The sequence below is a fragment of the Helianthus annuus genome, chromosome 5 (assembly GCF_002127325.2).
Source record: "Helianthus annuus cultivar XRQ/B chromosome 5, HanXRQr2.0-SUNRISE, whole genome shotgun sequence".
Lineage (NCBI taxonomy): Eukaryota > Viridiplantae > Streptophyta > Magnoliopsida > Asterales > Asteraceae > Helianthus > Helianthus annuus.
Window position 1 is genome coordinate 42,328,464 of NC_035437.2, and position 54,904 is coordinate 42,383,367.

Here is a 54,904-nt window from a genome sequence, read left to right on the forward strand (position 1 = left end):
GTTTGCCCCGTTTGCCAAAACGAACCACACCCTTCCAGGGTGAGACTTTAAGTAAAACCCGGTCCCCGACCTGAAATTCCAACGGTTTCCTACGCTTATCCGCGTATGCTTTCTGACGGTCGCGTGCTGCCGCCATGCGTTGTCGTATTTGTGCAATCTTTTCCGTGGCGTCCACTACAATCTCTGGACCCGTAATCTGACTATCCCCCACCTCTGCGCAACAGAGAGGTGACCGGCATTTACGCCCGTACAATGCCTCGAATGGAGCGGCTTGTATGCTGGTGTGATAACTGTTATTGTACGAAAACTCCACCAAAGGGAGGTGGTTTTCCCAGCCGTTGCCGAAATCGATGACACACGCTCGAAGCATGTCTTCAAGAGTTTGGATCGTTCGCTCAGACTGCCCATCCGTCTGAGGGTGATACGCTGTGCTCATATCTAACCGTGAGCCGAAAGATTTGTGCATCGCTTGCCATAGCTCTGACGTGAATCGTGCATCCCGATCCGAAATGATGGAGGTGGGCACCCCGTGCCTCGAAACAACTTCTTTGAGATAAACGTCTGCGAGGGTGGAGAACTTATCCATTTCCTTTATAGCCAGGAAGTGTGCAGACTTGGTGAGTCGATCCACGATCACCCATATGGTATCATTCCCGCGCTGGGATCTAGGTAAGCCTGTAACGAAATCCATGGAAATTTCTTCCCATTTCCATTGCGGTATCTTGGGTTGCTGAAGTAGACCCGCTGGTTTTTGATATTCCACCTTGACCTTTGCACATGTCAAACACTTTCCGACGTAAGTAGCGATGTGGGCCTTCATACTAGGCCACCAGTATGTAGTTCTGATGTCGTGGTACATTTTATCCGACCCTGGATGTACCGAATAGCGGGACTTGTGAGCTTCATCCATTACCAGCTCGCGTAAACCGCCAAAAAGTGGGACCCAAATACGCCCCGTTACATAGTAGGCGCCGTCTTCCTTTTGTTCCATTCGTTGCCATAAGCCGCGTAAGGCTTCAGCCTTGACGTTTTCGGGTTTCAATGCTTCTATCTGAGCAGTTCGTATCTGTGCAGGAAGACCGGACTGAATAGTGAGCTGCAAGGCTCGTACGCGTCTAGGTAGAGTGTCTTTTCGGCTGAGGGCGTCAGCCACAACATTGGCTTTGCCTGGATGGTACTTGATGGCGCATTCGTAGTCGTTCAGTAGTTCAACCCATCTCCGTTGATGCATGTTCAAATCCTTTTGCTTAAGAATATGCTCGAGACTCCTGTGATCGGTGTAAATCGTGCACCTGGTACCGTACAGGTAGTGTCGCCATATCTTAAGCGCGAAAACAACAGCTCCCAGCTCTAAATCGTGCGTCGTATAATTCCGTTCATGAACTTTGAGTTGTCGCGAAGCGTAGGCAATAACTTTATCCCGCTGCATCAATACACAACCAAGCCCCTGTATCGATGCATCACAATAGACCACGAAATCTTCCGTGCCCTCTGGCAATGAGAGAATAGGCGCGCTGCAAAGCCTATCCTTTAGGTACTGAAAAGCCGTTTCCTGAGAATCTCCCCAACGGTAGGTGACACCCTTCTGTGTCAGCATAGTGAGCGGCTGAGCGATCTTGGAGAAGTCTTTAATAAATCGCCTGTAATAACCCGCCAAACCCAAGAATTGGCGTATTTCCGTCGGTGTACGCGGTGCAGGCCAGTTCCTGATCGAATCTACCTTGGATGGATCGACATGAATCCCATCCCTGTTCACCACATGGCCTAAAAAGTGGACTTCACGAAGCCAGAAGTCGCATTTGGAAAACTTGGCGTACAGCTGTTCCTTTCGAAGGAGTTCCAAGATAAGGCGTAAGTGCTGCTCGTGTTCCTCCTGACTCTTGGAGTAGATCAGAATGTCGTCGATGAAAACGATGACGAACTTGTCTAGATAGGGTTTGCACACCCTGTTCATAAGGTCCATAAATACGGCGGGCGCGTTCGTTAACCCGAATGGCATGACAAGAAACTCGTAGTGGCCGTAACGAGTTCTGAATGCGGTTTTGGAGACGTCCTCATCCCGGACTCTCAGCTGATGATACCCTGACCTCAAGTCTATCTTGGAGTAGTAACTCGACCCCTGCAACTGGTCGAATAAGTCGTCTATACGCGGAAGAGGATAACGGTTCTTCACCGTCACCTTGTTTAGTTCACGGTAGTCGATGCACATTCTGAACGTACCGTCTTTCTTCTTCACAAAAAGTACTGGAGCTCCCCAAGGCGAAGAGCTTGGACGAATGAAGCCCTTATCCAAGAGCTCTTGTAGTTGCTTTGAAAGTTCTTCCAGTTCAGTTGGAGCTAAACGATACGGTGCGCGGGCTATTGGTGCTGCTCCAGGAGCTAACTCAATCTGAAACTCGACTTGGCGGTGAGGCGGTAAACCGGGTAAATCTTCAGGAAACACCTGAGGGAAGTCACGTACAACTGGAATATCCTCCAGTTTCTTTTCCTTTGCTGATGCGTCAGTGACAAGTGCCAGAATGGCAGTGTGCCCCTTTCGTAAACATTTCTGAGCTTTCAAGAAAGAAATAATGCCAACCACAGCACCACTCTTGTCGCCGTGGACTTCGAGAGGTTCCTGACTAGAGCGAGGAATACGGATGATCTTTTCCTTGCATAAAATTTATGCGTGATGCTGGGACAACCAATCCATACCGATGACAACGTCGAAGCTACCCAAAACGATGGGTATAAGATCAATCGAGAATGTCTGACCAGCTAAAACGAGGCTACAACCCTTGATTACATGTGCGGCTTCTACACTTTTACCATTGGCTAGTTCTATGACGTGTTTAGTGTTTAGGGGTGTTGGGGTACGTTTTAACAGTTTACTCATTTTCAAGGACATATAACTTGTATCAGCACTCGAATCAAATAAGACAGTAACATAAATATCGTCGAGAAGAAACTTACCCATAACCACGTTGGCATCATTCACTGCGTCACCCCGACCTAGCACAAAAGCACGACCCCGAGCTTCGTTGCCATTGTTGTTGTTGTTTCCCTCGTTGTTGTTGTTGTTATTGTTCCCGTTGCCCTGATTGTTGTTGTTGCGATTCTGGTTCTGGTTAAGTTGAGGGCAATCACGTTTGTAGTGACCTTCAGCCCCACACTGGATACATCCCCGGTTTCCACGCTGTGGCTGCTGCTGCTGTGGGTTCTGAGGAGCTGGTGGTGGGAGCTGCTGGTTCTGATTTGCTGGTCGCGAGCTTCTACAATCCTTCGCCTCATGACCCGGCTTGAGGCATCTTTGACAACGTTCCCTGCGACATCTTCCACTGTGGTGTTTGTTGCACCTGTTACACCACGGGTGAGTTCCCCTATAACCACTCTGCCCCTGACTGCCCGATGATTGCTGATTCGGACTTTGGTAACTGTCTGTCTTTCGTTGCTGAGCTTGTGACTGCACTGAAGCTGATCCCTTGCTAGAATCCCCATCCCATTTCCTCTTGTTTTCACTGGAAGTAGCAAGTGTAGTAGAAGCAATAACGGTAGCAGTAGCGCTGATACGCTTTGGCAGTCTGTTCTGATCCACTGCCTGATCTGTGATGCGGTGAGCGAGGCGCTGAATAGCCTGAATGTCGTCAAGATTAGCCGATGTTACGTGGCTCTGGATTTCTGGCGCCAAACCCTTGAGATACAACTCAATACGCTTGTATGGAGGGTCCACCATAGTTGGACACAGCACGGCCAGCTCGTTTGACCGTTTAGTATATGCTTCAATCTCTGACCCAGTCATTTTCAAATGATAAAACTCATCCTCCAGCTTGTGGATGTCTTCCCGAGTGCAGTACTCCCTTTTGATCAATTCCTTGAAGTCATTCCAAGGTGTGGCGTTAGCTGCTGCCAACCCTAGGATCTGTACTTGCGCGTTCCACCAAGTTAACGCGATCCCTTCCAAAGTGCCAGTGGCATACTTGACCCTGCGAGCCTCAGGGCATTCACACATCTCGAACACAGACTCGAGCTTTTCAAACCAATGGAGGAGTCCCACTGCCCCCTCGGTGCCACTGAAAGTACTTGGACGACAGTCCATGAAGTTCTTGAAAGTGCAGACAGGCTGCTGCGCGTGTTGACCTATTGTGTACGAATAGGACAAGGTTAAATACGAGAGTTAATGTAGGATCTAAAGATCCTAGTGTGTGTCTATACTGCAGGGTATACTACCTGCTTGAGCAGCTGCAAGTGCCGCAGCAACTTGAGCTTGAACGAGAGCCTCTAGCTGGGCTTGAGTCATGTTAATTCGTCCAGACATGATCTTCATAGCAAATGCAACATGAGTTAGAGAGGTTCGCGAATAGAGCGATGACAGAAGAGTGTAAGCACATAGAGGTTTTTAGGCAGTAACAAGTAGTGAGCATAAGTAAGGTAAGCATACTACGAGCAGAGTTCTAAGCAGTTCTAGCAAGCAGGTAATAAACATAAACCTTATTACCTAGGATGTCGAGTCTTGCACGTGGAGCGAAGCGTCGTTGTGGATCGTTGAGAGCACTGTTCTGGTTATAGTCTGGTTTTGATAAAAACGTTTTTCCCCATATTAAAACCAAGTTCTCTATAACCAATGGCTCTGATACCAATCTGTCACACCCCCAGAATCCACACGCGGAGTACCACCGCTTGGAGGCGTGACATGACCAGGATCAAGCCATCAATCATATTGAACATAGCATAATATAAATAAGATAGTTTGTAAAACCCAAATCAATACGATTGATGTTCCAAATCAAACATAGTATCAATAGCGGAAGCCTAATAATGTAAACCCATAGTAAATCATAAGTTCAAATATTCAAAACGTTAAACATAGTATTCACGATCCATTGCCCACAACGACCCGCTCCTCCAGTGCAAGCTCCATAGGTACCTAAGGTCCTGCAAGGCATGCAGCAGAGAGTCAACAACTAGTTGAGCGAGTTCACAGTTAACAGTTCAATAATAGTATAGTGTGAGTAATAGTATGTTCGTTCGTTATAGCATATATCGTATTTCCATCGCGGCCTCCCAGGCAGGTATGCGAAGATGTTAGGGGATAACTATCCCAAGTATTCTAGACTAGGTTTATTTGTATCGCGGCCTACCAGGCAGGTGTGCGAAGATGTTAGTAAGTTTAGTTCGCGGCCTTCCAAAGGCAGGTGTGCGAAGTCAGTCATAATATCGCGGCCAACCCTTGGCAGGTGTGCGAAGATCAGTTCAGTAAGTGTTACTAGTCTAGTTGTATCTTATCGTTCGATTCTATCAGCTGAGTATGTACAATAAATCAACAAATCCCATTCCCACCCGGGAACCCATGCCTTGGCTGTGTGAACTCACCTTGGTTTGCTCGGTATGCTAAAGTTAAGTGCTCACAATTAATCAATCACGACCTATAGTACGCACACATGTATACAATCAGTTCGTGTTCGAAATACTTCACATGTCATTTACGTCACAAGTGTGTTTAAGTATTCATTGTCATGTAACAAATAGCAGTTATTTCATGTACATACATTATGCATCCCATGACGGGGTTCTTGGCCAAGTCTAACATGGTTATACAATAACACACTTAACAAGGTTATCAGGTTTAACAAGATCAGCATATACAACTAAGTTAACATACTTAACAGGATTACCACATTTAACTGAGTTACATACTTAACAGGGTTAACATCTACCAGCATTAATGACTAACTGAGTTAAGGACTTTACATAGGTAATAAGTTTAACCGGGTTAATAGACTAACAGGACCACCATGCAAGTTAATGGGTGAAATCCCCAATTCAGCGAAAACAGTTTATGGCCGAAATCACTTTTGGGCGAAAACAACTTTGGGCCGAAAACATTACTTGGGCCGAAAACACTTATGTGGGTCGAAATCACTTATGCAGCGAAAACCATTGGGCCGAAAACACTTATGTGTTTTCGTTGGGAACAGTGATTTCGTGGGGGGGGGTTCATCGACCAGACATCACCCATCAGCACATCAGTTACGCAACAAACAAATCTTAACCATCATCATCATCGGTAACAGTTATGCAACGCACAAACTCTAACCCATTGGTTTATCAAACATTAATCAATCATGGCTCATGACAGCAGTTAACACTAAATAACAACAAACCATACATCGGAACGCTAATACCATCGCCTAAACACTCAATCAACTGCACGATCAAAATTATCATTCAGGCATCATGAAATCAGAATCAATGGAATCTATTCCAGTTAACATATGATAATCAAACAGATAGCACATGCTGAAACAGAACAAATAACTAACATCAGTTGAATACTAACCAATACAAAGAAAGCAGCAAGTCGATCGGATCAGTGAATGAAACTCGAATGCTCACGTTTGCCGTCGAGCACAAAGGGGAGGTGAGAAGTAATTAGGGTTTTTGCCGATTAGAAACTAACACGTAAAGGTTGGAAATATCATATAAGTAATTCACTACTGGGCCTAAAGCCCATTTGATTTCGTTGGTGAGCTGTGGACGAAAACACCAAGTGTTTTCATCACTTGTGTTTTCGTTGGGTAGGGGGGGGGGGTTTCACCAGGGGTGTTTTCAAGTGAAGGTGATTTCATTTAGTGATTTCATACATTCCAAGTTTGTTGATATTAGGCACGCTATTAGACAAAACATATATTACATCCACACTAAATCCCCACACCATATAAATCATATAAATCATATAAATCACTGCACGTGTACAGTGTACGCATACAAACATGTCGTGAACATAAACAATCCAAACAATTAACGTGTAATAAATGCGAAGATATAAATCATATAAATTCGAGTTGTCACAGTATAAATCTCGTATAGGTTTCCTATAGGTCTAGTTTAGGCATATAGGCCTATACGGGACCTAAACTACACTAGAGCGTTATACGGGTGTTGTATCATATCCTATAGTAACGTATCTTATTGTATTGTATTGTATTGTATGTATCATATATTTGAAGTATATGTCTCATATAGGCCTATAGGTCTATACGGGACCTGAACTACACCAATAGTCCTATATGGACCTATACTACGCATATAGGCCTATACATACTATACATAACCTAAATTACACCTATAGCGTTATACAGGTGCTATATCGTATCCTACAGTAACATATCGTATTGTATTGTATCGTATCATATATTGTAGTATAAGTCTCGTATTTGCCTAAAGGTCTATACGGGGCCTAAACTGCACCAATAGTCCTATATGGGACATATACTACACCTATACGCCTTTAGGGGTGTTGTATCGTATCCTATTGTATAGTATCATATCGTATCATTAGTGTAATATAAGTCTCGTATAGGTTCCCTATAGGTATTGTATAGGCCTATACGAGACCTATATTATATTATACAATAGAATACTTAACAATGTTTTTTATTTATTTTTTTAAAATTACTTATTATAAAAAGTTTGCTTAAAAAATAAATATTGAATAAAAATGTTTGTAAAAAACCACCCTTTATATACGCTGCGTATAGGCCTATATGCGGCATATATAAATCGTCAAAAAGGCAAGTTTACCACTAGTTTGGGGTAAAAAAAGAAAAACAAATTAACCCTTTATATACGCTGCGTATAGGCCTATACGCGGTGTTTATAAAGGGTCAAAAAGTCAATTTTATCTTTGGATTGGGTTGCGTATAGCCCCCAATCCAGGGGTAAAATTGTCTTTTTTATTATACGCCGCGTATAGCCCATATGTGTTGTATAAATGGGGAAAGTTTGGTAAAAAAGACAATTTTACCTCTGGATTAGGGGCTATAAGCAGCCTAATCCAGGGGTAAAATTGTCTTTTTGACCCTTTATATACGTCGCGTATAGGCCTATGCGCAACTTATATAAAGGGTGGTTTTTTAGAAGTGTTTTTATACATTATTTATCATTTTAGAAAAGTTCTATAATAAGTACTTTAACAAAATAAATAAATAAATAATTGTTAAGTATCGTATCGTATAGTATACGTCTCCTATAGGCTTCGTATAGCCCTTGTATAGGCCTATAGATATCGTATCCACAGTATCGTATTGTATAGTATCGTATTGTTTGGTATCGTTTTGTTTGGTATCGTATCATATAGTGTAGTATAAGTCTCGTATAGGTTCCCTATATGTCTTGTACAGGCCTATACAAGACCTATATTGTACTATACAGTAGAATAATTAACAATGTTTTTTTAAGAAAATTACTTATTATATAAGTTCACTAAAACAATAAATAGTGAATAAAGATGTTTGTAAAAAATACCACCCTTTATATATGTCTCGTATAGGCCAATACGAGGCGTATATAAGGTGACCACATGATCTGAATCAGAGATTCTCTTGGAATTGAAAAAGGTGGCTATATGCCGCATAGACCTATACGCGGTGTATATTTGTGTTGGTTGTGCAAATAGACAACTTGGTGTGCCAATATGTACACCCATTTATATTTGTGTCCCACATTTATCACATTATTAAATAGTCTTTATGTGTATATATTTGGATAGATTCTACTGTTTTAGATAAACAATGCATGGTAAATATGTAGGATCATAATAGTTGTAACTAAGCTTATAATCCATTTTCCAAGATTTCTATTCCATTTTTAAGGGTGTTAATATGGATACGTCCTTCTATTCTATCTTTCTCTACATATACATCTTTCTTTCTCTCTCTCTCTCTCTATATATATATATATATATATATAGAAAAAGTGTAACGTACAATAGAGCTTATCGTACGCTCGTACGCGATTGTGAAATCGCATGTTATAAAAAAGCATGTTAGAAAGCGCATGTTGGTATTTTTGATGAAATCGCATGTTGGTTTATTTGTAGCAATTTCGCATATTGGTAAATATGATGAAATCGCATGTTGGTATATAAAGCAATTTCGCATGTTGGTTTTTCAGCACAAATCGCATGTTCAGGAGTGAATTCGCACCAGATCGAATGACTGGGATGATCGCGTCAATATGTTCGGTATTATCGCATATATTGTCTGTACATGTCATGTCGGTGACGCTCGGTATTGTCACGTTTATTGTTTGTAAGTGTTGTATTAGGGTGTAGATTGTATATACGTGTCGTGTTATCACGTATTATGGCGTAGTCTGTCTCTACTTATCGTATTTTTCCGTATTATGGCGTATTATGTCTATACGGTGTCGTATTTTGGCGTATATTACCGGTTACTTTACGTGTTGTATCCATTAAATTTACTTGAAGGGGAGTATCCAATGCCGTCATCGAACTATCTCTGGAGAAGATACGTGGGCGAAGAAACAACACTTCGGACGGAAAACTACACGGGACGGATAGGGTGGTATGAAACGATAACGAAGCCTAACATTGACAGAACAGTGAATTATCTTGGTTAATTTGTATAGTTAAAGAAAAATTCATTTGTATAGTTTATTCCATTTATTCATTGACAACACAGTGCATTGTATTGATTCATTTGTATGTTTAAAGAAAAATTTATTTCTATAATTTATTCCATTTGTTTATTAACAACACAGTGTATTGTATTGATTAATTTGTAATTTAAAAAAATAATTTATTTGTATTGACAAGACAATGCATTATATTGTTTATAAAGTATAAAAAATGTTTTATATCTTAGTTTATTTTATTATACTTGTAAGTAGAAATTGATATATAATGTTTTTATTTTTAGTCGAAGTCATCCGTAACGCGCGTAGGTCAGTAACGAGCAGCGTCGAAACCTAAGTCATCGTAAATATATAATATTTTTATTATTTAGTCGAAATCGTCCGTAACGCGCGTAGGTCCGTAACGAGCGTCGAAACGTAAGTCGTCGTAAATATATAATATTTATATTTTTAGTCGAAATCGTCCGTAACACGCTTAGGCCCGAAATCGTCGTAACGCGCTTAGGGCCGAAATCGTCTTGTATTTGTGACTGTTTATTTTAACTGTTTAGATTGGTTTGATTGGTTACGTAAAATGTATAATATCACACGTCGTGAATACATCAACTTAAAAAATACAAAATTACGCTACGATATGACACGATACGATATGCTACGACACGATACACTATAATACGATACTTAACGATAAAAAAATAAAGGTGTGATACGATACGATACGATACACCACGATACGCTATAATGCGATATTAAGTTAAAAATATGATACGATACGCTACGATACGCTATAATACGATACTTAACGATATATAAAAATAATAAAGATGTGATACGATACGCCACGATACGCTATAATATGATATTAAGTTAAAAATGTGATACGATACGACACGATATGTTATAATACGATACTTAACGATAAAAAAATATTAAAGATATGATACGATACGCTATAACACAATATTAAGTTAAAGATGTGATATGATACGCCACGGTAGGCTATAATACGATATTGACTTTCTTCAACAAAATTAAAACCTAGAACACCTTAAATCATGATCTTCATATTCTGTCAATGTTTTGGCCACTTGTTCAAACTCTACTAAAAATGATGATCAGAGCTGTAGAATGAGATCCTCCACTGTTGGGTTCTCGTCTTTCAAACCCATTTTCCCTAAATTTGAGATGATCAAGTGCTTGAAATCGAAGATCCTTGCATTAGACACAAACCAATGGAATTTGTGGTGGATCCAAACAATATGAATGCACACAACGAATTTGACAACTGTGACAACTTATTAAAAGTTCCTTAGGCTCATGGCAACCGCACTGGTAACAAACTGGTATTGGTGGTGGCTGTTCTGGAAATTGAAGGAAAAAGGACTTTGATTCTGTTTTTACAGCTACACGAGTTGTGTCTTTTTTCCTTTTCACAACTCCTTTCGTTGAGAAACCGTTGTCCAACTCAGCACACTTTTGATCTGAATTTGCTGATGCTTCTTTTAGCAGAGATTTTGATGATGTTTCAGCACACTTTTGAGAGAAGGAATATTCACAATTTGATAACAATAGATGTTGCAAATTTGGGAGACGCCAAGATTAAAGCTTAAAGCTAAATCAATCTAGTTGAACTATATTCTGTCCAACACATGACACATGATAAAAGCGCTTCTTTAGACAATCTGGGATTATGTTCCGTTTTATTACAGTCGTAATGATCATGACTTGAAGTTGTACCCAAATCTTCGATCTCTTACAAGATCAAATTTTTTCGTATCCCATGATTATGAAACCTCGTTTCGTGAGGTGGTCTTCTTTCATGTTTCCCAAAATAATTTGAAGGCTCACAAATTTCAATATCATTTTGTTGATTTTCTGAGTGTTTGTAACCTTTGTCTGATTCTGAAGACGATAACTCGTTATATGTATTTTTATGTATCAGCCTGTGATTTCTTAACGATACGATACGCCACGATACGCTATAATACGATACTTAACGATAAAAAAATAATAAAGATTTTAAAACTCATTAAAACAAAAATAACCAATAATAAACACCAATAACAAACCAAAAACCAACCCAAAACGAAACACAACACACCAAAAAATAAACTTCAAAAATTCAGGGTCTTAATATGCATCGTATAGGCCTATACGATGCGTATTAGGCCAGCTGCCAGACAACCCCTACACCTGCCAGTCTGCCATGTCTTTTACTTTATTCAATACGCATCGTATAGGCCTATATGATGCGTATTGAATTGTCAAAGTGTGCCGATAAATAGTCCGGTGTGCCAATAGAATCCCCCTTTTTAATTCTCTCGGTTTTATCGGTATAGGTGTATATCAAAAAATAAATATATTGTACATACGAAATGGAGTGCCTTTGAGGTAATGTAAGGCTTAGCTTGTGTTGGTTAGGGCATCCCCTTCGTTTTGTTGGGGTTGGCCGTTTGTAAAAAAAAGTTAACTCTTGAAAAAAAAAACCTACTTTTAATTTTTTAACTTCTATGACAGAACTTTCATTAGTAATGGTATAAAAACATTTAAGAGTGTCTATTTTCTTTCAAAAAAATTACAAGTTTTGTCCTTTATCTATATATCCCTTTTCAGGTGGTGTCCTTTTCAACAAATTTTGACAGGTTTTGCCCTTTAGAGGGAATTTTGTTGCAAGTTACGTCCTTTGAGACTAACCTAGTTAAAATTTTATGTTAAATCTTATTACACATGGGTAATTTAGTCTTTTTACTTATTTAAAGGACAAAACTTGTAATTTATTCTTTAAAATATATTTCAAATTTATATATATATATATATATGTGTGTGTGTGTGTGTGTGTGTGTATAACAAACAATACAGATATTTATCTCCCCCTCCCCCTCTCTCCCTTCACCTATCACCACCACCATCTTCACCACCACCATATGTTGCCACCACCACCATATGTTGCTACCACCACCACCACCGCCTTCACTAACACCACCATATGCTGTCGCCGCCACCGTCTTCACCACCACCGTCTTCACCAATACAGCGGTATTCTTCCAAAACAAGTTATGCACCAAACTCTATATACACATAAACCTGAGTTGTTTGGCTACAATTCAAATACCCATCCATCAAAACTAACAAACTTCTACTCTCTAAACTGAAGTAACCTTATGAACAAAATCTAAGAGGAATATAGGGTTATGTTAAAAACATCCATAACTAATTAAATAAATAAATATATGCCCTCAAAATAAAAAGGAAAAATGTAGAAATGATTATTATTACCGTAGGGATAACACTGGCAACAAAAGCAATGGAAGCTGACTTCACTCCAGCACGAACCCCTTCTTCAAAATCACAATGGTCAAACAAAATCGGAATAACAAAACCTAATTGATAGAAATTGGATAAACCTTGAGTACACATTTGTGATCTGAGAAACTTGAGATCTTCTTCCGGTGAAGGAAGCATGAAATTGGAGGATTTGTTCCTATGGTTTACCCATGCATCTCGTATATCCATTGGAATCCCCATTTGATTATTATCTGACTAAACCAAAAGTAATAGAAATAAAAAACTAAGCAATTATAGGAAGAATTGAAGGAGAATGATCCTTACATATATAATATAAGCAGTCACGATTGTTGTCCAGAGAGAGGAAGGGGATTGGGGATGGAATTCGGAATCTAGCCGCTGTTTTGGAAGAATACCGGGGGCCTTCAAATCAAAATTGAGTTTGTGCGTTTTCTTTTCTCTTATTTTACTAGTTGTATTAGTGAAGACGGTGGTGGCGGCGGCGTATGGTGGTGTTGGTGAAGACGTTGGTGGTGGTGGCAACATATGGTGGTGGTGAAGACGGTGGTGGTGGTAGGTAAAGGGAGGGAGATGGGGATGGGGGAGAGATAAATATTTGTATTGTTTGTTATACACACACATATATATATATATATATGTATATGTATATATTATATGAGAGTAGGAGTTGGGTAGAAAGTGTATTTTTCCTAGAAAGTCTAGGAAGCAATGAGAATTGGACATGTGGCATTGAGTTATTTTAACTAAAAGGGCAACTATGTAATTTCACATTTTAATTTTATTTTTGGAATTTATTTTTCATCATAACTAACATTCCATGATTTTTGGAATTTTTGTTGTTTTCGAATTCAAATCTGGAAGTCAATGTGTTTATCTGGAAAAACTATCAGCATGTCTTGGTGATGTGTTTTACCAGTCAGAGAGGTTGAATTCAGTGTGTTTTAACACTCTAAAGTCAATATATAATCAGGTTGTGTTTTAACAGTTCTTTTGCATTTTAACACTCTGAATGTGTTTTATGTTGTTGTCTATGTCACATTACATCACATTTGTGTTTTTTGATGATTACATTACATCATAATGTGTTTTACAACAGTTTCTTTTTATACTGGAGTTTAACAAATCTGATTGTGTTTTAAGTCAGCAGATTTGCTGGAGGATTCTTGATAATGTGTTTTAACAGCAAGCAGATTTCTTGACATTGTGTTTTAACAGCAAGCAGACCATTGTGTTTTAACAGCAAGCAGATTCTTGACGCGGTGTTTTAACAGCAAGCAGATTTCTTGACGCTGTGATTTTAACAGCAAGCAGATTCTTGACACTGTGTTTTAACAGCAAGCAGATTGCTGGAGGATTCTGGACATTGTGTTTTAACAACAAGCAGATTTATTGACGTTGTGTTTTAACAGCAAGCAGATTGCTGGAGGATTCTTGACATTGTGTTTTAACATCAAGTAGATTTCTTGACGTTGTGTTTTAACAGCAAGCAGATTTCTTGACGCCGTGTTTTACCATCCATGCTAGTAATCCTTCCATTTATCAAGAACGACTCAGAAACAGCGGTACAAGCCTCTCTACAATCATCAATTAAAACAGAAAAAACGCAGCCAAGTTACAAGCAGATTAAGACCGAAAACGTATATGCACTTCAAGAACTTTAATCACAACACAAGATATGAATACCTAGTGAAGAAAAGGGGTATGAACAAGCCTTGGAACCGAAATCTGAATGTTCTTGGGGTCCTGTTTTGCGTCGCCAGCAGCAAGGGGAAAGAGATCGGTTTAGAGAGGGAGAGAGAGAAAGAGAGAGAGAAAGAGGGGAAATTGCATGAATTTAGGGATTGGTTATTGATATGGCAGTTTCTTGACTTATTTAAAACACTTCCAATTACCAAAATACCCTCACTATATTAAAAGTCTCTAATTATATAACTCAAATATTACAAGATTGGCATTGATTTAATCTCAACCCTTAAACACACTAATCGGATGGACCAGATCGCTTCCTAGACTTTCTAGGAAAAATACACTTTCTGTGCGAACCCTACTCTATATATCTATTATATGGTACGGTTCCTCTACAAAGTGTGTTTTTCCTACAAAGTGTAAGAAGTGATCTTGACCATTGGATGAGTGTGTTTGATGGTTGAGATCATTTTGGTGGCATTTTGGTAATATATATGTCTTAAAAATAGGCTAATTTAATTGATTTGGGGTAAATGTGTCACTTAAATTGTTTTAAATAAGGAAATAATTGTCAATCATAAAACCACCTCCATAATTGTCATGATTTTCTCTCTCTTTCTCTCTTCAATCCCTCACATTCGAAAACACCAAATCATACATAAAATAACGATAAATCAGATCTAGATGTTTCATAGTAGTGTGTTTCAATGATAAAACACAATGTGATGAACTAGTGATTGACTGCTAAAACACAACGTCAATAATTTGTTTATGATAAAACACAATGTGATCACCAGTTACAATTACTGACTGCTAAAACACAACGTAACGAATCAGTTACTGGCTGCTAAAATACAACGTAGATGTGTTCATAGTAGTGTGTTTTAGTGATAAAACACAATGTGACGAACCAGATGAAATACGAATTGAATGTGAATATGTTGTAGCGATTGTATTATAATCATTTATAATCGTCACATTTGAAATCAAAGAGATATTTAGTTTCCTTAAAATTCTCATTAGTTAGTTTAGGATATAATATATTCCATAATTAAAATAATTACAAAATTACCATCTTGCCATTTTGATTAAAATAACTAATTGTCATACGTCACAAGGATACACTACAACATAAATGGCTTTTTAGGACCTTTTATGTGGGACGCTTGTAAAAGAAGGTCCTAAAAACTATTTAATAGGACTAATGAACTTTTGAGGTTCTTTTATAATATACTCTATTAAACCGGCGTCCTAAAAAACTATTTAATAGGATGGATGATTTTTTGGGGTCCTATTATCATATAATTTAATAGGACACTTAAAATGTAGATCCTGATAAAGTACTTTATAAGACATTTAATTGTTAGTGTCCCATTATGTGGTACTGTATTAGGACACTTGATCATCTAGGGTCCTATTATAACATAACTTAATAGGACACGTTGTAGTTAAGTCATAAATGTTCAGTGTTATAGGACCCTTTCTAGTTGAAGTCATATTAGAACTTAACTTAATAGGACACTTGACACTTGGGTCTTATAACTTTAAACTTTATAGGACGCTAATCATTGTGGTGTTATTATAATACACTGTAAAAGGACACTTGATATTTGAGTCATAAAACATTAGTTTTATAGGACGCTTATTCGTTAGAGTTTTATTATAATATAACTTAAAAAGACACTTGACACTTGGGTCTTATAAATTTAACCTTTATAGGACGCTTAATCATTGTGGTGCTATTATAATACACTGTAATAGGACACCTGATATATGAGTCATAAAACATCAGTTTTATAGGGCATCACTTGAGTACGATGAACAAAATGACAAACATTCTTCAGCTAAATATCCTTTTGCAATGGAACCCTCGGGTTTACTCCTATTTTTGACGTAAGATTTTAATGACGGTAACACTAGCGAGCCGAGCTTTGGCTCATTTAAGCGATATTAAAGCGAGCTCGAGCCTAGCTTTTGGCTCGTTTGAGGTTGTTCTCAAATAGCTCGAGCTGAGTCAAGCCAACCTTGAGCTTTGGGTTTTATTCGTGAGTCAAGCTCGAGCTTCATAAAAACATGACAAGCCGAGCTCGAGCCTAGTCGTGCTCAGTCTCGACCCAGCTCGTTTACACCCTACTCGTGATAATAACCCATTTAACACCCCTAAATAAAACTTCCCGTAAAATGTAAAATTTAAAATTTATTTCACACGCCAATATTTTTGTTTTCCCCAAAACCAATTTCTCAATTTCAAATTAGGTTTCACCAAAATCAATTTTCCCTCCCCAATCGTTTAATATTCCTGCTCCTCCCTAATCTTCCATCGATTCCTTCCCCAAATTGCGATAACCTTTCTTTTCCCCTCTGTCTGAGGCTGCTCGGGGCGCCTTCGGGGAGTTCAATCGGGGGACGCTTTTGCCGATCGGGGTGGCACCGCCAACCTTGCGGGAGCCCAAATCGGTTAGGGTGAAGGGCGTTCAGTCACCGAACAAGAGAGAGAGAGATGGTGGGCCCCATGGCTGTAACAACCAATCAATTTTTTTTTTTTTATTTTTTTTTAATAAAAAAACAACTCCCCTAAGAGGGGTGCACCCGTACGTTTTTGGACAAGAGGGGAGTTATAGAGGAGAAATGACGTGGCAACGTATGATTGGGTTAAAAAAAAATTTCACTCACCTAATTAGGGGTGCACCCCCTTCACCCTGATTTCCGTCACAGCAACAAATCACCAATGCTGTCCAAGTACCTTCTAATTAGGTTTAAACCGTCACTCAGGTAACACACTGCCACTCGTGTATAATTAAATCTTTGGGTTTATAGTGTTGTTTGGTATGATGCTCATCTATACAAGAATTATGCCATGATCTTAGTCATTGTAAATATGTAACTAATTGTTATGTGTTTTGTTTGATATTCGTCTTTTGTTTATCGCTGTAAATCTGTAATTTTTATACTTGATTATGCTATCTATTTACGTGGTTTTTGGTGGTTAATTGTCTCTAACGACATGCCCTAGTTTATGACTAAGTGTATAGATCCAAACCCACCCCGTACACCCTAAGGAAATGGAAAAGAAAGTTCAGTAGAAACATGATCTTATGTATGACTAAAATCGGTATCATGATGATGCATAGTCATAAATCCAAACCAGATTATCAATTGGATTTAACACTCATGCCCTAGTTCAAGATCGTCATACTATGTGGTATCTAGATTTAAGGTATGATTATGTCATATATGGTAAGTCCATTTCCGTACCAATTTTATTGAGGATGCTTACAAAGTTTCTAGACATTATTTTGTAAGTTTTTCGTTAAAGTTGATTATTGTTGATATATTCTTGTTTTTTTGTTCCTTCATGGTCATAACAACTGTAAGCTCTCTCTCGTGGATACCCTTAGTTCAACAGAGCCTTATTATGAAGCCAAACTAAGTTAATCGACCACAAAAGTTTGAAAATCAGAGTGTGTTACATCAGAGTGTATTATATATTGATGTTTTATATCAACACTGCCATGTGGGTTAGTGTTTGACTGTTTGGTGAGAATGTGGGATTGAATATTGATGTATTGTTTCTATTTGTAAACAAATATACGTAGATCGTTTTAGACGGACGTTAAATACATAAACAAAATCAAGAATAAACAGAGAATTGCATGAACACTTCTATCTTTTGTTTTAACCGTAATACATAAACCGGATGTGTAACCGTCTACCACAGTCTCTTTCTTTCACATTCATAGTACACATGTATTATGTAATTCTCTACCTAAAATTGGTTAATCTGCCCCTGGTCAATAAGACTTATAAGTAGGGGTGCAAACGAGCCGAGGGGCTCGCGAGCTACTCGAGTTTGCGCCCCTGATCTCAAACGCATGTAACATTTGCAGTATTTGGTACTTTTCTTTTCGTTTTTGTTTTATCAACTTCACAGGACTACTGGGACTCTATAAAGAACAATGAATACTTTTCGACAGAAGCTCTCATGGACTTAATAAAACAGGTATTTAATATATTAATTACCATGTTCTAACTGTTTGATTGATTATATGTTCATGGATTTAGTTACGTGTAACGTGTTTTGTTACAGCTGAGGATATACAAGACTCCTGATCTGGAAACACCAAAATATCAGATACTTAAAAGAACTGCAACATATGAGGTACGAAAATACAGCCCATTTGTAATAGTTGAAACTCAAAGTGACAAACTTGCTGGAAATACAGGATTAAACGATGTAGCGGGGTGAGTTTTTGTTTATTTTGGACGACTTTAACCTGTTCAAGTAGTTCCTTTTCAGTTGATATTGTATTTGGCCCGTTTGAGATAAATCACAACCAAAGTGAACACATTCATAAGTAAATATAAGTAAATAGACCGAAATCGTCACCTATACAAAGTAGTTGGTGAAGGGTATTTAAGATATCCAACTAAATGGGTCATGTTCGCGGGTTCAACCCTACCCGAACCCGAAATTTTAGACGAAGCTGAACCCGAAAATCGTGTCATACGTATGAACCCGAACACAACCCGAATATTCGTGGGTTGACCCGAACACGACCCGTTTAACCAAATTATTTTTTTCCGAAAATTAACATATTGAAATTAAAATTACTAAAAAAACACAAATGTATATGATACAATTACATTTAAAGTATTAAATCTTATGTCAATTTCTCTTTTTAAGTTATAATTATGGCATAAAATACACATCAATTTTAATTTATGACAAATAAAATATTGCAAAAAAATATAATATAATACAATTGGGTTATGCTTGAAAAAATGGGTTAAACGGGTCAGCCCGACCGGGTTGACCTGAACCCGACCTGTTGAGCTAAACAGGTTCAACCTGAAACTGACCTGACCCGTTTAGACTAAACCTAATCCTGTGAATTTCGTGTTAGCTTCGTGTGGTGTCCGAAATAATAGATACCATGCCCACTTTTCAGGTATATATATTTGGAAAGAACTCTAGGGAAGAAAAAAATACCAATGACAACTTTAGTTTTCACTCAAGCATTTGATCCCGAGATGTCGCAAATGTCGATCCAAATCGTTCTTCCATCCGAAAAGACATAAACAGGTCAACTTCTATTACTTTAGTTATACAAATAACAAATTTTATCATATTACTATAAACTAAGATCTAAGGTGAATAATGTTCTCCAGTTTACCGGACACTAACAAAGAAAACGTTAGTATACGGAGCGTTGAAGGAGGATTTGCAGCCGTATTAAAATTCAGCGGCAAACCAACAGAGGATATTGTTCGTGAAAAAGAAAAATTACTGAGGTCTAGTGTTCTTCCTGAAGGTCTCAAACCAAAAGACGGGTGTTTATTGGCTCGCTACAATGATCCTGGTAGAACAAAAAGTTTTATGATGGTAAGTTTTTTTACAACGTGTTAGATATTATGAATTAATGATGCTAATATTTTACATTAGGTTTGCATGTTGGCTGTTTGTACAGTTTACGATTTAACAGTTTCTAAGTTCTAACCTTTGTATATGTTTGTTGTGTGGATTGTCTGATGAAGCGAAACGAGGTTCTTATTTGGCTCGAGGAGTTTTCGTTGGACTAGTTCTTATCAAGTTTGATATGTAGCCACTCATTAAAGTAAGAGGTATCCACCAATATATATGTAATATTTATTTGTATTCCAGATTTGAAAGGTTATTAAAGTCATGTGGATATTCCCAAGCAATCTTGTCTAGTTCTTAGCAATATAAATATATAGGTACTTACATATCTGAACTCCCTTTTGATCTTTTACAATTATATAACTTTGTATTAACATTTATTTCATTTATTCCTTATTCAGTCCCTATATTGGTTCTACAGCCCCAAACAACTTTTTTTGTCTAGTAACAAGATATTATCTTCAAGAAGTCACAATAATGATGATAGATTTGACAACATGTGAAGCATTCGAGTAATAGAGATAAGAAGATTTATGGATTGCTTGGAGCTAAGTTTTTTTTTACAGTATGATTCCTATGGGAAAGAACGTTTTGTTTGTTTTTTTTTTTTTTGTAAACATTTGAAACATGTTTGAAACTTATTATGCATTTATTTGCTAACATTTGTAATATGTTTTGGATCGAATTGAAGTTATGATATTATAATTTCTACACATTTTCATTTATATTGTGAATAAATAATGCTTAAGTTACTATATAAACGTCTATTGTAGCATTTATATTAAATTGATTTTTGTGGTAAAAAATATATGCTACTAAAACTAGTGCCACAAAAAAACTATTTTTTTCTTTATTGTGGCAAAAACAAAAAGTGCCACTAAAATCCCAAAATTCTATAGACATATTATGCGACCATAAAATTGGTTTCATAATCTTATTTGATATATTAGGACCCTTTTCTTGGTATTAAAGTAACTATAATGTTACATCATAAGGGTTCTATCAATTAATTTCTAAGGACGCTTATAAGTGTATCAAAAGATTAAAAGTATGGAAGCACATGTTAGAACATCATAAAAGTGTACTAATATGTTTTTATTAGGACACTATTTTGGTTATTCAAAGACACATTACGCGACCGTAAAATTGGTTTCGTAATCTTATTTGAGATGTTAGGACCCCTTTTTAGTTCCGGGACTTATTACGACCCCTTTACATGAAACGCTTTTACCGTTGGTCCTATTAAATGAAAGGTCCTATAAAATAGCATTTTAGGACGCTTTTGCGCGTACTAAAAACCTAGTTTTCTTGTAGTGATATGACTTCCTACACTTTGTAGGAAAAGTTAGCTTGGTAGCCAACTCCTACCCTATATATATATATATTGAAATAATTAATAGAGAATAAATTAAAAGTTTTGTCCTTTAAATAAGTAAAAAGACCAAATTACCCATGTGTAATAAGAGTTTAGAGAAAAATTTAACTGGGTTAGGCTTAAAGGACGTAACATGCAACAAAATTCCCTATAAATGGCAAAACCTATCAAAATTCGTTGGAAAGGATACCTCCTGCAAAATGGTATATAGATAAAGGACAAAACTTGTAATTTTTCCTTTACTTTCCTTATACACATGTGTCGTCTAAAATGTCTTTTCGTCCATCTCAAAGTCATGATACGCGAATCATATTTAGGTATGTACTTTCATACTCATGTATATTCTTTAAAGATGTTTTTTTTATCTAGATAAGAGATCATATACCAAAGAGATTTATTGTACAATGTGTTGAAGACAATCGTTGATCTTCTAAGATCAATGACTCAAAACTTGGAGGGGGCATTTTTGAAAATCTCAAGTTCAAACAATTGAATAGAGAAAGAATATTTTGATCTTTTCTCACTTAAACTTCCCTTGATTTTCAAACATCTATAACTTTTTTATACATTAATATTTTTAAATAAATTAACGTATGAAAAAAATTATAGTCGTTTGAAAATATTTAGGGGAAAATTATCTAAGTGAGAAAGGACTAAATTACCCTTCAAGATAAGGACACTTGTCCTTCTCTAATTCTCACGTACACTTTGTATGAAATTGTTGTTTTGTACAAGATCCGACCTCTTTTTATATATCCATATTTAGACCACACTGTGTGGGCGTAGTGGAGCGGCGTTGTTGCCTTTCCACGCTACACACACCACACCGGGCCCGACGTTGTCATGCGGGCTTCGGATTTCCCACCGGCGTTGAGAGCTAATGAGCGTCAACATGGTGTGGTTTGATTGGGAGTCCCCCTAGCCGTTGGACCCCCAACGACATTATTTAAAAAAAAAGAAGATTTTTCATTTAAAAAAAATATTTCACCTCCTTTATATAAAAAAACTACCATTTTCACATCACTTCCTTCTATACAACTCTTTCTCAACTCTCATTTTTCATAAAATCTCTACAACTTTTATAAAAAATGATGCATCCACACACCGCAATTTCGCTCCGAACAACACATATGGTTTCAGCGAAATGTTGAACACCACTTCGCCTCAAGATTCTCAACCGAACCCACCACGTATTACTGATCCGAACATGATTGCATATGGTCACCTACTTGTGAACCTACCCTTTATGTTTCAACAACCACCGCTCATTCCTCTATCCCAAACTCCCCCTACTCCCAAGTCCGTACCGGAAACTCAACCTACACCACCCGAATCGTCTACGTGAAAAAAAATGAAACCATAAAAAGAAAACTGATGCCGAGAGAGGAAAAGACAAAAGAGGACCATCGTGTATATCCGTGAACAAACGACGAAAAGGTGATGTTGACGAAAGCTTGGCTTTCAATTTCGGAGAATTCGGGTATAGGTATATATATACAGTGGGGATCCTTTGCAAAGTGTGTTTTTCCTATGAAGTGTAGGAAGCGATCTGGGCCATCCGATGGGTGTGTTTAATGTTTGAGATGAAGTCAATGGCAATCTTGTACTATTTGTGTTTATTTAATTGATAGTTTTAATATGATAGGGGAAATTTTGTGAATTAACGTGTTTTAAATCAATCACATAACCATCAGGGATTACACAACTCCCTATTTTCACGCGGTTTTCCCCCTCTCTCTACACACCCATTCGAAAACCCCAAATTCATACCAAAAATACCGAGAATCATGGATGAAGATAAGAGATTTTGCTTGAAATATAAATGCAAGAAGCAATCGAAATTGTGTTATGTGTTTTACAACTCGCTGATTCTTGCTTGGTGGTTTTTATTGACGAAATTTCTTAGGTGCATGCAAGATATTCAAAATCAAAATCACTTCGGAAGGTATGGACAACACAGGAAAAGGAGAAGGAAGCCACAAGAAGCGTCCCGAAGTAGTAGTATGTGTTTTATCTTAAACATTTAGTTAGGGTTTAATAATATGCAATTCAATCAGCTTTAGAAGGTGTTTATGTCATTGTGTTATAAGATCACACTAATCTCCGGTGTGTCGGGATATATTAAGTAAAGTTTTTTGAACCCTAAGTTTGATTTTAGTTGTGTTTTGATAAAGAAAGGGCAGATGAAGCCCTGTGCTAATGCTCGTACTAATTTGTTTTCCGACACTTGTGGTCAGTTGTGTTTTACACAATGAGACTATAAAGAAGTTAACATGACCCTATATATTTTTAAACCCATGAATATGGCTTATGTGTGTTTTAGTATTGAATCTAAGGATGTTGTAAAAATTGTTAAATTGAAAAAAAAAAGAATGCTTTTCAGTAAGACAGAGGAAGAGTGAAAGATTAAAGGGAAAATGGGTTTCCAAAACGCCCAGAAACAAACCTGATCAACCAATTATGTTGGATGAATCAGAAACGGGCAAATCATCACCTATAAGGAGCGGTTACTTGTGGGGGTGGGGGGAATTGTTTGTATAGTTACGTGTCTGACCATTTGTGTGTTATAACTAGCTATGGTTGCTAATAAAACAACTAAAACGGTAGACCATGTTGTTGACTGTACATAAACCCCGCCTGCTAACCCAATTATGTCTGATATCGCGAATCCTTTCCCATATGTAATGGAGAAAGATGTTGAATTACACTCTGATACCATTCAAGCTCGTGGATTGGCTATAGGTATGTTAGAATTACACTTGGACTTACCATATGTTTGTTATGTTAAAAACATTGCGAAGTTGACATCACCTTTTATGTGTTTTTGCAGTCGACAAAAAACTGAAGGGTAGGAAGCCTGCTGAGAAATGGAAGGACCAACAACCTTTAGACCAACCGAAGGATAAGAAGGCTGCTGATAAATCGATGGATAAGAAGCCTGGTGAAGTGGCAAACAGTACGTTGAATGACACACTGATTACTTAACATATATGTCATAATAAGTTTGTGTTGCTAACAACGTCTTTTATATGTTGGTGTGTTGTTAGTTGCCAACACAGAAGATGTGCACCCAGACTCTGATGACTACTTTGACAACCCTCCGTGGAAAAAAGCGAAGACGGATCCTAAGCAGGTCGTATGTGAAAAAACACAACAACCCCTAGTTGTTCGATCAAGCGAATCAGCAAAAAACACGTAAACGGTCAAGAATAATCAAACCTTACCTCGCATTAGCAGATGGGAAACTAACATTATGAACCTCTCTACGCCACATGGGGGAGCTGATGGAAAGTTTGAACGAAGATCAATGAAATTCGGTCAAAAACATTGGGTTTGGAGCAATACTTGGGTTTAGAGTGGGTCAAATCTCAACAGCTTTGGGTTGGTGGTTGGTGAAGAACTACGACCATAAAACACGAGTGTTGAACTGTGGTAGCCACCATATACCAATTGCTGAGGAATTGGTGCACGAGATTTTTGGCGTACCGAGAGGGAAGGTAGAAATAAAAGAGGTTGAGAGATCAAGGGCAGACTTTAGTGAGGTGGTCACGGACTGGAGAAGCCAGTTTGAAAATGCTCCTAAATGTTTCACACCTGTTCAATTCAATACGTACATGCAAACACAAAAAGCAAGCAGAAGAATTTTTGTGTTGAACTTCCTGCTATTCTACAACACACTCCTTGGCGAGACACCACACAATTCATCAATTAATATGAGGTTTCTTCCAGCATTGCGTTGAGGGCTTGATATAAAGAATTTCAACTGGTGTGAATATATGATCAGTGTTTGGATAGGAATGTGGATGGATGGTTACCAAAAGACTGCTTTCTTGGGCCAATGGCTTTGTTAGTGGTCTATTGCGAATATGTACACATTTTTGTTTGTACACACTATTCTTAACACACAGTTGGAAATCACTCGTACAATTGGCTAAATACATGGTAGATGTCAACTCTTAACACACAACTTAAAACACAATCTAACTTATACATGTTGTTTGGAATTTGTAACCAACTTAAAACACATCTAAAACACATCCTGATATAATGTGAACACAATCTGATAGCTGTAACCGGAAACCAAGTTAGCTATGGTATTTGTAAACTGTATGACAACTTAAAACACAGTCTGATATACTGTGATAGCAAGTTCAACCCCAATTTAAAACACAACCTGATAGCTGTACAACTGGAAACCAATCTAAAACATATTCTGATATATTGTGAGCTGGAAACCAATTTAATCCACAATCTGATAGTTGTAAAACTAGAAACTAATGTAAAACACATTCTGAAATAATGTAAACTGGAAACCAATTAAATTCACCATCTGATAGCTGTAACTGGAAACCAATAGCAAAACAACTTAAAACACAAATATGATGTAATGTGACCTGGAAACCAACTTTACTAGTCCTGATACAAAAAAGGTTGACTTCAATTGTTCATCTTCTTTGCAGGCGGCTTTGGTGCGTGACCAAAAGAAGTTCAGCGCAGATGAGCCAAGGTCGATACATCTCATTGAAGATATCGTACAAGACGATAGAGAGTCGCTGAGCATCAATTTGGACACAGTAAGGTTTGAGCAACTGTTGGAGAATGAAAAGGGTTTGTATCCTTTTCTACGGTATCCTTTTGAAAAAAAGGAAGATGAGGAAGAAGAAACTGGGCTAAAACCTGACAAGAAGGCTGAACAAAAAGTTCAACCAAGTGAAAAGAAGGCTGATCAGAAACATGTATCCATGACTGTAAAACACAGTCCAAAAGCTGCAAGGGTAAAAAGGCAAAAGGTTGTTGTGAATGAATCCGACAAAGTGCATGATAAATGTACAAAGTTGGATAAACCAAAAAAAGCACCGATTGAAATAGTTGTGACACATTTGCTGCTGATGTCAACAAGAAATGTGATGTTGAAGTAGTTGAAGGCACTGCTGATGTTGTCGATGAGATTCCTGGTAATCTAAAAAAAACTATTGAGATGGAAGAAACTATGAACATATATGATGAAACAACTGCTGCTGAATACCATCTAGACGACATTGAGAAATACTACGTTGAGTCTGGTGAGTACGGACAAACGCAAAATGAGCAACTAGAGCCTAGCATTCACATAAGGTTTGATGGAGAGGTTAGGATACCAATGGTATCTCAATATGGGTCAACGCCACTTGCGAGTCAAAGTGAAGAGGTACTTTCATAACCGTTATACAAACATAAGTCAATAAAATCTGTTATTCCAAAAACACAGTTCTATTGTTCTTGCTTGATGCTAATCTGTTGTGTGAAATCATCTAATACAGGTGCATGCGGGTGTTAGAAGTCTTTTTTAATCAGTTTGAATAGTGTGTGAAGAGAATAAACGGCACTTTTGCGAATGGGTTTATGTTGTACCCGGAAAGTGAAAAGATAAAAGAAAAATATACGCTGTGGAAGCACATGCTGAAGAAAGTCGCGTCCGTAGACATGACAACTTGACAACCACATACTCCTGAAGCTAAAACACTGGAAAGTAAGAAAGATAACGATAATGTGGAAATGTCGTAGATGTCGCAATGGACGTCTACATTTGTTGAAGAGGTCATGCAGTCCGTTGAAAAGAAAGACACACCACAAAATCAGTTGGTTAAAGTTATCGAAAAACAACCACTCGACGTCACGCCGGTCTCACAAAAAACGGCCGAGGAATACGAATTTGCAATTAAAGGGGGTAGGTTATACACGAACTAGACCTTGGAAATCGGCAAATTAGGCCGCAAAGACAAACGGAATTGACTGAGGCTCTGAGGTCTCCATACATGAAGAGGGCAGTCGAACTTAGGAAAAGGCTTGATAGCACTGAGGTATCGGTCAACGCGTATATGTTTTTAGCCTGGGGTTCCATGTGGTATGTAATATGGTCCTTTATATTCCAAGCATATAAAAAGATGTTAAAACACAAAGTTACCAACTAATTGATTAGAAAGTATGATCATTAAAACACAGTTGATTTTAACATCATATTCCATGTTTTTTGGTTTAGCTCATACAGTATTTATTGTTTTGGTCAAAAATTACCGAAGCAATTTAGTGATCAAATTAGTTAAGTGAGGTAGTGTGCTAAAAAATGTGTTGAAAATATGCTGATTAAGACATTTGTTAAAAACAGTTTTCAGGATACGGCTCAGGATATTGAGCTGTATCTACCATCAAACTATGAGCAAAAAGTAAAGGGGATGACACGAGATATACGAGGAAAGCTCTTGATCAATCTAGATCTCTGGCATAAAACCTCGGGAGCTGACAATCGTCGGCTGCCTTGTTCTTCTTATTGCTTGAATAACCAGGATACAGTGCAGGATATGACTCAGATCAATGCTAAGTGGTACAACAATTACAAGTGTTGAGTGTTTGTGCGTAATAGAAAGAAAAAAGAAGTGTGAGTTCGAGAGTAGAGAGTGAAGTGTGTTCCTATTGATCTGGCCTTCTATTTATAGTTACAAATAACAAACTAACTCTCCTATTACTCCGGGATGCTGGGAATATTCCATTCTGAACGTTGGGGGTTGTTTCTACTCGTTTTCCACGCGCATATTAACCATAATTCCGGGATTTAAGCTTCCATAACCGTTACAACATTAGTATCTTTGACCAGCTTCCATAAAACATGCCTTTCTTCAATACCGACTGTTACAAGAGCTATTCTTCCGCCATCAACGTATTTATCCTGACCAATTTGAGCGGGTCTTCAGCATGACTTGGTCCTCATGAACGTTAGTCCCTTGTAACCAACATTTTACAAGCCAATCGTTAGTAATAATCAGGATACTGCCTCAGGATGTTACCAATATCCTGATCCGGTATCCTGATACGGTATCCTGATCCTTTATCCTGATCATATACAACTAGTAAAAAATCAAGATACAAAGTCAGGATATGGGCTCAGAATTTTACCCACAACAATTGTCCCCAAAAATATAACTGTTGGATATCCTGATTCCAACGGATATATTTTTTAGTCATTCCAACATGCCTGGTAAGGATATCTGTTTTAAATATTCTTGCATAGGTTTGGTTACTTCAGAATACTATCATGTAATGAAATTAGAACTCCCTTTTACGCAGATTCCATCAAGGACCCTGCTACTTTTGATCTAGAGGAGCTTGACAGCTTTTCTAAGCCCGCCTTGGTGAAAAAGGAGCCATATGTTGCCATCAACTCTAAGCCCTCTGCTGCTGCTGCCGAAGGTTTCCATCGAGCCCATGATATCCTTCCCTAATAAGGTAAGTATCCAGATCCTGTATCCCGTACACATATACTGAACCTGTATCCTGGTTAGTTTGTCTTTAATGATACCTGTATTTTGTAGGGTCTAAATCATCTGGCCGTCCTACACTTAGAACAATTTTAATTTCCTGCAAGTAGAATAGTTTGACAGTTGAAGGTGGAGGGATCCTGTGTTTTCAGGACGAAGCCTTCAACTGTTTATGTAAATATGCTTTAAAAACTTAATTGTGTTCTTGGTGAATGGGTCTCTTTTTGAGACGAAACCAAGAATACAATCTTTTGGACTAATAATAATAAACTGACCTTTTAGTGTTATTTATTATGTTTTTATTTTGAAAGGTATGTTTTGAATATCCTGATCAAATATCCTGGTCAGGATACTTGTTTTGGTCAAAAATTACCGAAGCAATTTAGTAATCAAATTAGTTAAGTGAGGTAGTGTGCTAAAAAGTGTATTGGAAATATGCTGGTTATGTTGTTTGTAAAAATAGTTTTCAGGATACGGCTCAGGATATTGAGCTATATCTACGATCAAACTATGAGCAAAAAGTAAAGGAAATGACACGAGATGTACGAGGAAAGCCCATGATCAATCTAGATCGCCGGCATGAAACCTCGGGAGCTGACAATCGTAGCTGCCTTGTTCTTCTTATTGCTTTCAACTTCAGGATACAGTGCAGGATATGATGCAGATCAACTAGGTGTTACAATGAAATTTGATTACAAGTGTTTGTGTTTAGTGATTGCTAGAAGCTAGAGAGTAAAGTGTGCGAGTGAAAGTGTGTGGAAAATGTTGTGTCTACCTATGATCCGATCAATCCCTTTTATAGTAAAAGAAACTAACAAACTATCCAATTATTCTGGGATACTTTGGAATATTCCATTCTGAACGTTGGGGGCTGCTTCTGTTAGGGCAGGATTTTAATGACCTGTGATCCTTACATGATATCCTATCGAGTGATCCTTGTTTCTTTGGCAGATAGTGATCCTCAGAAGAGCTTCAGGATCAGGATCATAGATCATCCTAAGGATCCTCATACTAACGATTGTTCTCTTTGAATTTAATGTTGTTTTGCAGGAATTACGAGTTGGACCTGGTCTTGGCAACGTTATTAAGGAATCTTTCACGTAAATCTCGCACATACACCGCCGGAAATAGACGTTGTGGAGAATAAGGAAACTCAGCACAATTTACGGGCAATTAGTTAGGCTAAATTTACTTCTATTTCTAAAGGGGTAACGAGCTAGTAGTTAGGTAACTTGCCTAAAATTCGACCACACACGCTTATATAAATTGCACTCTTGAGCATTCGGAAGACACAACACACTTCTTACACACTCTAGCATACTACACCATAGTGATCCTTGTACCTAGCTCGTTACCATCCAAAGTTGTAAACATTGTTTATTATATTGAAGTTTGGTGATCGGTAGTTTCCATCACCCGAGGTTTTTTATGCCGGAGATCATTCATTGATCAAGGGCTTTTTCCTCGTATAAATCCTTGTGTCACTTGTGCAATTTTCATTTAAGTGATCCTTATCTTTGTTCATCATACCAAGCATCATTCCCCGTTTACAAAGAGTTTGGTTGCATTATCCTTGTGTGATTTTTGACCAAAACAGTTTGGCGCCCACCGTGGGGCAATTGGTGCTTCATTCATAAGAAAGTTTTTCTGTTGGTGATCATTCCGGAGTGTTGCATGGCTTCATCGTTGAAGAATACCTCCACAGCGATATCTGCAGTCAATTCATCTAAGGGCATTCCACCTTTGCCTCCACCACCAGCTGGATCTCAGAAAAATGCTGAGAAGAGACCAACTCCTATTTTCTCTAAACCTTCATCTTCTTCTGCTCTAACTTCTTCTGCTCCCAGTACTAGTGATATATTTACTTTGATTTTGCAGATGAGGGATCGTATGCAGCAGCAGGATGAAACTAATGACAGGATCCTCAAGGAAATCGGAGATCTCAAAAGGCAAAAGAAAACGGCAGAGGATCATTCCCCACTGATGCCCAAATCTTTGAATTTTGATACTCCGATGATTACTTCTCAGCCATCAGAGGTCCCAGACATTCAACATATGGGTGGACCAAAAGGAGTGCACCTCGGCTCAGCAATAGTGACTCAGGCATCAGGCTTATATTTCCAGCCGGCAGGATCCTATCCTCAGCATATGGGACCCTTCGTGAATTCAGGAGCCTACTCAGGAGCGCAGCAATTTCAAGGATCCTCCTCTATTCCAGGATCACCCCAGGTTCAAGGATCCTCCTTTGTTCCAGGATTATGCCAGGGTCAAGGATCCTCTTTCGTTCCAGGATCATCCCAGTTTCAAGGATCCCTCCAGATGCCAGGATCCTCGAAGAATTTGCAGACAGGAAGTTCAGATGTCCATCAAGGAGATTTTATTCCAATGCAGACCATTGCTTCCACTGGTCCCTCCATCATCCCAGAATCCCAGCAATATGGATTCACATCCAATGTTCCTAACTTGAACTCGATGGGAGGTAACACTTTTAATAATTCTCTTACCACTAACCATGGATTCATGCAGGATACAGGTATCAACCATGCTATGGCCAGAGAACTGCAGAAACTAAAGGATATGATATCAAGTGTTCCAGGGGTAGTCAAACCTATCCCGGAGATTGCAGATGGAAGCCATAAGGTATCTCGTTTTGCACCACCAATTTGTGATGCTAAGATACCCAAAAGATTCCATATTCCAACTATGAAGCTGTATGATGGTACAACGGATCCTGAGGAACACATAGCACAATACAGGGAGAGGATGGAGATCAATCCGATTCCAGAAAGGTTAAAGGAAGCATGCCTATGCAAGGGATTTGGATCCACTCTTACTGGATCAGCTCTTAAATGGCTGCAAAGTCTTCCCCCTTACTCTATTACTTCGTTTGCTAATTTAGTTAACTTATTCAATAATCAATTTTCTTGTAGCAGAAAATTTGAACGATTGACTAGTGATTTATATAGGATAACTCAGGGTCATAATGAATCATTAAGGGATTATATAACCAAATTTAGTAAAGAATCCTTGGACATTCCCAACTTGGATGTGGCCACGGCTGTTGAGGCTTTCAAAATGGGATTGCTTAGGGATTCATTGTTCTACGATGATCTTGTTATGACACCATGCAAGAACCTAGACGAAGTAAGGACTCGGGCACTCAGATTCATCCGGCTAGAGGATGACAAGAGGATCCAGGAGAGACAAGTAGGATCCTCAAAACAAGAAAAGCAAGGATCCTCATTCAAAAGCAACAAATTCAAATCCTACAATAGAACTGACAACCAAAACGTGCATGCTGTTGACCAAGAAGAGGATGATGAGGATTATCCTCTGATTTCTGAATACTGTTTTTCCGTTGATAACCATGAACTAATCCTTGCAATGCAGAATCTAGGAGAAAAAGCCAGATGGCCCAGAAAAAATGACAAACCAGCCGCAGCTAAAGACAAATAAAAATGGTGTGCATACCACGAGGATTTTGGGCATTTAACAGAAGAATGCATCGCATTAAGAAAGGAAATTGGATATCTGCTGAGCAAGGGGCATTTAAAAGAGTTGTTGGGAAGAAAAAAGCAAAGGACTCAGGATCCTGAAAGGATCCCTGAAAAAGCTCCAGCCCCTCCGGCAGATGCACAAGTGATAAACTTTATTTCCGGAGGATCAGACATTTGTGGTACATCCTTTTCAGCAGCTAAAAGGCATGCAAAGGAAGCTAAAATGGATAATGGAGAAAGACCTACTCGAACATCAAGTGTCTCGGAAGGAAAAATGATAACCTTTGATGAGGATGATCGCGTAGACATCCAGGATCCTCATCATGATAGTTTAGTTATTACTCTCTTTATTTCTAACCATTTTGTCCGCAGGATCCTAATTGACGGAGGAAGCTCAGTAAACATTATCCAGCTTGATGTTCTGAAGAAAATGGGTATTCCTGAATCAGACATCACACCAAGATCCTCCGTGCTTGTGGGATTTAGTGGTGAAACTAAGAAAACCCTGGGGGACATCAAGCTCCCAATTTACGTGGAAGGATTACATAATTATCAAAAATTTTGTGTTATTGACTGTTTGTCTTGTTGTAATGTTATCCTTGGCAGGCCCTGGATACATGATATGAAGGCAGTCCCATCCACCTACCATCAATGTGTGAAGCTCCCTAGCCCTTGGGGAATAATCAAGATCGATAGTGATCAGCAGGAGGCTAAGGATTGTTACACCTCATCAATGAAACCAGCCTCGAAATCAAGGGAGCAATAGCAATTAAAGTATCCTCCAAGGGATGTCTTGGAGGCAAGAGAGCAGGATGTGGACGAAATCCTCTTGGATCCTGATGATCCTGAATCCAAAATCTATATCGGATGAGGGATCCTTGGACAAATGAAAGAAGACATTGTATCCTTCCTCAAAAGAAGAAGATCTTCCTTTGCATGGAAACATGAGGATATGACAGGTATATCTAAGGATATTATCACTCATAAACTTGGCATTGACAGGTCAGTTAAACCAATCCATCAAAAAAGGAGGAAGTTTGCACTAGAAAGAAATGCCATTATCCAGGAAGAGGTAGAAAGATTACTATGAGCAGGTATGATTAGAGAAGTGAAGTATCCAAAATGGCTGGCCAATGTGGTTGTTGTTCAAAAGAAAAATGGAAAGTGGAGGGTATGTGTCGATTTCACTGATTTGAATAAGGCATGTCCCAAGGATCCTTTCCCATTACCCCACATTGACTCCATGGTGGATGCAACGGCGGGTCATGAACTGTTAACCTTTATGGATGCATCATCTGGATTCCAACAAATTCAGATGGAACCATCTGACCAAGAGGATACGACTTTTATGACCCCAACCGGTTTATATTGTTATATTGCTATGCCGTTTGGATTAAGGAATGCAGGTGCAACATATCAAAGGCTGGTGAACATGATGTTCAAAGATCAAATTGGACAAACTATGGAAGTATACATAGACGATATGGTAGTAAAATCCAAAAAAGCTGAGGATCACCTAAGGGACTTGGAGGAAGCATTTGATATCCTTGATAGTTATAACATGAAGCTTAATCCTTCAAAATGTCACTTTGGTGTTAAAGCAGGCAAATTCTTAGGATATATGGTAACCCAGAGGGGCATTGAAGCAAGCCCGGAACAAATCAAAGCATTGGTGAATATCAAATCCCCTGCCAACGCTAAGGATGTGCAAAGACTAACAGGCAGGATAGCAGCTTTAAATCCAAATCCTCAGAAAAGTGTAAAGAATTCTATGATATCCTAAGAAAGAACAAGAAATTCGAATGGACTGAAAAGCATGAGAATGCTTTACAAGCCCTCAAAGAATACATGTCCTCAGCTCCAGCGTTGATGAAACCAGAAAAAGAAGATGTGTTATCCTTATATCTTGCGGTATCCTCAAAAGTAGTAAGTGCAGTCCTTGTTAAGGATCATGAAGGTACACAATATCCTGTCTATTATGTAAGTAAGAGTTTACTTGATGCTGAATCCAGGTATTCACACCTTGAAAAGCTTATTCTTGCATTAATTATGGCATCTACTAAACTAAGACATTATTTTGAAACCCATGTTATTGTTGTTAGAACTAATTTTCCAATTAAGAATGTCCTCAGGAAACCAGAGATGTCCGGAAGGATGGCTAAGTGGGCAGTAAAGCTTAGTGCCCATGATATAAGATATGAGCCTAGAACAGCCATCAAATCTCAAGCATTAGCAGACTTTGTGGCTGATTTCAGTAGTGATTTACAAAAGGAAGCCGAATTGGAAGTCCAGCAGCTGGATGAGACCAAGGATCCTTGGATACTGCATACTGATGGATCCTCAAATGTTAAAGGCACGGGGCTTGGTATACTACTAAAATCGCCACAGGGGGACATAATACCCCACTCCATAGTTTGTGAGTTCCAAGCCACTAATAATGAGGCTGAATATGAAGCCTTAATCGCTGGTTTGCAAATTGCTAAGCATATGGGGATCAGGTATCTTGAGGTATACGTGGATTCATTGTTAATCACTAATCACTTTAATGGATACTATGCTGTTAAAGGTGAAAAACTAACCAAATATTTAGAGATAGTCAAAGAATTGGCACTCTCCTTTGTTTTCTTCAGTTTGACACAGGTACCAAGGGAAGAAAATACAGAAGCTGATGCATTGGCTAATCTAGGATCATCTTTGAAGATCCCAGAGGATATAAGTATCCCCATCATCCATATCCTGGCTCCTGCTATTGAAAATCAGGTGGCCATGGAAATAGAAGAGGATTCTGCAATGATCCCTAGTGAGGATACTCAATCTTGTTCAGGATCATGGATCTCACCAATCATGAGATACTTACAACACGGAGAGATTCCTATGGGAGAAAACCCTAGGGCTTTCAGAATTAAGGTATCTCAATTCACAATCTTAAATAATATGCTGTATAAGCGATCTCTTGCAGGACCATATTTAAGATGTATCGAGGATCCTGAAGTTCAAGAAGTTTTAAAAGACTTCCATGAAGGAGATTGTGGAAACCACACTGGGGGCAGGGCATTGTTCTCAAGGATCTTAAGGATAGGATACTACTGGCCAACTATGAAAAGGGATGCTGTGGAGTATGCTAAGAAGTGTGATCCTTGTCAAAGACACAGCAATATCCTTCATCAGCCGGCTGAATTTCTACATCCTATACCATCCTCTTGGCCATTTATGAGATGGGGGATGGATATAGTTGGCAAGCTCCCTAAGGCACCTGGTGGAAAAATGTTCATGCTTGCTGTTTTGGTCAAAAATCACACAAGGATAATGCAACCAAACTCTTTGTAAACGGGGAATGATGCTTGGTATGATGAGTAAAGTAAAGGATCACTATAATGATAATTGCACAAGCGACACAAGGATTTATACGAGGAAAAAGCCCTTGATCAATGAATGATCTCCGGCATAAAAAACCTCGGGTGATGGAAACTACCGATCACCAAACTTCAATATAACAAACAACGTTTACAACTTCGGATGGTAACTAGCTAGGTACAAGGATCACTATAGTATCGTATGCTAAAGCGTGTGAGAATTGTGTTGTGTCTTCCGAATGTTCAAGAGTGCCATTTATACAAGTGTGTGTGGTTCTATTTTAGGCAAATCACCTAACTACTAGCTCGTTACCCCTTTAGAAATAGAAGTAAATTTAGCCTAAATAATCGCCCTTGAATTGTGCTGAGTTTCCATATTCTTTATAACGTCCATCTTTGATTATGCATGTGCGAGATTAGCGTGATAGATTCCTTGTTTACGTTGCTAAGACCAGATCCAACTCGTAATTCCTGCAAGATAACATTAAGTCCAAAGAGAACAGTCGTTAGTATGAGGATCCTTAGGATGATCCGTGATCCTGATCCTGGAGCTCCTCTGAGGATCACTATCTGCCAAAGAAGCAAGGATCACTTGTTAGGATCACATGTAAGGATCATAGGTCATAAAAATCCAGCCCTAACACTTGCTATGACTGATTACTTCTCCAAGTGGATAGAGGCTGAAGCCTTTGCCCAAGTCAAAGAAAAGGAAGTTATATCCTTTATTAAGAGAAATATTATAACTAGATTTGGCATTCCTTCTGAAATTGTATGTGATAATGGTTCCCAATTTATTGGGAGCAGAACTACTAACTTTTGTGATAGCTGGGGGATTAAGATGATAACATCAACACCAGTCCACCCACAAGCTAATGGTCAAGCAGAATCATCCAACAAGATCATCATCAACAATTTGAAGAAGAAACTTGGATCCAAGAAGGGGAAATGGGCAAAAGAATTACCTTATGTGCTTTGGGCTGATAAGACAACCCCCAAGAATGCTACTGGTCAAACACCATTCTCTTTGGTATTTGGGGCAGAATCAGTGATCCCAACAGAAATGGTGGTTCCAACTGCTAGAACAAATACCCGTGATCCTGAGGAAAATGATGCAAACCTAGCTCAAGACTTGGATACTATTGAGGAAATCAGGGATCTGGCTAGGATAAGGATGGCTAGCTACCAACAAAGAATGGCTGGTGCTTATAACAAAAATGTCAGGATAAGGAAATTCCAAGTTGGGGATATGGTATTGAGAAAAGCATTCCAGAATACCACCAATCCCGCTGATGGGAAATTGGCACCAAAATGGGAAGGCCCTTATTTGATCGAAGTCGAAGCAGGAAAGGGGGCATATAGACTGCTAACCATGGAGGGTAATTTGTTACCAAGAGCCTGGAATGCTGTCCACTTGAAGAAATATTTCATGTGAGCAGGATCCTTCTGGCACATATGATCCTTACATTAGAAGTATCCTTCAAGGATCCCTGAAGTATCGATGATCCTTACTCTGGTAATATCCTAAGCTCGAACTCTTATTTACATATTTTCTTATTTAAGGATAAGGATCATGTATCCTTCATCCTTCTCTCACGAGATTTTGAGTTCTGATAGTCCAGGTATCCTTAGCATATTGTCGACAATCTTCAGAAGTAATTCAGATCCTTGGGTTTAACCCCAGTTGTTTGGGCTTGTGCCCAGTTATCCTTGGGCTTGTCCCCAGTTTCGCCTGTAGCGCACGATGATCCTGGTATAGTTCAAGTCTTTGGGACCAGTACTCGCTTTAGGGGCTGATAATTCCATCGTACTGGCTATACCCAGGATCCTACGTATAATGGTAGACGTACCTTACATCCGTTCCTAAGGTTTCTAACGTTTTCACGTTAGCTAAGGTTTTGGCATTATCATGTCACTACGTTTGGATAGTCGCCAGTAAGGGCCATACTCCAGTTCACCTATGATCCTTGGGCTTGTCCCCAGTTATCCTTTGGGCTTGTCCCCAGTTATCCTTTGAGCTTGTCCCCAGTTACTAACTTGTCTTTTATATTGGCTTAGTCCCAAGTTATATTCTATTTTCAGGTTTTCGAAGTTAAACAATTAAGGATCCTCAATCCTTATTATCCATTAAAGTTTTTCTTATGGTTATCCTGATTAAAGGTTAGGATCCTAACTTGGATTCTCAGGTATGATCCTTAACTGTTTTGATTTCATTCATTATTTTGAATAACCTTTACACTTTGACAACTGAACCTGTGATCCTTAAAATGAACTACTTTTTGGAAGTTTTCGACTATAGGATATTTGATCCTGGATCATATCCTAAATTTCTTAAACATAATTTGCTTAACTTTTCTTACTCAGACAAGTATAAATCAAAACAATTGAGAATTTAAAGGATATACAAGGATAACATCACAAGATAAGTCAAAAGTTAAAGTTTTATTTATTCACAAAATAGTTAACCCTTTAAAGTTGTCAAAATTGCCAACCCACGTTTCTACCAGCAAAACGTGGCCCGTCCACATGGGTTGGCAAAGGGTGTCCATTGTTCATGCGGTCATAGCAGTGCAGGAAATAAAGGTCGGCAGGATAACAAGTGGCTTCATCCCCCAAACAGAGGATCCCTCCACCACCTATTATCCTACCTATTGTTCACAGGATCATAGATCCTTATCCTAAAAACTATTGTTCAAAATACAAACCATCAAACTATTCAAATAAACAACCACCAAACAAAAAAAAAATGGGCTCCGGCTAAGTCTCGAAATTTCCATCATCGCCCAATCCTGCAGCTCAATCCTTCGCTGCACCATCACCACCGGCTCCACTTGCCTCTCCAACCTGATCCTTGCCAGTGTCTCCACCCTCGAGCATCGGGATCTCCTCTGCCTCCTCATCATCCTCCAGTTCAGCCAGCCTAGCCTTCCAGCCTTCAACATCCCAGGTGCTCTTATCAAAAGCAGGATCCTGAGTATCCATGGCCATTTGCAGCTGGATCTTGTACATAGCTATGGCGGCAAAGACCTTGGCATCCTGGGTGATCTCGTGCTTCTCATAGTCAAAGTTGATCAGCATCTTGGCAGCATCGTTCTTGGGGGCCTGGAGCTCCTTCTGAAGATCGGCTATCTTGAGATCCTTCAACACCCCAACCTGTTGAAGGTCAGCAATCTGGCGATCCTGATCCTCAACATGGCCAACATATGTCTCTACCTCAGCAAATTTCTGCAAGGAAAACAAGGAACAACATCAGAGACAAGTGATCCTCAAAACTAGCAGGATACACAAGCAGGGACAGTGATCCTTACCTCGTTGATGCAATCCAGACACTGTTGGCGGAGCAGGGGCAGACCTTGCAAATCCTCAGAGGCCTTTCTCTTCTTGCTTCCTTTTCCCCTGATAGGTGCTTTAGGGGCTGAAGCAGTTGGGCTAGCAGCAGGAGTCTTTCTCCTTGAAGATTTGACAGTAGTAAGATCGTCGATGCCAAACTTCGAAGCAGACTTAGAGGATTTTCCAGCACCTACACAACCAAAACAAGATAAGTATCTTAATTTTATTTGACTCTCATTATATAAATACTCCTTAAATAAGGATACTTACTTGACATTGTAACAGAAGCAGAGGATACTTCCTGAGAATCCTAGGTGGTAACCTTGAAAGTTCTGACTTCAGGGTTAAGCTTCTTAAAGGCCAGGAGTCTCTCTTTTGCAGCAGGTGTCAACTTCAGATGTGAAACGGAGATAGCTGCACAACAAGAAAACAACAGAACATTAGTGATCCTTATGCTAAAGGATAAGTTCTACGGTGATCCTTCCAGGATCCTCTATCCTACCGTGGGTAGCCCACTTCTTGGGCAAATCCTTCCCATCAGGGATGGTATCTCTCCTCACAAAAAAGAACCGCCGCTTCCAGTTCATATCATTTTTGGTAACTTTGAGAACAGGGTGCTCTTCACCAGCTTTTCGTTTGAACAAATATCGGTGGGATCCAAAAGTAGTGAGATCATACATCTCAGCCAACTCCGCCATACCCAGATCAATTCCTTCTTGTTCGATGATCCTTTCAAGGGTGTATAAAACCCTCCATATCATCGGCATAGCCTGGATATAGCAGATGCCGGTAAGGGAGAAAAAGGACTCGGTGAACTGAGGGAAAGGATACGAGTATCCTATCATGAAAGGAGTGACCGGGAAAGCTACCCAAGTCTCAGAGATGTAATCGCTCAGAGCGGTAGGGCTAAAAGGTTTAAAGAGGGTGTTCTCCGGAAAGCAATGACGAATTTTGTCGATTTGAGGGTCGGTAAAACAACACCTCTCGGCGGGGGAATCCTTGATGATCCCTTGACCCTTCAAGGGGCTGTTATTCTTAGGATCCTTGCTGGGAGAGTTTCGGAGCAGCATTTTTGACAGAATGATGGAAAGAGAAAGAAAACAGAGCAAGAGAAGAAAGAAGATGAAGAGAAAATACCTGTTTATCTTCGGATGAGATTATAAAGGGAGTACTTCTGAAATTTAAATGCAAACGATCCTATCTATATCTCCTATTTATAATCATGATTGTGCAGGGTTGTCACTTCCATGACGTCAGGATTGCAACGGATAGTTCGGTCACAACGGCTACATATCCGTTGAGTTAGTTACAGATAAGATTGGCAAAATATAACTCGTTAATATTACATAATTACTCCTTATATTTTGGGGGCAATTGTTAGGGCAGGATTTTAATGACCTGTGATCCTTACATGATATCCTAACGAGTGATCCTTGTTTCTTTGGCAGATAGTGATCCTCAGAAGAGCTTCAGGATCAGGATCATGGATCATCATAAGGATCCTCATACTAACGATTGTTCTCTTTGAATTTAATGTTGTTTTGCAGGAATTACGAGTTGGACCTGGTCTTGGCAACGTTATTAAGGAATCTTTCACGTAAATCTCGCACATACACCGCCGGAAATAGACGTTGTGGAGAATAAGGAAACTCAGCACAATTTACGGGCAATTAGTTAGGCTAAATTTACTTCTATTTCTAAAGGGGTAACGAGCTAGTAGTTAGGTGACTTGCCTAAAATTCGACCACACACGCTTATATAAATTGCACTCTTGCGCATTCGGAAGACACAACACACTTCTTACACACTCTAGCATACTACACCATAGTGATCCTTGTACCTAGCTCGTTACCATCCAAAGTTGTAAACATTGTTTATTATATTGAAGTTTGGTGATCGGTATTTTCCATCACCCGAGGTTTTTTATGCCGGAGATCATTCATTGATCAAGGGCTTTTTCCTCGTATAAATCCTTGTGTCACTTGTGCAATTTTCATTTAAGTGATCCTTATCTTTGTTCATCATACCAAGCATCATTCCCCGTTTACAAAGAGTTTGGTTGCATTATCCTTGTGTGATTTTTGACCAAAACAGCTTCTACTCATTTTCCACGCGCATATTAACCATAATTCCGGGATATAAGCCTCCATGACCATTGGAACATTAATATCTTTGACCAGCTCCCATGAAACACACCTTTCTTCAATGACGACCGTTACAAGAGCTATTCTTCCGCCATCAACGTCCTTATCCTGACTAATTTGAGCGGGTCTTCAGGATAACTTGGTCCTCATGAATGTTAGTCCCTTGTAACCAACGTTTATAAGCAAATCATTAGTAATAGTCAGGATACTGCCTCAGGATGTTACCAATATCCTGGCCTGGTATCCTGATCCGGTATCCTGATCCTGTATCCTGATCCTGTATCCTGATCATATACAACTAATAAAAAATCAAGATACAAAGTCAGGATATGGGCTCAGAATTTCACCCATAACAATTGTCCCCAAAAATATAACTGTTGGATATCCTGATTCCAACGGATATATTTTTTAGTCATTCCAACATGCCTGGTAAGCATATGTGTTTTAAATATTCCTGCATAGATTTGGTTACTTCAGAATACTATCATGTAATGAAATTAGAATTACTCCCTTTTACGCAGATTCCATCAAGGACCCTGCTACTTTTGATCTAGAGGAGCTTGACAGCTTTTCTAAGCCTGCCTTGGTGAAAAAGGAGCCATATGTTGCCATCAGCTCTAAGCCCTCTGCTGTTGCTGCCGAAGGTTTCTCTTATGGTGACCTTGGCTTCATGGAATCCATCGAGCCCATTGTTTTGGTCAAAAATCACACAAGGATAATGCAACCAAACTCTAAGTAAACGGGGAATGATGCTTGGTTTGTTGAAAAAGTAAAGGATCACTTTAGTGAGAAATATGCAAGTGACACAAGGATTTATACGAGGAAAAAGCCCTTGATCAATGAATGATCTCCGGCATAGAAAACCTCGGGTGATGGTAACTACCGATCACCAAACTTCAATATAACAAAAAATGGTTACAACTTCGGATGATAATGAGCTGAGTACAAGGATCACTATAGTATCGAGTGTCTAAACGTGTGAGAAATGTGTTGTGTGTCTTCCGAATGGGGAAGATTGTTATATATACAAGTGTGAGTGACCTATTTTAGATAAATAGACTAACAATCAGCTCATTACCCCTTTAGAAATAAAAGTAAATCTAGCCTAAATTATCGCCCTTAAATCATGCCGAGTTTCCATATCCTCTACAACGTTCATCTCTGATTAAGCATATGCCAAAGTTGTAAAGACGCGTCCCTTGTTTGCAATGCTAAGAGCGGATCCTGCTAGACATTCCTGCAAGATAACATTAAATTCAATGAAAACAACTGTTAGCATGAGGATCCCTATGATGGTCCGTGATCCTGATCCTGGAACTCTGCTGAGGATCACTATCTGCCAAAGAAACAAGGATCACTGGTTAGGATCACATGTAAGGATCATGTGTTATAAAAATCCAGCCCTAACAATTGCCCCCAAAATATAAGGAGTGATATTGTAAATAAATGAGTTATATTTTGCTTGATCTTATCTGCAACGAGCTAATCGGATAACTAGCCGTTGGAGTCGGACTAGCCGTTGTGATTCTTACGTCACAGAAGTAACAGCCCTGCAGATTATCATTATAAATTGGAGATAGAGATAGGATCAATTCGCATTTAAAATCAAAGAAACTCCCTTTATAATCTCGTCCGAAGATCAATCAGGTATCTCTCTTCTTCCTTCTTCCTTCTCTTACTCTGTTTTTCTGCTTCTTTGTTTTTCTTCAACATTCTGCAAGCATGCTGCTACGCAACTCCCCTCATAAGGATCCTAAAAAGAACAGTCCCTTGAAGGGTCAAGGGATCATCAAGGATTCTCCCCATGAGAGGTGTTGTTTCACCGATGTTCATATTGATAGAATTCGTCATTGTTTTCCGGCGAATGCTATCTTTAAATCTTTCACTCCCACTGCTTTAAGTGACTTTGTCTCCGATACTTGGGTAGCTTTTCCTGTTACTCCGTTCACCATAGGCTATACGTATCCCTTTCCAGCTTTCACCCAATCTTTCTTTTCCCTGACCGGCATATCTTACATCCAAGCCATGCCGATGATCTGGAGGGTTTTGTATACCCTTGAAAGGATCATTGAGCAGGAAGGGATTGATTTAGGAATGGCGGAGCTGGCTGAGATGTATGATCTCACAACGTTTGGATCCTGTCGATATTTGTTCAAACGGAAAGCTGGAGAGGATCACCCTGTTCTTAAGGTCACCAAGAATGACACGAATTGGAAGCGACGATTTTTCTTCGTTAGGAGGGATACCATCCCTAATGGGAAGGATCTGCCCAAGGAGTGGGCTACTCATGGTAGGATAGAGGATCCTGGAAGGATCACCATAAGGTTTGTTCCTTAGGGTGAGGATCACTAATATTTTGTTTTTTGTGCAGCCATATCTGTTGCTCATCTCAAGTTGACTCCTGCTGCAAGAGAGAGAGTTCTAGCCTTCAAAAAGCTTGATCCTGAGACCAGAAGTTTTCAAGTTGCCATTCAAGATTCACAGGAAGTATCTTCCGCATCTGCCACAATGTCAAGTAAGTATCCTCATTTAAAAACTAGTTCTATGTAAGATTTTTAAATTAGTTAGAGTACTTATCTTATTTTGATTGTGTAGGCGCTGGGAAATCTGTCAAGTCTGCCTCCAAGTTTGGTATTGATGATCTTGCTAATGTCAAGTCTACAAGGAAGAAGACCCCTGCTGCTAGTCCATCTGCTTCAGCCCCTAAAGCACCTGTCAGGGGTAAGGGAAAGAAGAGAAAGGCTTCTGAGGATCTTCAAGGATTTCCCCTGCTCCGCCAACAGTTTCTTGATTATGTTAATGAAGTAAGGATCATTGCTCTTGCTTGTGTATTCTGCTCGTATATCCTGCTTGTTTGAGGATCACCTGGTCCTGAACTTACCTTTTTCCCTTTCTGCAGAAACTTGCTGAAATAGAAACCTACCTTGGCCATGTTGAGGATCAGGACCGCCAAATCGCCGACCTCCAACAAATGGGCGTGCTGAAGGATCTCAAGATAGCTGATCTTGAGAAGGAACTCCGGGCTACCAAGGATGAAGCTGCTCAAATGCTGATCAACATGGATTGTGAGAAGCAGGAGATCACCCAGGATGCCAAGGTCTCTGCCGCAATAGCTATGTATAAGATCCAATTGCAGATGGCTGCGGAGGCTCAGGATCCTACCTTTGACAAGAGCACATGGGATGTGGAGGGCTGGAAGGCAAGGTTAGCAGAGTTGGAGGATGATGATGAGGCCGAGGAGATCCTTATGCTTGAAGGTGGTGATGCTGGCAAGGATCAGGGTGGAGAAGCAAGTGGAGCTGGTGGTGATGGTGCAACGAAGGTTTGAGCTGCAGGATTGGGCGATGATGGATATTTCGAGACTTGGCCGGAGCCCAATTTTTTGAATTTGGTAGTGGTTTTTGTGGTTGTTGATGTTTTGAAACAATTTATGGTCTGTAACTTAAACAATAGTTTTTAGGGTTAAGGATCCTGGATCCTTTGGACAATAGGTAGGATCGCAAAGGGTGGAGGGATCCTCTGTTTGGGGGATGAAGCCTTTGTGATCCTGCCGCTTTTAATTTCCTGCACCTGCTATGACCGCATAAACAATGGACACCCTTTGCCAACCCATGTGGATGGGCCACGTTTTGCTGGTAGAAACGTGGGTTGGCAATTTTGACAACTTTTGAAAGGGTTTAAAATCCTTTGTTAATAAAATAACTCTAATCTTTCTGGCTTATCTCGTGTTGTTATCCTTTGTTTATCCTTTTATTTTCCAATTGTTAAGCAAATCATGTTCAATCATTTTAGGATATGATCCTGGATCAAATATCCTGTAATCGAAAAATTTTCAAAAATAGTTTATGATCGAGGATCATAGGTTTAGTTGTCAAAGTCTAAGGGTTATTCAAATGAATAATGAGTGGAATTAAAAATAGTTAAGGATCATACCTGAGGATCCAAGTTAGGGTCCTAACCTTTAATCAGGATAACCATAAGTAAAACATTAATGGATAATAAGGATTAAGGATCCTTAATTGTTTAACTTCGAAAACCTGAAAAAATGGAATATAACTTGGGACTAAGCCAATATAAAAGATAAGTTAGTAACTGGGGACATGCCCAAAGGATAACTGGGGACAAGCCCAAAGGATCACTAGGGACAAGCACAAAGGATAACTGGGGACAAGCCCAAGGATCGTATGTAAACTGGAGTATGGCCCTTACTGGCGACTATCCAAACTTGGTGACATGAAAATGTCAAAACCTTAGCTAACGTGAAAACGTTAGAAACCTTAGGAACGGATGTATGGTACGTCTACCATTATACGTAGGATCCTAGATATAGCCAGTACGATGAGGTTGTCAGCCCCTAAAGTGGGTACTGGTCCCAAAGACGTGAACTATACCAGGATCATCGTGCGCTACAGGCGAAAACTGGGGACAAGCCCAAGGATAACTGGGGTTGAACCCAAGGATCTGAGGTGCTTTTGAAGACTATCAATAACATGCTGAGGATACCTGTACTATCAGAACTCAAATTCTCGTGAGAGGAGGATGAAGGATACGTGATCCTTATCCTTAGGTAAAAATAAGAAAATGGAAAAGTTTTGAGATAAGGACTTTACCAGAGTAAGGATCACTGATATCGCCGGGATCCTTCGAGGATGCTTTCATTGTAAGGATCATATGCTTGAAGGATCCTGTTCACATGAAATATTTCTTTAAGTGAATAGCATTCCAGGCTCTTGGTAACAAATTTCCTTCCATGGTTAGCAATCTGTATGCCCCCTTTCCTGCTTCGGCTTCAATCAAGTAAGATCCTTCCCATTTTGGTATTTTGGAATGCTTTTCTCAACACCATATCCCCGACTTGGAACTTCCTTATCCTGACATTTTTGTTGTAGGCACCAGCCATTCTTTGTTGGTAGCTTGCCATCCTTATCCTAGCCAGATCCCTGATTTCCTCAATAGTATCCAAGTCTTGAGCCAGGTTTGCAGCATTCTCTTCAGGATCACGAGTACTTGTTCTAGCAGTTGGAACCACCATTTCTGTTGGGATCACTGCTTCTGCCCCAAATAATAAAGAGAAGGGTGTTTGACCAGTGGCATTCTTGGGAGTTGTCCTATCAGCCCACAGCACATAAGGCAATTCCTCTGCCCATTTCCCCTTCTTGGATCCTAATTTCTTCTTCAGGTTGTTGATGATGATCTTGTTGGATGATTCTGCTTGACCATTGGCTTGTGGATGGACTGGTGTTGATGTTATCATCTTAATTCCCCAACTGTCACAAAAGTTAGTGGTTCTGCTCCCAATGAATTGGGAACCATTATCACATACAATTTCAGAGGGAATGCCAAATCTGGTTATAATGTTTCTCTTAATAAAGGATATAACTTCCTTTTCTCTGACTTGAGCAAAAGCTTCAGCTTCTATCCACTTGGAGAAGTAGTCGGTCATGGCAAGCATAAATACTTTTCCACCAGGAGCTTTAGGGAGCCTGCCAACTATATCCATTCCCCATCTCATGAATGGCCAAGAGGATGGTATAGGATGTAGAAATTCAGCTGGCTGATGAAGGATATTGTTGTGTCTTTGACAAGGATCACACTTCTTAGCATATTCTACAGCATCCCTTTTCATAGTTGGCCAGTAGTATCCTGTTCTAAGGATCCTTGAGAACAATGCCCTGCCCCCAGTGTGGTTTCCACAATCTCCTTCATGGAAGTCTCTCAACACTTCTTGAATTTCGGGATCCTCGATACATCTTAAATATGGTCCTGCAAGAGATCGCTTATATAATACATTATTTAAGATTGTGAATTGAGATACCTTAATCCTGAAAGCTCTAGGATTTTCTCCCATAGGAATCTCCCCGTGTTGTAAGTATCTCATGATTGGTGAGATCCATGATCCTGAGTGAGATTGAGTTTCCTCACTAGGAATCACTGCAGTATCCTCTTCTATTTCCATGGCCACCTGATTTTCAATAACAGGAGCCAGGATATGGATGATGGGGATACTTATATCCTCTGGGATCTTCAAGGATGATCGTAGATTGGCCAATGCATCAGCTTCTGTATTTTCCTCCATTGGTACCTGTGTTAAACTGAAAGAAACAAAGGAGAGTGCCAATTCTTTGACTATCTCTAAATATTTGGTTAGTTTTTCACCTTTAACAGCATAGGATCCATTAAAGTGATTAGTGATCAGTAATGAGTCGTATACTTTAAGATATCTGATCCCCATATCCTTAGCAATTTGCAAGCCAGCAATTAAGGCTTCATATTCAGCCTCATTGTTAGTTGCTTGGAACTCACAAGCTATGGAGTGGGGTATTATGTCCCCCTGTGGCGATTTTAGTAGTATGCCAAGCCCTGTGCCTTTAGCATTTGAGGATCCATCAGTGTGTAGTATCCAAGGATCCTTGGTTTCATCTAGCTGCTGGACCTCCAATTCTGCTTCCTTTTGTAGATCACTACTGAAATCAGCCACAAAGTCTGCTAGTGCTTGGGATTTAATGGCTGTTCTAGGCTCATATCTTATATCATGGGCACTAAGCTTTACTGCCCACTTAGCCATCCTTCCGGACATCTCTGGTTTCCTGAGTACATTCTTGATTGGAAAATTAGTTCTAACAACAATAGTATGGGTTTCAAAATAATGTCTTAGCTTAGTAGATGCCATAATTAATGCAAGAATAAGTTTTTCAAGGTGTGAGTACCTGGATTCGGCATCAAGTAAACTTTTACTTACATAGTAGATAGGATGTTGTGTACCTTCGTGATCCTTAACAAGGACTGCACTTACAGCGGTTGAGGATACCGCCAGATATAAGGATAACACATCTCCTTTTCCGGGTTTCATTAATGCTGGAGCTGAGGACATATATTCTTTGAGGGCTTTCAAATCATTCTCGTGCTTTTCAGTCCATTCAAATCTCTTGTTTTTCCTTAGGATATCATAAAATTCTTTACATCTTTCTGAGGATTTTGATATGAACCTGTTTAGAGCTGCTATCCTGCCTGTTAGCCTTTGCACATCCTTAGCATTGGCAGGGGATTTGATATTCACCAATGCTTTAATTTGTTCCGGGCTTGCTTCAATGCCCCTCTGAGTTACCATATATCCTAGAAATTTACCTGCTTTAACACCAAAGTGACATTTCGAAAGATTAAGCTTCATGTTATAATTATCAAGGATATCAAATGCTTCCTCCAAGTCCCTTAGGTGATCCTCAGCTTTCTTTGATTTTACTACCATATCGTCTATGTACACTTCCATAGTCTGTCCAATTTGATCTTTGAACATCATATTCACCAGCATTTGATATGTTGCACCTGCATTTCTTAGTCCAAAAGGCATAGCAATATAGCAATATAAACCGGTTGGGGTCATAAAGGCCGTATCCTCTTGGTCAGATGGCTCCATCTGAATTTGTTGGAATCCAGATGATGCATCCATAAAGGTTAACAGTTCATGCCCCGCCGTTGCATCCACCATGGAGTCAATGTGGGGTAATGGGAAAGGATCCTTGGGACATGCCTTATTCAGATCAGTGAAATCGACACATACCCTCCACTTTCCGTTTTTCTTTTGGACAACAACCACATTGGCTAACCATTTTGGATATTTTACCTCTCTGATCATACCTGCTCGAAGTAGTCTTTCTACTTCTTCCTGGATAATGGCATTCCTTTCTGGTGCAAACTTCCTCCGTTTTTGGTGGATTGGTTTGATCGACATGTCAGTGCCAAGTTTATGAGTGATAATATCCTTAGATATACCTGTCATATCTTCATATTTCCATGCAAAGGTAGATTTTCTTCTTTTGAGGAAGGATATTATGTCTTCTTTCATCTTGCCAAGGATCCCTGATCCGATATAGATTTTTGATTCAGGATCATTAGGATCCAGAAGGATTTCGTCCACATCCTGTTCCCATGCCTCCAAGACATTCCTTGGAGGATACTGTAATTGCTATTGCTCCCTTGGCTTCGAGGTTGGTTTCATGGATGAGGTATAACAATCCTTGGCCTCCTGCTGATCACTGTCGATCTTGATTATCCCCCATGGGCTAGGGAGTTTCACACATTGATGGTAGGTGGATGGGACTGCTTTCATATCATGTATCCAGAGCCTGCCAAGGATAACATTACAACAAGATAAACAGTCAATAACACAAAATTTTTGATAATTATGTAATCCTTCCACGTAGATTGGGAGTTTGATGTCCCCCAGAGTTTTCTTAGTTTCTCCACTGAATCCCACAAGTACGGAGGATCTTGGTGTGATGTCTGATTCTAGGATACCCATCTTCTTTAGAACATCAAGCTGGATAATGTTTACTGAGCTTCCTCCGTCGATAAGGATCCTGCGGACAAAATGGTTAGATATAAATAGAGTAATAACTAAACTATCATGATGAGGATCCTGGATGATAATGCGATCATCCTCATCAAATGTTATCGTATTTCCTTCCGAGATACTTGATGTTCGGATAGGTTTTTCTCCATTATCCATTTTTGCTTCCTTTGCATGCCTTTTAGCCGCTGAGAAGGATGTACCACAGATGTCTGATCCTCCGGAAATAAAGTTGATCACTTGTGCATTCGCCGGAGGGGCTGGAGCTTTTTCAGGGATCCTTTCAGGATCCTGAGTCCTTTGCTTTTTCTTCCCAACAACTCTTTTAGATGCCCCTTGCTTAGCAGATATCCAATTTCCTTTCTTAATGCGATGCACTCTTCAGTTAGATGCCCGAAATCCTCGTGGTATGCACACCACTTTGACTTGTCTTTAGTCCCGGATGGTTTATCATTCTTTCTGGGCCACCTGGCTTTTTCTCCTAGATTCTGCATTGCAAGGATTAGTTCATGATTGTCAACAGAAAAACAATATTCAGAAATCGGAGGATAATCCTCATCATCCTCTTCTTGGTCAACAGCATGCACGTTCTGGTTGTCATTTCTATGGTAGGATTTGAATTTATTGCACTTGAAAGAGGATCCTTGCTTCTCCTGTTTTGAGGATCCTACTTGTCTCTCCTGGATCCTCTTGTCATCCTCTAGCCGGATGAACCTGAGTGCCCGAGTTCTTACTTCATCTAGGTTCCTGCACGGTGTCATAACAAGATCATCATAGAACAATGAATCCTTAAGCAGTCCCATTTTGAAGGCCTCAACAGCCGTGGCCATATCCAAGTTGGGAATGTCCAAGGATTCTTTACTGAATTTAGTTATATAATCCCTTAATGATTCATTATGACTTTGAGTTACCCTGTATAAATCACTAGTTAATTGTTTTGGTCAAAAATCACACAATGATAATGCAACCAAACTCTAAGTAAACGGGGAATGATGCTTGGTTTGTTGAAAAAGTAAAGGATCACTTTAGTAAGAAATATGCAAGTGACACAAGGATTTATACGAGGAAAAAGCCCTTGATCAATGTATGATCTCCGACATAAAAAACCTCGGGTGATGGCAACTACCGATCACCAAACTTCAATATAATAAAAAATGGTTACAACTTCGGATGATAATGAGCTAAGTACAAGGATCACTATAGTATCGAGTGTCTAAGCGTGTGAGAAATGTGTTGTGTGTCTTCCGAATGGGGAAGAGTGTTATATATACAAGTGTGAGTGACCTATTTTAGGTAAATAGACTAACAATCAGCTCATTACCCCTTTAGAAATAAAAGTAAATCTAGCCTATATTATCGCCCTTAAATCATGCCGAGTTTCCATATCCTCTACAACGTTCATCTCTGATTAAGCATATGCCAAAGTTGTAAAGACGCGTCCCTTGTTTGTGATGCTAAGAGTGGATCCTGCTAGACGTTCCTGCAAGATAACATTAAATTTAATGAAACAACTGTTAGCATGAGGATCCCTATGATGGTCCGTGATCCTGATCCTGGAACTCTGCTGAGGATCACTATCTGCCAAAGAAACAAGGATCACTGGTTAGGATCACATGTAAGGATCATGTGTTATAAAAATCCAGCCCTAACAATTGCCCCCAAAATATAAGGAGTGATATTGTAAATAAATGAGTTATATTTTGTTTGATCTTATCTGCAACGAGCTAATCGGATAACTAGCCGTTGGAGTCGGACTAGCCGTTGCAATTCTTACGTCACAGAAGTGACAGCCCTGCAGATCATCATTATAAATAGGAGATAGAGATAGGATCAATTCGCATTTAAAATCAAAGAAAACTCCCTTTATAATCTCGTCCGAAGATCAATCAGGTATCTCTCTTCTTCCTTCTTCCTTCTCTTACTCTGTTTTCCTGCTTCTTTCCATTCTTCTGCAAATATGTTGCTCCGTAATTCCCCTCATAAGGATCCTGAGAAGAACAGTCCCTTAAAAGGTCAAGGGATCATCAAAGACTCTCCCACCGAGAGGTGCTGTTTCACTGATCCTCAGGTTGATAGAATCCGTCACTGTTTTCCGGCGAATACCATCTTCAAGTCCTTCACTCCCACTGCTTTGAGTGACTTCATCTCTTATACTTGGGTGGCCTTTCCTGTTACCCCGTTCTTGATAGGATATTCATATCCTTTCCCACAGTTCACTCAATCCTTCTTCTCTCTTACCGGCATCTGCTATATCCAGGCTATGCCTATGATCTGGAGGGTATTGTATACCCTTGAGAGGATCATTGAGCAAGAAGGGATTGACCTTGGTATGGCGGAGCTGGCTGAGATGTACGATCTTACCACTTTCGGACCCCATCGTTATCTATTTAAGCGAAAAACCGGAGAGGATCATCCTGTTTTCAAGGTCACCAAGAACGACACGAATTGGAAGCGACGGTTCTTCTTTGTTAGGAGGGATACCATCCCTGATGGGAAGGATCTGCCCAAAGAGTGGGCTATTCATGGTAGGATAGAGGATCCTGGAAGGATCACCATAAGATTTGTTCCTTAGGATGAGGATCACTAATATTTTCTTTTTTTTTTGTTTATTGTGTAGCTGTTTCCATCTCTCGTCTGAAGTTGACACCTGCTGCAAAAGAGAGACTTTTAGCCTTCAAGAAGCTTGATCCGGAGACAAGAACTTTCCAGGTTGCTACTCAAGATTCCCAAGAAGTATCCTCTGCCTCTGTCACGATGTCAAGTAAGTATCCTGATTAAAAAGTAGTTTCATGTAGGATTTTTTTTAAATTAGTTAGAATACTTATCTGATTTTGGTTGTGTAGGTGCTGGAAAATCTGCTAAATCTGCCTCCAAGTTTGGCATTGATGATCTTGCTAATGTCAAATCTGCGAGGAAGAAGACCCCTGCTGCCAGTCCAACCGCTTCAGCCCCTAAAGCACCTATTAGGGGTAAAGGAAAGAAGAGGAAGGCCTCTGAGGATCTTCAAGGATTTCCCCTGCTCCGCCAACAGTTTCTTGATTACGTTAACGAAGTAAGGATCACTGCTCCTGCTTGTATATCCTGCTTGTATATCCTGCTTGATTGAGGATCACCTGGTCCTGAACTTACCCTTTTCCCTTTCTGCAGAAACTCGCTGAAATAGAAACATATATTGGCCACGTTGAGGATCAAGACCGCCAAATTGCCGACCTCCAACAGATGGGTGTGCTGAAGGATCTCAAGATTGCTGATCTTGAGAAGGAGCTCCGGGCCACCAAGGATAAAGCTGCCAGGATGCTGATCAATTTTGATTATGAGAAGCATGACATTACCCAGGATGCCAAGGTCTCTGCTGCGATAACCATGTATAAGATCCAGCTGCAGATGGCTGCGGAGGCTCAGGATCCTTCCTTCGACAAAGGCACATGGGATGTGGAAGGCTGGAAGGCAAGGCTGGCAGAGTTGGAGGATGATGAGGAGGCTGAGGAGATCCCAATGCTTGAAGGCGGTGATGTTGGCAAGGATCAGGGGGAAGCAAGTGGAGCTGGTGGTGATGGTGCAGCGAAGGTTTGAGCTGCAGGATTGGGCAATGATGGAAATTTCTAGACATAGCCGGAGCCCAATTTTTTAAAATTTGGTAGTGGTTTTTTGTGGTTGTGATGTTTTGAAACAATGATGGTTTGTAACTTTGAACAATAGTTTTTTAGGGTTAAGGATCCTGAATCCTTTGGACAATAGGTAGGATCGCAAATGGTGGAGGGATCCTCTGTTTGGGGGATGAAGCCTTTGTGATCCTGCCGCTTTTACTTTCCTGCACCTGCTATGACCGCATAAACAATGGACACCCTTTGCCAACCCATGTGGACGGGCCACTTTTTGCTGGTAGAAACGTGGGTTGGCAATTTTGACAACTTTTGAAAGGGTTTAAAATCCTGTGTTAATAAAATAACTCTAATCTTTCTGGCTTATCTCGTGTTGTTATCCTTTGTTTATCCTTTTATTTTCCAATTGTTAAGCAAATCATGTTCAATCATTTTAGGATATGATCCTGGATCAAATATCCTGTAATCGAAAAGTTTTCAAAAATAGTTTATGATCGAGGATCATAGGTTTAGTTGTCAAAGTGTAAGGGTTATTCAAAATAACAAGTATAATCAAAATAGTCAAGGATCATACCTGAGAATCCAAGTTAGGATCCTAACCTTTAATCAAGATAACCATAAGTGAAATTTTAACGGATAATAAGGATTAAGGATCCTTATTTGTTTAACTTCGAAAACCTGAAAAATGGAACATAACTTGGGACTAAGCCAATGTAAAAGATAAATTAATAGCTGGGGACATGCCCAAAGGATAACTGGGGACAAGCCCAAAGGATAACTGGGGACAAGCCCAAAGGATCACTGGGGACAAGCCCAAAGGATAACTGGGGACAAGCCCAAGGATCGTATGTAAACTGGAGTATGGCCCTTATTGGCGACTATCCAAACTTGGTGACATGAAAATGTCAAAACCTTAGCTAACGTGAAAACGTTAGAAACCTTAGGAACGGATGTATGGTACGTCTACCATTATACGTAGGATCCTAGATATAGCCAGTACGATGAGGTTGTCAGCCCCTAAAGTGGGTACTGGTCCCAAAGACGTGAACTATACCAGGATCATCGTGCGCTACAGGCGAAAACTGGGGACAAGCCCAACGATAACTGGGGTTGAACCCAAGGATCTGAGATGCTTTTGAAGACTATCGATAATATGCTGAGGATACCTGGACTATCAGAACTCAAATTCTCGTGAGAGAAGGATGAAGGATACGTGATCCTTATCCTTAGGTAAAAATAAGAAAATGGAAAAGTTTTGAGATAAGGACTTTACCAGAATAAAGGATCACTGATGTCGCCGGGATCCTTTGAGGATGCTTCCAATGTAAGGGTCATATGCTTGAAGGATCCTGTTCACATGAAATACTTCTTTAAGTGAATAGCATTCCAGGCTCTTGGTAACAAATTTCCTTCCATGGTTAGCAATTTGTATGCCCCCTTTCCTGCTTCGGCTTCAATCAAGTAAGGGCCTTCCCATTTTGGTGCCAATTTTCCGTCAGCAGGATTGATGGTGTTTTGGAATGCTTTTCTCAACACCATATCCCCGACTTGGAACTTCCTTATCCTGACATTTTGTTGTAGGCACCAGCCATTCTTTGTTGGTAGCTTGCCATCCTTATCCTAGCCAGATCCCTGATTTCCTCAATAGTATCCAAGTCTTGAGCTAGGTTTGCAGCATTCTCTTCAGGATCACGAGTACTTGTTCTAGCAGTTGGAATCACCATTTCTGTTGGGATCACCGCTTCTGCCCCAAATACTAAAGAGAAGGGTGTTTGACCAGTGGCATTCTTGGGAGTTGTCCTATCAGCCCACAGCACATAAGGCAATTCCTCTGCCCATTTCCCCTTCTTGGATCCTAATTTCTTCTTCAGGTTGTTGATGATGATCTTGTTGGATGATTCTGCTTGACCATTGGCTTGTGGATGGACTGGTGTTGACGTTATCATCTTAATTCCCCAACTGTCACAAAAGTTAGTGGTTCTGCTCCCAATGAATTGGGAACCATTATCACATACAATTTCAGAGGGAATGCCAAATCTGGTTATAATGTTTCTCTTAATAAAGGATATAACTTCCTTTTCTCTGACTTGAGCAAAAGCTTCAGCTTCTATCCACTTGGTGAAGTAGTCGGTCATGGCAAGC

At 39.5% G+C, this 54,904-nt stretch overlaps 2 long non-coding RNA genes across 4 annotated transcripts; both read left to right on the forward strand.

The window, feature by feature from the left end:
* The first annotated feature begins 17,033 nt into the window (after positions 1–17,033).
* Positions 17,034–19,467, forward strand: LOC110941193. The gene is made up of 4 exons (XR_002593913.2): positions 17,034–17,178; positions 18,338–18,406; positions 18,494–18,565; positions 19,356–19,467. It is a non-coding gene; the product is annotated as an uncharacterized LOC110941193 (long non-coding RNA).
* A 108-nt stretch (positions 19,468–19,575) lies between these two features.
* On the forward strand, positions 19,576–20,550 carry LOC118492447. Of its 3 annotated transcripts, none has more exons than XR_004893737.1 (3): positions 19,576–19,789; positions 19,942–20,142; positions 20,227–20,550. It is a non-coding gene; the product is annotated as an uncharacterized LOC118492447 (long non-coding RNA). The 3 variants fall into 3 exon arrangements; XR_004893738.1 differs by having other exon boundaries at positions 20,247–20,550; XR_004893739.1 differs by having other exon boundaries at positions 19,942–20,028.
* The last annotated feature ends 34,354 nt before the right edge of the window (positions 20,551–54,904 follow it).